The sequence below is a fragment of the Martes martes genome (genome assembly GCF_963455335.1).
Source record: "Martes martes genome assembly, chromosome: 13".
Taxonomy (NCBI): Eukaryota; Metazoa; Chordata; class Mammalia; order Carnivora; family Mustelidae; genus Martes; species Martes martes.
The window spans coordinates 80,181,872-80,252,526 of NC_137901.1; the positions used below are offsets into that span (position 1 = coordinate 80,181,872).

General features: G+C 47.9%; 2 protein-coding genes across 4 annotated transcripts; one reads left to right on the forward strand and one right to left on the reverse strand.

Annotated features, from left to right (window-relative positions):
• Positions 1–201: 201 nt before the first annotated feature.
• On the reverse strand, positions 202–27,198 carry LOC308354495 (RING finger and transmembrane domain-containing protein 2). Its single transcript, XM_080821969.1, has 8 exons — positions 27,080–27,198; positions 25,278–25,447; positions 24,497–24,555; positions 19,185–19,663; positions 18,720–18,796; positions 15,573–15,673; positions 12,224–12,377; positions 202–343 (listed from the first exon to the last, which is right to left on the reverse strand). Exons 2-8 carry the CDS (start codon positions 25,299–25,301, stop codon positions 317–319), a joined length of 921 nt encoding a protein of 306 aa, XP_080678095.1. The 5' UTR covers positions 25,302–25,447; positions 27,080–27,198; the 3' UTR covers positions 202–316.
• Positions 27,199–27,382: 184 nt separating this feature from the next.
• SPRING1 (SREBF pathway regulator in golgi 1) lies at positions 27,383–45,078 on the forward strand. 3 transcript variants are annotated; one of them, XM_080821916.1, is made up of 5 exons: positions 27,383–27,596; positions 35,906–36,062; positions 40,194–40,345; positions 40,725–40,838; positions 42,675–45,078. In XM_080821916.1, the coding sequence occupies exons 1-5, from the start codon at positions 27,483–27,485 to the stop codon at positions 42,756–42,758; spliced, it is 621 nt and encodes a 206-aa protein (XP_080678042.1). In that variant the 5' UTR covers positions 27,383–27,482; the 3' UTR covers positions 42,759–45,078. The 3 variants fall into 3 exon arrangements, with proteins under 3 accessions (XP_080678042.1, XP_080678044.1, XP_080678043.1); XM_080821917.1 differs by having other exon boundaries at positions 27,386–27,660; XM_080821918.1 differs by lacking the exon at positions 35,906–36,062 and having other exon boundaries at positions 27,383–27,660.
• Positions 45,079–70,655: the final 25,577 nt, after the last annotated feature.

Here is a 70,655-nt window from a genome sequence, read left to right on the forward strand (position 1 = left end):
ACTAATAGCAGTAGGTCCTATAATCATTTCATCCTGTGGATGAGGAAAGGAGGGCAGGCAGAGGCGAAGGTGCGGGGTCACACAGCTGGTAAGTGACGGAGGGTTTCCCAAACAGGATTTGAACGCAGGCAGTCTGCCTTTTAACCATCAGGCTGTGTTCTCTCTATGTATTTGCCTGGAATGATCTCTAACGAGCGAGTTGGAAGTTGCGTGTAGGACATCACTGTTTTATTATATAAAGATGAGGAGGATGAAGATACACACGCATGTGCTTGACTATGTATCCGAGAGCTATGGAAAGATCCGGCGATGATGATTACCTCCTCCGAGGTCCAACAGGTGCCTGGGGGCAAGGGACAGAGGGGATTTTTCACCATATGCTGTTTTTGGCATTTTAAACTTCTGAACCCTGTGATTCCTGAATCCTGTGATCTTTAAAAAAATTGAGACTCCTCAGTAACTTGAGGGAGGGAGAAAGTTGGGACACATCAGCACGGAAGCAAAGTGTATGGAAACTCATGCACGGATGTACTGCTTTCCTAGGGCTGCCATCACCAAGTGCTATGGCCTGGGTGACTTGAACAGCACACGCTTGTTTTCTCCCAATTCTGGAGGCTGGAAGTCTGAGACCAAGGTGTCGGCAGGGTTGGTTTCTTCTGAGGCCTCTTTCCTTGGCTCACAGATGCCTGCCTGTCTTCTTCCCATGTTCTAGTGTGGTCTTGTGTGTGTGTGTGAACAAATTTCCCCTTTTATAAGGACACCAGTTAGATCAGGGTTCTACCTCATAACTTCATTTCAATGTAACTGTGTATTTCAAGGCTCTTTCTCTAAGCAGAGTCACCTTCTGAGGTAGTAGGGCTAGGACTTCAATGTATGAAATTATCAGGGGTGGCACGGCAGGGGGGATGATATTCACACACAGTTTAGCCTAGTACAGTACAAGAGCTGACTTGGGGCCATAAAACAAGCATTTAATGTAGGGTTTCTCAACCCTGGCACTGCGGACACTTTGGGCTGGATCATTCCTGGTGGTGGGCGGGGGGTGCTGTCCTGGGCACTGCAGGGTATTAGCAGCATTCCTGGCCTCTATCCACTAAAACCCAGTAGCAATCCCCCTCCACCCTGCTGTGACGACCAGCAATGTCTCCGGAAATTGCCAGAGGCCCCCCCTACAGTCAGGAACCACCGGTTTAACCCCTTCTAGCATCCCTTGTACAGGAATCTGGGGCAAATGCATCTGACCCTGGGAGAAATTGTGTACTTTTATATAAGAATGATGTGCTGTAAGAACCAGAGCCTAGGCCTAGGCCACGGAGGCTTGCCCAGGCCTAGACAGATGTCAGCTCGGGAGGGCAGGGTGGAGAGGGGAGTGCTTAACCTCTAGAAGGGGAGGGAGACTCGCTTGGTGGGGAAACCACTCTGAGAGCAAAAGGGCTGGGTTCAGGGCCCAGAGAATGGAGGGATTTTAATAGCACAAAAAGCCTCATGAATCCTTGCGGCTCTCTCATCAGAGAAAACCACCTTTCTTAGCTTTCGTCCATCCTCCGTTTCCTCCCCTGTACTTGGAGGCGAGCCAGTGATACTGACATCTTATGGAGTCTCATCCAATGGGAAGTTCAGGTTAAGATGATTTTGGACTTGGGAAGGGCCTCCTCTTTCCTATTCTTTTTTTTTTTTTTAAGATTTTATTTATTTATTTGACAGACAGAGATCACAAGCAGGCAGAGAGGCAGGCAGAGAGAGAGAGGAGGAAGCCGGCTCCCCGCTGAGCAGAGAGCCCCATGCTGGGCTCCATCCCAGGACCCTGGGATCCTGACCCAAGCAGAAGGCAGAGGCTTTAACCCACTGAGCCACATAGGTGCCCCTCCTCTTTTCTATTTTTATGGAAAAGACAGAAAGTTAGTCAAATGCTGGGTTCTTTGGAGAAAACAGTTGAGTGAAGCCTTTCCTTGTTTTCAGATGTGGCTGACGTTAACTATTTGACAAGCTAGGCATATGGCCTTCTACCTTCTGAGAACCTCAAGAGGCTGAGAACCTCAAGATGACCACTTTAGGGATGAGGAAGCAGAGGGCTCCAAAGACTGAAGTCACTTGCTCAAGGTCGCATAGGGAATACATCAAGGAGCAGGGTTTGAACGTGGTTTGAGCAGGGTTTGCTCAAGGCGGGTGTTTTCTGTTCTGTGGAGCTGCCTCCACTTAACAGAGCCAGAGAGCTCTTCGGCAAATGCTGGCTTTTATGTCTTCCCACATCTGGGAAATGGGCAGAATGGCTACCTGTACCCCTGGAGGTACAATAAACCCTGTCCTCAGAATGTTCTAGAACGTGCTGTCCAATGAGCGTTCTATGATGATGGATATGTTCCATGTCTATGCTGCCCAAAATGGCAGCCAGCAGCGGTAGCTGGCTACTCAGCACCAGAAACATGGCCAGGGCACTGGGGAATCAGAATTGAAATTTACCTGATTTAAATTTAAATAGCCGAATGTCGTGGTGGCTTGGCTGGCTAAGTCTGTAGGGCATGCGCTCTTGATCTCAGGGTTGTTAAGTTTGAGCCCCACATTGGGTGTAGCGATTACTTAAAAACAAAATCTTTATTAAAATAAAATAAATAGCCACATGTGGCTTGTGGCTGTCGTACCGACCAGCGCAGCTTGAGAATTTTGGGTGAAGAGTATTTCATTCTAATAGAGAAGCAGCAGTATGTACAAGCCAGATTTTTAGGTATTTCCACTTACTAGTAGGGGTCAGAGTGTAGGGTATGCGTGTTTCTGGAACAAGATTTTTGCCCTTTTAACTAGGTCTGGATTAGGTTAATATAAAAAAAAAAAGGTTTCACACTTATTTTTATATTCTCAGGGTCTAGGATTGCCCATGTCAGCCAGCAGGTCCCAAATAATGTCAGGGGGACTGGGGAGGAAAAGAAGTGGTCATGAACTCTAGGTTCCCAAGGAAGGCAGTAAAATGGGGGTGTTACCACACCTCACCTGCAGGTTGAGGATAAGCACTTTCAACAGGGTGGACAGGGAGGTGACACGGTCTCAGAATAAGTGACACTGAAGCAAGACTTGAATGATGATGGTAAGGAGACATCCGTGGGGACACCAGGGCGAAAACTGCCCCAGGTGGAGGGAACAGTAAGTGCAAAGGGCCTGAGAAGGAAGGCACTGGGTGCATCGGGGACACCCCGAGGTAGCCAGTGGCTGGTGCAGAGTGAACAAGGGAGAGAGTCATCGAGGATGAGGTTAGACAGCTGGACAGGAGTCAGAGCAGGCAAAGCTAAGACGTATGGGTTATATAAGTTATCCGGATTTATAACGACAAGGGGCTGCTCTGGACATCCAGCCCGTGTGATGGTTTAGGGTTGAGGTTGCTGGCCAGTGGCTGCCATCCTTAACCCCATCCCCATCTCGGCTCGCCAAAGAACACGGCTCTCCTGGGAGGCCCGGGTGTGAGAAGATTCCCGACAGGTGTCTGGAGGCACCTGGGAACTGGTGGCTCACCCAGCCTCACACGTCAGGGACTGCAGAGCCATCAAGCAAATCCAAATGCCACAAGCCCTTCCAGGATCACGATTATCATATTAAAAACCAACCGACCCTCTCAGCGAATGGCATGAAGGCGCAGGACAGAGCATCTGTGCTGTGAGCCATTAGGGGTCCCTGACAGATGTGCTCTATTCCCCCTCCCCCCTCCCAGCTGCAAATGAAGACCCGTCCTTTTCTTCTGCCCAGACAAGGATTGATGAGGATTCGGAAGAGCACTCAGACAGGCAAGGAAAGGCTGTGAACCTTTTCCAAGCCTGTAATTTATCTTGAGGAAACTATTCACATCACTTTTTACAGGCTGGATTATGCTCTGACCTGGCACATTAATCTCGCCGAATAAAATAATAATAATCAGAAAAAGGGAGCTGGACAGTTGCCAGGGAGGCATTAATAATTGTCGCCCACCCTTCGGTGGCACGGGGAAAGGGTGTTGGGTCCCATCCCCACCCCCTCGCCCCCAGAAATGCTTGTCTGAAGGAGAAGGAAGTGAAGGAGCCACGGTCTGAACTTGGAATGTTGTGTAGATGGTGTATGGGGACCCCTCTCCTTAATCAGCTCTGAGCAATTTCCCAAACCACCCCAGGGAAGGGAATATGGCCGAGTAACTCAGAGCAGGGGGTCCTGGAGCTAAACTCCCCGAGTTCAAATCCCTGCTCAGCCACCTACAAGCTGTGTGGCCTTGGGCTACACCCCCTTAACCTCTCCCTTTGCTCGTTTTCTCCTCTGGAAAACATGGATAAAAACTACCTGTTGGAGTGTAAAATGGTATAGCCGCTGTGGAAAACAGTACGGCAGTTCCTCAAAAAGTCAAAGAATGATCCCATGACCCATACAACAGAATATGATTCAGCCGTAAGAAGGGAGTGAGGTCCTGACACCTGCTACAAAATGGATGAGCCCTGAAGGCATTGTGCATAGCGAAGGAAGCCAGGCACGGGGTCAGAGAAGAGGTGATTCCACTTATATGAAATGTCCAGAACAGGTAAATCCACAAAGATGGGAAGAAGATTAGTAGTAGCTGCCAGAGGCTAGGGGTGCGTGTGGGGGACTGACCGTGAGTGAAGTGGAGAAGGCTTCATTGCGGGTGACGAGAAGGAACCAGACAGAGGTGACAGGTGCCCATAACTGTGAATATATTGTAGACTTGACAATGATTATCGGTTAACTTCATAGTCTGTAAATAGGACTTCGGTAAAAAACACAAGAATAACAGCACTTGCCTGGTAAGACAGAGGTTGGAAGGACATGAATGCCAGGCCCATTCAGAGGGCTGACTCCACGTGAGCTGGTCCTACTGCTAGGTGTTAACTGTGAGGTTTGCGATCTTTGGCATGTGATTTCCCCCCGTTTCTGCTCCGTGACAAGAGATCAACATCTATCGTCCCAGGATTAAGACTGAGTGAGACAATGTCTTCTGGAGACTATGAAGTCCATGAATACGGGGATTTTTGTCTCTTTTGTTCACTGATCTATCCCCAGTGCCTAGAACGGTGCCTGACACACAGCTGGCATTCGGACAGTATTTCCTGAATGACTGGCATTGCCTAACACAATGCCTAGCTCCTGGCAAATGCTCAGTGATGCCTGGCCACATTTATTATTATTAGTCAGGCTTCCAGGTTTCTTTGAGGCTCCCTATATGGTCCTTTCCAGCATACAGAAGTACTACTTCGCCTTGTGGATTTCTGTGTCTTCATTAGAGTTCTTTGGATAGCTATCAAGTACAAGAGGTTTGAGCCGAGCTGGGAAAGGAATTTAAGCTCTCACTGTTGGTATAAGAGGAGGTGGTGAGATTTAGTATAGCTGGCTAGACTATCAACTTATTCACTGAGCCATTCATCTACCCACCTGTCCATCCGTCCATCCAAATATCCACTCATTCATCCAAATATCCATCCATCCATCCGTCCATCCATCCACCCTCCCACCCACCCACCCAGCCATCTAATTCATCCATTTATGGATATATCTATTCACCCATACATCTGCCCCTATACACATATAATAAATGCTTCTGAGCACATTATCAGATGCTGGCGACCCACTGACAAACAAGCTAGATGCATTCATTTCTGCTGTCACAGAGGTGACAATCAAGCAGAGAAGGTGGACAATTAAGCCAGCAATTATAGTCAGGGTGGTGAGTGCTAGGAGGAATATAGGGTGCTCTGGGAGTCCTCCTCGGGGGTGCCATCCCTAGCCTGAAAGGCAGGGAAGGTTTCTAAGAGGCTGTGACCCACGGAGCAGGAGTCAATGACAACACAAAGCAGGGGACAGGTCTTTGAGGCAGAAGGACCAGCAGGTGCAGTGGGTAGGAGACTGGGCACCACATAACCCCCTCTGGAAACTATACAAGCTAGTTATATTGTGGCTCAGTGCCTCGTGCTTCTTATCTAGAAAACAGGGTAAGGAGAGCATTTGCCACATGTTGGTACTAGTGGGTGTGCATAAAGACATGGAAGAAGTAGAATCTGGCTGATACACAGAGAACAGGGGGAGGCGCAGGTGGGAGGGAAAACTAAGTGCAACGAGAAGGCAGGTGGACAGGTAGGTGGGACCAGCGGCGCAGCGCTGCAAAGCCTGCCTGCCTCCTCTCCAGGCAATGACCAACCTGCCCCTTGTTTCATCCCATATCTATTAAGTCTTTTTATCTTTGCAGTTTCTCAAGCAAGGTTTTGTTAACATCTCAATTTTCCACAGGATGCAATGTGTTCAGGGACACAAAATGACTCACCCAAAGCCCCATGGCTAGAATGCGGTAGGGTCAGGAGAGGCCCAGGAGCTCTGGCCTATGGTCCGTTCAGTGCCTGGCAGAGGATCTCCTGCAGTGGCCACCGCCTTGGGAGTTAGAAGACACGGATTCTGACTCTGATTCTATAACTGACTGGTTGGGCATCTCATACGTCATTCAGTCTCAGGACAGTGAAGAAATGGCCAAAGACCCCCGTTCCCTAGAACCTGCGAATGTGACCTTATCTGGAAGGGGGGGGGGTTCTTTGAAGAAATGATTAAGACTCTTGGCATGAAGAGAACATCCTGGATTATCCAGCACCCTAAATGTAATCACCTGGATCCTTATGAGAGACAGGGAGAGGGACACTTCATACATAGAGAAGGCCACGTGGCCACGGAGGCAGAGACTGGAATGATGAGGCCAAAAGCCTAAAACACCAGCGGCTACCAGAAGCTGGAGAAGGCAAGGAATGGATCCTCCTCTACCTCTACTATCCGGAAGGAGTGCTGCCCTGCTGACAACCTTGGTTCCAGCCCAGTGACACTAACTTTGGACTTCTGGCCTCTGGAACTATGAGAAAACGAATTTCTGTGCCTTTAAGGAACCAGACACACAGTGATTTGTTACAGCAGCCACAGGACACTGACACTGACTTTTCCATCTAGAAAGAGGTGGTAACGAATTCCCTCTCAGAGGGCTGATGAGTGCCTGAAGTGGGTCAGGACACGGCAAAGAATCTAGCAAGAACCAGAATGTACTAGGTGATGAGTAACCATTAACCACCTGTTTTTCTTACCCTTCTCCCACATCCACTTTGAGGTACAGTGTGGGCCCTGAAGCTGGGAGGCCCTGGGTGGGAAGCCCAGCTCCAGCACAAAGTGGTAACAGCTGTGGGACTCGAGAAGCCATCTGTCCCCTCAACCTCCCATCTCCTATCCATCAAGGTGAGTCATGGTAACCCACCTAAGAGGAAGAGCAAGGGGCCACATAAGGTAATTCATACACGAAGTGCTCTTAGCACAGAAGTTTCAGGTACACAGTTGGTGTTCAATAATAGTGAGATATTATTATTATTCCAGGCAGTCGATGCTGAGCTAGCTTCCTCACGTGGCTGGGTTCACGTCTCTTGCCCTCAGTGGACACGGAAAAGTTTTCCCATCTTATTTCTGTCTGGAGATAATCAACCAAAAGGCACGGGGCAGGGAGTGCGTGAGACACCAGTTTCTCCGCCATGTCGCTCAGCCATCTGTTTACAGAGCCCTACACTGCGTGCACCGCCATGCTAGGTCTTACGGACAAACGGGGGGACAAAACGGTTGTTCTGTATATGGGAAGATTGAAGTGAACTTAATAATCACAGAAACAGGTAATCCCAAAATGTCACAGTGCTATGAAGGAGAAGGTTCAGGGATCTAGAAGGGACTTTTGAGTGGAGGCCCCCAAGGACAAGCAGTTGGGGCCACCCCGTGACCACAGCAGCCCAGGCTGGGGAGAAGCTTGGACTGAAGCCAGTGTAGACGCAGCAGCAGCGCCTCCTCTTAAAATGTGCAATTTGAGAAGCTTGTTATCCCCACCCCTGTGAAAGCACCATTGCAGTCAAGACCGTGAACGTATCTCTCAGCCCCAGGAATTGCAAGCCCTGATCTGCTGTCACCTTCCATTTCCTAGACTAGGCACACTTTTTTGGAGTATAGTTTCTTCCACTTAGCATAACTGGTGACTATTTTAAGATTCGTTTCTGTTGTTTGTATCAATTCAGTTGACCCTTGGATGATGTCGGCATCAGGAGCACTGACTTCTGTGCCATCAAAAATCTGCATAGAAATTTTGACGCCCCGAAAACTTTACTAAAAGCCTACTGTTGACTTATCAGTAACATAAAGCCGATTAACACATATTTTGTATGCTGTATGTATTTTACACTGCATTCTTACAACACAGTAAGCTAGAGAAAAGAAAATGTTAAGACAGTCTTAAGGGGGGGCGGGTGCTGGGGTGGCTCAGTCGGTTAAGTGTCTGCCTTTGGCTCAGGTCATGATCCCAGGGTTCTGGGATCGAGTCCCGCCTAGGGCTCTCTGCTCAGCAGGGAGCCTGCTTCTCCCTCTCCCTCTGCCTGCTACTCCCCTGCTTATGCATCCCCCCTCTTTCTATCTGTCAAATAAATAAAATCTTTAAAAAAAATCATAAGAGAATATAGGTTAACAATCCTATGCCGTATTTATCAGAAAAACTTCGTGTGTAAGTGGATTCTTGCGGCTCAAGCCCGTGTCATTCAAGGGTCAACTGTAGTTCATCCCTTTACATGGCTGAGTTGTATTTTGTGGCATGCAGACACCAAAATTTGTTTCTCTGTTCACCTATTCATGGAAATTTGGGTGGTTTATGGATATTACAAATAAAGCTGTATGCATATTCACACAAAAGTCTTCACAAGGACGTGAGCTATCACTCCTCCTGGGTGGATGTCTACGGGCGGGAGGGCTGGATCCTACAGCAGCTCTATCTTTCACCTTTTAAAAAGCCACCAAACTGGCTTCCAAAGCGGATGGTACCACTTACATTCCCACCGGAAGCGCATGAGTTCCGGCTCTCCCGCAGCTCTGCCCACACGTGGGATGTGGTGTGGTCTGGCCTTTCCACCTTGGCCACCATCACCCACGTGTGTGTGGCACCTCACTGTGGTTTTCATTCCTAAAGACCGATGAGGCCGAGCATTTTTTCAGGTACCTATTTGCTACTGGTAGATCTTTGGTGAAGGGGGTTTAAATCTTTTGGCTGTTTATTAATTGAAGAAGAGTTTAATACGTCTACTCTTTATACAGAGGTGGGCAGGGTTTAGGGAAGGCAACCGGGGGTAGAGAAATTTCCACAGGCAGGAAGTTATTATCCCCCTGGGTTGGAAGGGGTGAGAAGAGGGTGTAATTATTAGCCCCCGACAGAAAGCTGTCTGCAGGGGGGCTGCCCACGGTGGGACCTGTGTGTTCAGAGCTGTTTTCCTACGTCTGTGAAAGGGGATGGTGGAAATAACAGTACCTACTCCATGGGGTGGTGCAGATTCAATGAGCTTATGTGTATAAAGCACTTAGAACAGCACCGACCCGAAAGATGTCCCCATCCTGATCCCCCAAAGCTGTGAATGTTACCTTTCACAGCAAAGAGGACTGAGCAGTTGTGCCTAAGTTAAAGATCTTGGGATGGGGAGATGACCCTGGATTCTCTGGGTGGGTTCAATGTCATCAAAAAGGTCCTCGTGAGATGGAGGCAGGAGTTTCAGGTTAAAGAGGTGGGAAAGAAGCAGAGGTCAGAGAGAAAAAAGAGAGAAGGACTCAACCTGCCATTACCAGTTCTGAGGACGGAGAAAGAACAGAGCCCTGCCAGCACCTGACGTTAGCCCAGCGAAACCCATTTTGGAATTCTGACCCCCCAAACCACAAGACAACAAATGTATGGGGCAGTTTGTTACAGCTGTTGTAGGCTCATACACGAGAGGAATTAATACCTCTGCGTCTCTCTCCCTCCAGGCTTCACGTTGGCTGAACCCAGTTGGAAGCCAGGGGCTGCAGGGCCTCATCTGTACAGTTCACCCGGGTCAGCCTCCAGGGCAGAGAGCAGGGTGGGAAAGGACAGTGTGTACAGTGTATCTGGAGGGGCCAGAGGAAGACATCCAGCACAATTATTATCCCCATTTTACAGATGGGGAAACTGAGGCACGAGAGGCTAAGTAAGCCACCCGAGGTCACATAGCTAAGAAGGGGTATAGCTGGGCCGGAATGCTGTCGTGCCCGATGCTAAAGTCCACGCATCCGACCATCGGGCCACGCTGCTTCCCACCGTCAAGTCCCTGCTGCCGACCTGGTACTTGGCATGAGCTCAGGGGGCGGAGGGCTATGGTGATGATGGTTTTGAAAGGGCAAGTGGGGAGGCATCTCAGGACTTGCTGAGGTCTGTTGTTGCCCTTCTTTCTTCTCCAGGTCTCTTTTTTGTCTTTATGCCATTTTAGACTCCCTGGTCCTGCCTCTGGGCATCAGACCTGTGACTTCATCTAAGGCAACCACCCTAGCCTAGATTTTGGTTCACGTGAATAAACCATGCGGTGGGTAGTGGAGGTGAGACGGCGGGGGGGAGGGGGCAAAATCAGACTCAGACTGCCCTGATGTGAAATAAGAAGAAATATCTCTACTGGTCTCCACCTCCGGTTGCTGACAATGAGCTCCTAAACCCCTTGGAATTTCCTGGAGTATCTTTGGTTCTAATGAGGTGATTCCTGGTAGGCTCCTGGAGTGGGGCTGGTCACCAGAAAAACCACACCATGAGAGAAGCTTAGGACTTTCAGCCCTACCTCCCTTCTTGCAGAGATGGGAGAGGGGCCGGAAATGTAATGATCGCTCACGCCTATGTGATATGGCCTCCATAAACATCCCAGTCGTGCAGGGTTCTGAGAACTCTGGGGTTGGTGAACATGCCCACAAGCTAGGGGAGTGCTGTACCCCAACTCCATGGGGACAGAAACGCCTGTGCCCAGGACCCCTCTGGACCTCACCTTATGTGCCTCATCTGGCTATTCCTCAGTATTCTTTATCACATCCTTTACGATGCCATAAGCAGGTAAATGAAAGTAAGTGTTTCCCTGAGTTCTGTGAGCTATTCTAGGAAATGACTGAGCCCGAGGAGTGGGTCGTGGAACCCTGACTGATAACCAGTTAGTAAGAGCCCAGGTGACAGTCTGGCCTGGCAGTTGGTACCTGAAGTGGGGTGGGGACAGTCTTGTGGGACTAAGCCCTTCACGTGTGGGATGGGATCCTATGTCCAGGCAGACAGTGTCAGAATTGAGCTGAACTGTAGGACACTGAGCTGGGGTCAGAGCATTGCCTGACGTGTGGGGAAACCCACACATGTGGTGTCAGAAGTATCGAGTGTGTGAGAGACGGGACATGGAAATGTTTCTTTGATGCACTTGGCCAATGGCTTTGGGCTCTCAAGATGGACAGCCAGTTCCAACCTGCTCTCCTACCAGCCAAGGCCTGTGATGAATTCTGGGCTTTCTGTAGTTGAAAAGATGGCTTCTTTTAGAAAGTGGAAAGCAGGAGTCTTCAGAAATTTTTGAGTGCATCTCCCTCCGCCCAGATTCCCTGCTTCGAGTCTTCTTCCAGAGGCACTGGCATTAATTAACCCTTAAAGATTGATATCTTTTCCCAACTCTGCCCAGTCCTCGTAATTGCAAGTTACCTACCGCAACACCTGCCTGCAGGCCTTTCCTGCAGGCAAAGCACCCCTGCCAGCACCCCCCAGCCTGTGGTGTGGCAGACATCCCTAATCGATCACGGAGTTTGTTTCTTCTGAGCCTCAGTACCCTTCCCTTTAAAAAACAACACTCCTAAAGTCACAAAGAGTTGAAACCTAAGATAGCCATCCTTCCCTGGGAGAAGCAGGACCCAGGGCAGGTCAACATGCTTTCCTCCTTTCTCAGGTGACATTTAGATGAAAATCGCAAGAAGGGCAGTTTTGAGCAATGAAACTCAGAAGTGCCCTTACAGGGAGGGACACTTGGTGGCTCACTCGGTTAAGCCTCTGCCTTCCGCTCAGGTCATGATCTCAGGGTCCTGGGATCGAGCCCCACATCGGGCTCCCTGCTCGGCAGGGAGCCTGCTTCTCCCTCTGCCTCTGCCTGCCCCTCTGCCTGCTTGTGTACGCGCATGCGCTCTCTCTCTCTGACAAATAATAAATAAATAACATCTTAAAAAAAAAAAAAAAAAAAAAGAAGTGCCCTTGCTGAGTAGACAACAAAGAACGTGCTCGGATTCGGGGAACAATAAGGGGTGGGTGACAGGCTCTGTTTATTTCATATGGTGGCATCAGCTCTGCCCACACCTACTCTTAAGGTGCTCCAAGTCCCCCATATGATCGGCGTGACTGGGGCTACCTGTGGCCACAGCCAGTGCCTACCTTGGACTTGACGGCCAGGATGATCTTGGGCAGGGCCACGACGAGGCACTTGAGGGCGATGGTGACATACTTCAGCACAAAATCAGCAATGCCCACGATCCACAGCAGGTCGAAGAAGTCCAGCGTCTCCAGGTTGGGCTTCAGGAATATGAGGCTGGTGGAGGGGTGGGGGAGAGATGGTTCAGAGAGTCCAGACGCTCACTTAGGATCCCTGGCCCTTGGCGGCTCTTTCTATCCATTCTGGGAGCCTTGTAAGTATCTGTAGACAGGGCCCTGAACTGGGAATCAGACATTTGTGTCCTGTTCCTGAATCTGCTACTAACTTGCTGTGGAACCTCAGGTAGGTGTCTTAACCTCTCTGAGCCTCCACTCCCCTGAGGGCTCTGCAGCGAGTTTGGCCAGGAGCCTCATTAGTTAAGGTGTCCTCCAGTTTTATGAGTCCACAACAGACTTCAGTAGAGGAAGCAAAAGGGAGGGAGGCAGGTAGGCTGGCCAGCACTATGCAGGGAGGAGGGAAACGGATGTGCAGACACTGCGTTAAGCTTTCTGCTCACTATCTCATTGTCCTGCACGGTGAGCATCACTTATTCCCACTTTATCACTGAAGCACTGAAGCTTGGAGAGGTGAAGTAAGTGGCCCAAGGTCACACAGCATGATAAGCTTATGGGCATTGATATCAGATAGACCTGAATTTGAACCCAGTTTCCTCCATTTATTGGACCCTGGATAAATAATGTTATCTCTGTAAGCCTCAGTGTTTTTCTCTGCAAAATGGGACTCATTCCCTCCTTCACACTGTTATTGGTGGGATTCGATGAGATAACAGATGTACTACAGACCTGCCACAGTGCAGTGAAAGTAACAGCAGCTCTATGAGGTAGGCACTGTTACGACCCCATTTTGCGATGAGGAAACAGAGTCACAGAAAGATAAAGTAACATACATAAGGTCCCCAAATACTAAGGGACACAGGTGGATGTGGACCTGGGTTGTCCTGGCTGTAGTTAGTGCTTTCAATCTTTACCCCATAGCAGCGCTACTCAGAGTATGTAAACCCAGTCTACCCAACTTACCCAGGTAAGTTAACCTCACACTCAGTTTTTGCACTTACCTTGTTAAACACAGACAACAAGCCATTCTCCAACTTCGACCACACTTCGAGTCACACTCTCTCTACCGTCTCTGAGAGTGACGATATTATTTATAATAATAACATAATAGCTAGGATATCTTGGCTGTTTACATCATTGCTGGCCGATCCTACAGACTTTACATGTCTTAACTCATTTCATTTTCCCAAAGACCGTATGAGGCAGGTGCTATGATTATTCCCATCTGAGCTCGAGAAACTAGAGCACCAAGAGGATAGTCACCCGCTCCCGGATCTTGGGCTGGAATGAGAGCCAGGATAGGAACCAGCATCCAAACTGCACTGGTCCACTCGCTTTTCCTCCTGCTGGATTTGAGACTCTGAGCGAAGGCCACTCCAAGTCCTCTCTGTTTCCCGTAAAGCAAGGAACAGTGCACACAGCATGGATGCTTTCTGAATGCTTCTGACCTATTCTGCTGGGCTGGCAGGAAATAGCACAAACTGGGTCCTCTTATCATATAAAATACAATATATAGAAGATATATATTATACACATCTCCCGATACCGTCCATGTCCTTTCACATTCTAGTCTTGTCTCTGGAGGATGCCTTGCCCCCAGTTGGAGTGGTCATCCACGTCATAACTCAGGAAGAGGCTGGCAGCTCTGAGCACCCTTTGTCTCGCTCCCGTCCTACCCTGGGACCCTGGGCTGGTTGGCTCTGCTTCTCTATCACACTTCTGTGACGGCAGTACAATGAACATCTGCCTCCCACTTTCATCTCACAGACACCAGCTGGTGTTAGACACACCTGTCTGGGTGAGTCTAACCATTTTAGGGTTTTTTTCCCCTATTTTTGCTTTTTGGAGGGCCAAAGTGTTTTTGCAGATTTATTGCTAAGTCCACGTCCTTCTTTTTTTTTTTTTTTTAAAGATCTCATTTATTTATTTGAGAGAGAGCACAAATTACGACACACGCATGGTGGGGGAAAGGGCATAGAAGAAGAGAATCTTAAGCAGACTCCACACCCAGGGCAGAGCCTGACATGGGGCTTGATCCCAGGACCCTGAGATCACGATGTGAGCAGAAACCAAGAGTCAGATGCTTAACAAACTGCACCACCCAAGTGCCCAAAGTCTACTTGTTTTTAACGTTCACTATTAACTTCAGGACTTTAATTCATCATGAAAGAATAGTATTAATTATGAGAGGATTATGGTATATCCGGGTTTCAGTTTACCCAGTACTTTTTCTGTATTATAATATCTGGCCTTCCAAATAATTAGCCCGTCAGGTGGATAAGGCAAGAATCACCTGGTCCCGGTTTCACAATGAGGAAACTGGCATGAGGATTTTCCATTATTTGCCAAAGGGCACAAAGCTGATAAGTGGAAGGATGCTGGTCATCAGATTTCAAATCCTAGGAAGATGCAACCTCACTGTCAAAGACTGCCTATCAGGACTAAGACTCACTAGGAAAAGCTTCATGAAGCCGCAGTTTCCCCACCTGTGAAATGGGGCCAGCAATACCCTGCTGGGTCACTGGGAAGGTAAAATAAGATAATGGCTATGGGTATCACTTACAAACACACTCTAGACTGATGACATTATTACGGAAAGGGGCTCAACTCTGTTGCTTTTCTCCTAAGCTTCTCTCTTTCTGTGCTGCCAGTTTGACACAGCCCTGGTTCAATGGGGGCACAGAGGTCTGAGCCTGTGAATGTGATCATGCCCAGAGAATGGCATGAGCTGGGAATTCATCCATGTTTCTGGGAAACGCTACCTCCTCCACCCTCCACCCACCAGGACCTTGATATCCCGGGATAGACAATAATGTAGTGTGTGCGATGTGTCTTGATGCCTTAGAATTGACTCCCCAAACTGCTTTTATGGAGGGGTCCCAGAAAGCGGAGAAACTGCCCATTCCTCAAAGTCCATTTTTAAAAGAGACAGACATGATTTGGAAGCCTGGCTGGAGTTTCAGCCTAGTCCTATAGGCCCTCCCTGGTCAACCCTCTCCCACCTACCCACTGCGTGGTTACTAGGAATCATAAATCACACACATGGCTTGCGGTGCATTTCCACTAGAGAGCTTTGCTCCAGCATGCATATACGAGCACACATATATACGAGAGGGTGGAATTGAAAACTTAGATGACACAGAGCCCCTGCATCGTTCTCAAGTAAAGGAGCTGTGTGCCCCAAGCCCAGCAAAGAACCCTCCACCTTCCTGCCACAGGTCAGACTCCCCCCACTCACCTGTTGTACAGCTGTTGGGAACTGAACGTATACAGCACATACAGGGTGTTCCCCGCCAGAAAGGCCAAGATCCACAAGATGACCAGCACCGACCTCTTTTCCTGGAGACAAAGCAAGAGACTTGTAGGGATGCTGCAATGTCAGAGGTGCACATCACAAAACATTCCAGAATGTTCTCTGACAAGTGGCCACTTTCCCTTTCTTAAAGGTTTAGAAGAAGCAGGGCTGATGGTGAAGGGAAGGGCACTGGCATCTTCCCATCCCACTGGAGCCCAAGGGGTGGTCCCAGAGAAGGTGACAGAAATGTGGAACCTGTTATGTGAAAAAGCAGGAAGGCTCTGCGGTTAGCACGGATTCTGGAGCCAGACAGCCTGGGTTCAAATACTTGATCTGTAACCGCATGGCTGGGCAAGTTACTGAAACTCTCTGTGTTTCCCTCTCCTCATCTGTAAAATGGGTACATAGTGAGACTCCATTAGAGTAGTGAGAACCGCTTCGCAAGAAATGCTTAGAACAGTGCCTGCATGCAGTCAATGTTGGTTCACTGTTCCTGTAAGGGAATCTGTAAGGACTGGGGACGCATAGAGCGGGGAAACAGTTCTTGCTCAAGGGCACATGTGTTAAGCCTCAGTACCCTCACTTGAAAACAAGAGTTCTGCTAAGGATGAAGGAAAATCCAAAGACACAAACTTTCAGTCTGGTATGGGCTCATGTTTTGGACTCACCAAATGGCAGGATCTAGGATTCAGACTACACAACCCAGCAGTCGATTCAGATCTATAGGCTGGCCAATTCTCCTCTCCCTTTTTCTAGCCTGGACCTTGGGGTTATTATCCCAGCCTGACCGTTCAACGCAGGGCCACAGTCTCAGGGTTCAGTTCAAGCTCACACATGTGGCCAACAAAGTCTTTCCCCAAACTAACCCTATTTCTTTCTCCAGCCTCATTTCTCATTAGTCCCCAGGAAGCCAACCTGGAAAACCTTCTTGGTTTCCTGTTTCCCCACAGCTTCTCAGACTGAGAGCCATCCCAGGGAATATATAGAGGAGGGGCCGGGCAGGCTGTGCCCCTTCCTGTGTAGCCTGGGAGACTCACACAGACCCCTGTGCTGCTGATTCCCAAAAGCTCATCTTTTCCTGGATCAGGGCAGCTGCATTGCTGAAATGAGATGAGGTCATAACTTTCTCAGTGTAACCTTCCCTGCGGTTTTGGTAAATGCTCCACTGTCTCCAGACACAGCTCAGTGCCTCGCGCATGGTTACAGAGCACATTTCCATAGGGTAGACAAAATAAATGCATCTCCATCCACCCATTATTACAGGAGCGGTCAAGGTTAATGACCCTAGAAACCACCTCCAACCAAACAACCGCTCTTATCCATGTGAATGATCTACTCAGCAGCCCTTCTTACTCCAATAAATAATGGATTCCAGTTTAATCCCCCTGTAAATCCAAACCAGAGGTGGAATACGGAGAATTAGCAATGCCCTGAGAAGCCAGACTCTGAAGGACAAAAGGGGAGAGTTCTTCAGCCGTAAGCTGATATTTCTAAACTTACTAAGGGTCATGCAGAATCTCCTTCATGGAAAACGTGTATAGACAGGCAAAACATCAGCTGTGTCTTCACAGGGTTCAAGGATTCCTACCTACAACACCTATCTACGGATAGAGGCATCCTCTGAGCCCTACAATTTAAGCTAAGGCACCATTTGGATGTTGCTGTATTTGAGAGAGAGCCCCCCAAAGTGTCCTACCATGGTACTGTTCAGCCTGCTGTTCTAATAACAGCAGAGAGAAGTCTGTATGAAGAAGATGAGACTGAGGGTCAAGAGGAACCTGTGGTTCCAGGCCCAGCTCTGGACCTCAATGTGCTCGAGTGTCAAGGGGAGACTGAGCTGCCTTCTGTGTCTCACAGAGGCCCAGATGGTTTTAAGAAAGCACCAGAGAACGACAGAGAGAAGGACCAGAGAGCATGGTGGCTGTTAGGGGATCACATGCACAGTAGAAGGCATAGGCTTGTTAAAAGTAGCTCAATTAAATGTTTCCTGTATGCCAGGCCCTGTGCTAAACACCTCCTAACACGATCTCATTTGACCCCCCTCTACGCATGTATGAAGTTGGTGTGAATGGTTCACTTTCCAGGGTGGCACCGGAGACTGAGATCACCAAGGTAACCTATCCTAGGACCTGTATGCTGGTGGCCAGAGGAGCTGAGATTTCAGCTGGGGGTGAACACAGCCTGTGGGCCTGAGGCCCGGGTTGACAGCCTGACACCACCACTTTCAGGGACTGTGTGACCTCATACACAAGGCACTTAGTGTCTCTGAGCCACTGCTTCCTCATTGGGAAAATGAGCTAAGAATGATTCTGCCTCCTTCCTGGGCTGCTGAGACAAATCTGCAAGATGAGCTCTGCCGGCCACAGTTGTGTGCTTGGCCTGGTTAGTGCCGCACGGAGATTAGATGGGAATTTGGGACAATGGTGGTGATGTTGGGATGGTGAAGCTGGTGGACCCGTAGCATCAGCAGGATGGCCTCAACCATGGGAGTGGCCAGGCAGATGAGGGTGCTTCGGGCACATGGGGGAGACACTGCTGTTGGGAGGGTGTGGGAGAAGGACAGCACAACTGGGGATCTGCCCAGGAGTGGCAGGTAGAAGAGTGGCCTCCTGGGGACGGCCCCATCCCAGTCCCTATCACCTAGTCCCTATCACCTGTGGCTATGTTAGTGGAATTTAGATGGCTAATCAGCTAACCTTGAGATGGGGAGACTCCTGGATTTTCCAGCTGGGCCTAGTGTAATCTCAAGAGTCCTTAAAAGCAGAAGTGGAGACAGAGGGGAGCGTTCCCAAGGAGATGTGACTACGGACAGACAGGTGGGCGTAGAGGTGTGACGTTGTGGGCTCGGAGGAGGTGGCAAGGGGCCACGAGCCAAAGAATGTGGGTGACCTCTAGAACCTGGGAAAGGCAAGGCAAGGTAATCTCCTTTGAACCCCCCCAAAAGAATAGTCATGTTGACAGCAGATCTTCACCTGGAAAGACCCACCGATCAACAGAACTCTTGGGGAGTAAATCTGTACTGTTTTAAGCCATGGAGTTTGTGGTCATGTGTGACAGGTGCCTAGGAGACCAGTTCGCTGGGTGACTCACCTTCAGAGAGACCTGTTCTCGAAGCGTGGAGTTGGCGTAGGCGAAGGTGCTGGCCATCCCGATGCACACGGCAATGCCTGCGGGACAGAAGAGGTCTGCCGCCATCCTCTCAGACTCCTCAGGCCCAGCCCTAGCTTACTAGGCACCGTGCGCAACATCACGAAGTCACTACCCTCTATTCCTTCATGCCAACCGAGCAGCAAAGGAAGTTTCTGCTGGGCCAATGACAGCCCCGACTGGACAGAGGACGCCACAGGCTCAGAGAAGGTGAGTGACTTGTCCCAGGTCACACAGCTGCCCGACCAGGGTAGCCATCCAGGTCTGACTTGGAATCCCACACTCTTAAGCACTGGGTACCATGAAGGCCTCTACAACCCGGCCCTGGCCCGTGGGATGAAGGGCCCCCAACCTGACAGGTGAAGCCCCAGGCTGCCACACCCGCGATCCCCCCACGCCCGGACTCACCAAGCTTGTGTTGGAAGCACACTTTGGCCAGGAGGATCAGGATGAAGGGCAGCCCCTTCTGGAGCCAGCAGACCACAGCCTTCAGCTCGGACAGGGCAGGGGCAGGTGTCCCTGGCTGCTCGTCGCCCCCCTCATCCGAGTGGGCACGGTGGTCCCCGCCCACGTGCTGCAGCAGCGAGCTCCCACGGTGGCCGCTGTGGTGGAAGTGGTGGTGGGGCTGGCGGTGGTGGTAGGCGCCCCCCTCGCCCCGGCCCCCGGCCTCCTCCCTGGACGCGGGCATCTGGATGAACACGTCTCCACCTCCGGCCGACGCCCCCAGCACCAGGCTGGATGGGAATGGGGTGGTGGGCAGGCTGCCTGCTGGGAGGCCAGGCAGACCGGAGAAGAGCGCGGGTGGGGAGGCCGACTCTGCCTTCAGACTTTCAAAGACACCGCCTTCATCCACGCTTGCCTCAGAGCTGAGCGCTTGGCTGCGATTTCTGGGCCAGGAGGGAAAAGAGAGCCCCATCAAGTCAGTAGGGAGAGAAAGACGGTACCCCAGTAGAGGATGGGGGGGCAAATAAAATCCCAATATTGTTGCAGGCTGAATTGGCCCCCCCTCCACATTCCTATGTTGAAACCCTAACCCCTGGACCTCAGAAAAGCAACCATATTTGAAGATGAGGTCCTTACAGTGGGTGATTAAGTTAAAAGGAGGGCTTTAGGGTAGGTCCTGATCTAATATGTCTAGTGCCTTTACAACAAGAGATTAGGACATGGACACACACAGAAAGATGATCACGTGAGCACGCAGGGAAAGGAGGCAGCCATCCACAAACCAAGGAGAAAGGTTTCAGAAGAAACCGACCCACCCACACCTTTATCTTGGACTTCCAGCCTCGAGAATAGTGACACGATAAAACGCTAACTTTTAAGCCACCCAGTGTGCAGTATCTTGTCACAGACGGCCTGGCAAACTGAGACAGATAGTACCAACAACAGGGTCATAATCTTCATGGAGAATTTACCGTGTGCCAGATACTTTTTTAACGGCTTCCCGTTGATTGAATCATGACACCCTCCCATCAACCCTGTGCGTTAGGTACTAATACAGCCCCATCTTACAGATCAAGAAACTGAGGCACAGAGAAAGTAACACGTCCTGAGTCACACAGCCAGTAAGGGACAGAGCAGGAGAGACTCAACTTTAACTCCAGAGCCTGCTTTCTTTTTTTTTTTTTATTTTTTTAAAGATTTTATTTATTTATTTGACACATAGAGATCATAATTAGGCAGAGAGGCAGGCAGAGAGAGAGGAGGAAGCAGGCTCCCCACTGAGCAGAGAGCCTGACGTGGGGCTCAATCCCAGGACCCCGGGATCATGACCCAAGCAGAAGGCAGAGGCTTTAACCCACTGAGCCACCCAGGCGCCCCCAGAGCCTGCTTTCTTTACCACTCTACTCTACTGAAAAGCCAGCACAGATTCTATGATTCTAGAATAACCTCAGGAACCCAGGGACCCTGGCCCTGGAATGTTCGGTGACTCCCAGTTTCCAAGAGGGCCCCGCCTTGGTCACAGCTGGTATTTGGAGGGCAGCAGATAGTAATATCAAGAAGAGGGCCACCTGGGTGGCTGAGTGGGTTAAAGCCTCTGCCTTCAGCTCAGGTCATGATCTCAGGGTCCTGGGATCGAGCCCCGCATTGGGCTCTCTGCTCAGCAGGGAGCCTGCTTCTCCCTCTCTCTCTGTCTGCCTCTTGGCCTACTTGTGATCCCTCTCTCTGTGTCAAATAATAAATAAAATCTTAAAAAAAAAAAAAAGGAAGACTCCACAGAAGAGCCCACATTCAAACCCCAGCCCCACGCTTTCTAGGGGCCAATCTGGCACTCACTTTTCTCACCTAAAGGTGGTAGAAGCCCCATTCCTACACAGAATTCCCATGCGATCGTATTTAACACAGCCTTTTCAGTGTACCCAGCCCAGAGCAGGTGCTCAATTCATGGGAACGATGACCTCAAATCTTTCTAGAGGGACCCCCAGGGCCAACTGCCTTCTCTAGTTCCAAGCATGGCCTCCTGTACTGGCACCTGGCTAAGGGTTCTGTGGCTGTCTGAGAGATGTTGCTGGAGGATCAAAGAGCCCAGAATTAGCGCTACAAGAATGGAGAGCCCCAAACCAGGTACGCTCTGCACCACACCCAGGAGGTCTGGAGGTCATCTCTCTTGGGCTTGTCCCCTTTTCAAAGGGAGCACGATGTGGAAACAAGGAGAACTGATTTGCTAGGTGTGTGCCTGTCACACCTGTCAGGGGGAGGAGCCTATCAGGGGGAGAAGCAGAGAGTCTCCCTCTTCTCACTCGCCCCCAAGGCACCTCCCAAAGCCCTAAGGTACTTAACATATGACATGACCTTACTGATGTGAGAACTGAGTTCTAGTCATCCTCTGTGGTCCCCACAACCCGGCGCACGCAGTAGGTAGTCAGTAAATGTGTGCTAGCTTTCATCCAAGTGCATCACACTGGACTGTATAATCTTTACTCGGAGACCAGGATGATTTAAAAAAACACGTATTTGATTATTTCACTGTCCCACTGAAAAGGCTTCCCATTCTAAACTTCCTTCTGCAGGCTCACATAAACACTATCCATTGGGACAAATATCATTCCCATTTTACAGATTAAAAAACCGAGGCTCAGAGAGACAAAACTGTTGGATGCCCTGGATCCAAACTCCAATGTCATCATGTGCCTTGTTCTCACTGCCCAAGGGCTTCCTACTGCAGGGTCTTTGCACAGACACTGGGCTGTCTTCCCACGCCCAGCCCATCCCACCTGGGTCACCTATGATCATTCAACAGATTGCAGCTAAAATTTCTCCTGTTTTGTGGTGTCCTTCCTACCTCCCAGACAATGACAGTGTTTTCACTCTACCCTGACCCACTGCCTGGTACTGACCCCAAGTGTCATTTCACTGTCTACCTGTGACTCTCAACCTTGGAGGCACATTATAATCACTCTGGGGAGCTTCTGAAAAATACAGGTGCCTAAGACCCAGTGTTAACCAACTGAATCAAAATCTTTGGGGGTGGGCCTTGACATCTCCAGTTCGTGAGATCCCTCTAGGTGATTCTAATGTTCAGTCAGCACTGAGAACAGCACGTTAGCCTGGGCCTTGCTCCAAGAAGTCAAAGATCACAATTATTTGTTCCTACTGTCTCTCTCCTGCCCAGCACAATGCACCAGGCACACACGGCATGGTCAATAAATACTATTTGAAAGAATGAATGAATGGGCTTACTAAAAGCACTGAGAAGGCCTGCAACTGAAGAAAAAATTAATTTTGTTGACACTTAGTGTTTTTCAACCTTATCTGACCATGGGATTCTTTTATTCTGTGGGAAACCTATTACCATCTTAGAGGACACTTGTGAAACCCAGCAGGGGAAATGTTGGCCTGGAGAAATCTCAGGGTTGGCTTCTCTAGCTCCATAAACTTGACCTGGGAAGAAATGATCATAAACCTGGTGCAAGGGAGGGAGCTTAGAGATGGCTACCCATTCTCCCTCCCCATGGCCTATCCCTGCTGGCTCCCCAAACCCACGAGATGTATGGTCCTACTCCCCTGGGCTTGGGATAACAATAAAAATAATATTAGTAACAACAACAACAGACACCATGGCTGTGACCCTCAAGGGGCCGTGAGCTTTTTCTGCACTTTAAGAAACTGAGCTCAGAAAGCAGGAGTCCTGGCAGGTGCCCACGCTGACCCACCTAGGGGCCAGCCTCTCTCCACCAATGGGCCCTGGAAAGCCTTCCTGGCCCCCTGAGCTCACCAGCATGGAGTTTACTGGGCTCAGGGGGCCTCTAGAGCAACCAGCGAAGACTCAACCCACCGAAGGGCTTTTTATAGCTGGCCTCCCTTCCCTGGGCCCCTCCTCAGTATCCAGCCGAGATTTCAGCCTAAATGGGAAAGCATATTCCTTGGAGGACCAAGGCTGTGCTTCCAACTTAACCATTTCAGGGCTAGAATTTGAGGCAGCCCAGGAGAAGAGGATCAACCCAGATTGGATGTAATCACAATGTGGGGACACAAAGCTTGAACTATAGGGGCGGTGGAGAGTGGTGATGGGCTGGGCCTGAATCTCAGCCTGTTGTTTCCTGGCTGTGTGACTTCTAGCAACTTACTTCCCCTCTCTCAGCCTCAGTTTCCTCAACCATAAAAAGAGCGGTAAAAAAAATAGCCCTGGCCTCATCAAGCTAGTGTGAGGGGGGGTGCAGGGTCAGCACGCAATACACGGTGGCCATTATTTTTCTGCTGCAGTCTCTGCCCACCAAGACCTCATGGTTCACCCAAGAGCAGATGGCGATTCTGTCTTCAGAGGCTAGAGAAGCTCCAAGAGGCACGCTTATGATAAGCCAGAGGCCGTGTTTGTGCATTTTCATGCTCATCAACAACCCTGAGTTTTATTATGGATTTTATCGGGGGAGAAACTGAGGTCCAGGGGTGGAGTCACTCGCCAAAGGCACCGCAGGTAGAAAATGACTAAGCTGGGATTTTGGCTAAGGGTCCTCCGACTTAAGGCCAATGCTCTTCCTTATAGAACAGGCAGGGCTGATGAGGCAAAACTCAGTTTTAATGGGACTGGTAGACACACTAGGACCTCGTCGTCAACCTTGGGCTTGCAGCACCCCCTCCCCCATGGGATGTGAAGATGAGAAGCTCAGCTCCCCCTCCTGGGATGTGTGTGCAGCACAGGTGGAGACTGTTAACGTGAGAACACTTCTCCATGGTGTGGAGTCTCTTGGACTTCACTAGACAGTAATGCTAGCTCGTGAGTGTTTTCACAGATTTTTCTATTTGTCTATTTGGCATCTGCTAATAAAAGCTGTGGCCTGTGCTTACTCCTTGTCTCTTCCTGCCTCCTGACAGTGGTGCTTCCTGGTTAAGGTGTGCCCCGCCCTCTTGGGAAATAGAAATAACATTTATGTTATGTGAATATGTTAGGTAAATAACAAAAATCTTCTCTCAGCGCTGTTAGCCTCTCTCTGTTCTCACTCACTCACCTAAGTTAAAATCTATGGGAACGATCACTGATGCAATGAGCCAAGTGGATCCCCTGTCTCATAGGCTTTGGAAATTACCCTAAAGCAACAGCAAGCTGCTGTATTGAGAAGTACGTGCCATCACTGGGCAAAGCAGTTTCCAACCAGACCTCCTTTGCTCATCTCACAAGTAACCCTGAAAGGCAGGTACTATTCACTCAGATTTGGGTTGCCCCAGACCACCTGAAATCCAGAGCCTCCAGATAGAAGGAAACCAGGAGAGGTCTTACCTACCTTTCAGGTGGACCGTTATCCGTGTTACTGCTGTGGCGTCTCTGCATTTTCCTTAAGACCTGAAAGTCAACACATGGCATGAGCCAGAGTCTCTCAACATTCCCAATGCCGGTCAGATTGCCAAGGCAACTGTGAACAAGTACTATTACTCCTACTTCGCATCCCCAGAACTCTGACATGCTGCAAACCCAGCTTGCATCTTTTAAGTCATCCAACTCTTTTTTTTTTTTTTAAAGATATTATTTATTTATTTGACAGACAGAGATCACAAGTAGGCAGAGAAGCAGGCAGAGAGAGAGGGAGAAGCAGGCTCCCCGCTGAGCAGAGAGCCCGATGCGGGGCTCGATCCCAGGATCCTGAGATCATGACCCGAGCCGAAGGCAGAGGCTTAACCCACTGAGCCACCCAGGCGCCCCAAGTCATCCAACTCTTCATTCTACATTCAATCCCAGGGAGGAAAGTGTTATCACCCCATTTTGCAGACAAGGATGTTGACACCCAGAGGCAGAGGAAGACGTCCTCATGTGAGAGGCGGCTATGAAATGTGGAGCAGGGAGATGCTGGAGGATGGAAGTGCGAGACATGGCTTCGGCACTGACGCTGCTCCTAACGTGTGTGATTTGTGCTTGGACAAATCAGCAACCTCTCTGTGGCCTCAGCTTCCCCATCTGTTAAATTGGGGGATTGAGGGTGTGGTGTGACCGAAACCCAAAGCCACCTTCCAGCCCTCCCATGTAATATGGTGGTAATAGGGATGTGAATTCTTATGGAGACATGTCACCTGGTTCACCGTTAGGAGCCACATGGACTTCAGAACTCCATGTTGATGATGTCTGAGCAGGGCCTGCAGGGCTCTGATGGGGTTGTGACCCCTAGAGTTCAGCGACAGCGGGCCTCTCGGTCCTCTTCAGAAAGATGCACAGGTCACCAGAGCTTACCAGACTCCAAACCCTGGGGGGAAGAGAACACTTAAGGGAACAGTCTGTGGAATGGCTTGAACCTGAGAATGCCTTAGGGCATCATGGGTAGTTCTAAGCATACGGTTCTGTCTGCTCCCTATCTCTGGTTAGCCTCTCACTGATCCCTCGTTAGGACTCCTGAGGATGTTGTCTTAACGTATTTCGTCGTGTTATCAAACTCTGAATCCTGATTGGGGAATACAGAAAATATGTGTGAGGCCCTCTAATGGATTCCCATTGCAACCAGAATAAAATCCAAACTTTGCTTATGGCCTACAGGTTTTGCCTGATGAAGCTTCACCTATTTCCAATCTCATTTCCCCCTACTCTTCCTTTACCCTCTCCCCACCAGGCACACTGGCCTTTTTGTTTCTCAAACAGGCAGGCTTGTCCCTGCCTCAGGGCCTTTGTACTTGCTCTTCTTGATTCCTTCAGTGCTTTTCCTTTCTGTCTAACCTCCTCAGGTCAAATGTCACTTCCTTCCAAAGGCCTTTTCCTCTCATCCTCCTGACTCACTACATATTGCCCTGTTTTATCTTCTTTATAAAACTTATTTACTTACATGTTTGCTTATTTATGATCTGTCCCCCGTAAGAATGTAAATGCCACAAAAGCAGGGATCCTATGTCTGGCTCACCCAGGTACCTCAGCATCCAGAACTGCCTAGCACAGAGTTGCATTCAACAAATAAATATTCAGATATTTATTCAATATTTATCTTGGGATCTCAGTTAATTTTTTGTATATTCCTTTCTCCCTCCCTGACCTTTCACCCTGGAAAAATAAAAGCTGTAGACTTTCCACAAATAGGTTTACCCTTGAATTCCTTTTTTTTTTTGTATCAGAACCAAAGATGGTATATTTTAGTTGAGAACATCATAATTGGTTGTTGAATGATTTCCTAATCCTGACCACCTTCTTCAAGGGACAGCATCGGTGTTAGCAGGACCACTGATAAGAGACAATTCATTGGCTAACCCTCTCTTTTTTGGAAACTCAGCTAAGAAATGGGTCAGTAGCACCACCTTTACACGTGAAGGAAAGCTCCTTATGTAAATATTTTCCAAGAACAAGCAATGTCACCTTAATGGCCCCTCCCAGTGATTCCCCATCACTTGCAAATCCTTGGGGAAAATAAAATACAGCATCCCCAAAACACAAATCCCAACTCTGACACACCTTCCTAAATCACACGCCCGATTCCACTTCAGATGCTCGATTTCGAGGGGCTTCAGATTCACTCTTGGAAGCAGGCCATACATAATTATTCCAATACTGAATTCTGGAATAAAATTTTGCACGTGGGATGCATCCGAATGACTAAATGAAACGCCTCTTAACCCTCTGCTCCATTCATCGTACTACCTCCCTGTGAAGAATTACCCTGAGACTTCTCAATGCACGCTTTGTTTTAAGCTGCGCCCCCGGGCCGTTACAGGACTGCACCGAAATGCTGGTGAGAGCATCTCCTGCGTTCCAAGCACTGGAAGCCGGCAGGTACACTCGAGGAACAAAGCCGCGAGCATTCCTGCAACCAACGTTCAGCACAAAACGCCCTCGGACTGCAAGGACAGGAGACTACACGGACTGTCCCCGAAGGAAAAAAAACGCGTTCTCTTTTTACCTGCCCAGACAATTCAGCAATCACAGCGGCATCATTCACGTCCTTCCAAGCCAATCACTCGCGAGGCCCGGGGAGCACGTGACTTCCGAGTGCTTCCGGCCTCTCTTCGGGTTCTCTCTCAGGTGGCCTTAGCGCGGCGCTAAGAGAGCGGCGCCGCTACTCCTGCGGTGCGCACGCGATTGCCCGCCCCCTTTCGGGATTCAGCCAATAGAAGGCCGGTGCTTCTTAGGGACCAATGGGGAGGAGACGAGCTAAGCCAGTGGGCGACGCGAGCTAAGTGGAGGCGGGGCGTGGAGCGGGTCACGTGGGGGCGGCGCCGGGTGGCTGCCGGGAGCTGGCTGGGCCGGAGGCCGTGGGGCCGGCTCCCGCCGCGAGGGATGGAGTTGCCGGCTGTGTAGTGGCCATGCCGCCCGGCCCCCGGGCCTTCCTTGCTCCGCGCCCCGGCCGCCGCGCCCCTCGTCCGCGCCGGCATGGTGAACCTGGCGGCCATGGTGTGGCGCCGGCTCCTCCGGAAGAGGTGGGTGCTCGCCCTGGTCTTCGGGCTCTCGCTCGTCTACTTCCTCAGCAGCACCTTCAAGCAGGTCAGTGGCTGCCCGCCGCCCTCCCGCCGTTGCTCTCTCGGCCGCCTGGCTTCCCGCCGGGGTGGGGGGAGCCGCCTGTGCAGCCGCGTTGTCAGTGTGTTCGAGGGTCCGGACCGCGAGGTCCGAGGACCGGCTAAGGGACCTACCCATTTCGTTGGTGCCGGGTCGAAAAGGCGCTGCTAGGCCAGGGGCACAGGTGGAACTCGAACCCAGGTCTGTGGGCCCCTGACTGTGGTTTTTACCCCTACTGCCATCTGTGTGCCTTCTACCTGCCGGGCCCAGGGCTTGAGGGGGAGGGCGTGCGTTTCTTGCTTCTTCCTCCCGGCAGTCCTGGGGGAATGAGTGTCCCCAGATTGCATCGGGGGAAACTGAGACTCGGAGAGGGGGAGGTGGTAGGTAGCCAAGCTGTGAGTCTAGCGCTGGCGTACTTGCCCTGCGTTTACTTTGTGGGCTCAATGGTCCACCCGGGAACCTCAGCAGGACCCATGAGGTACCCTTTCTGGGCATAGATTCGTTGGATGGAATTTGCTTCTTACGTCCCCAACCCCTTCGTTTTTCTTCTGTGTGAGACTTTCTGGGAGAAAAGGCAGGGTGGTTTGGTGGGAAATGCGACCAAAGCATTGGACGTTTAGGAGTCCGGTTTGAGCGTTTGGGTTTTTAGAAAGGCTGAGAGCATACCTCGGAGTTTATCAGGGACAATACTGGTTTATGCTGTTCCTCTGATGTCTGATTGCTTTGAGGCTCTCAGGGGTCAAGTTCTTAAATAAAATATATTAATAAATATAAAATATGTGATCATCCTTGTTTAACAAGATCAGTGGGGGAGCTGTGTAAAGGGAACATAGGGAACTGTATCCCACTTCTTACCTTAAGCAAACAGGGGCTGAGTGTTGTGAGCCTCTTTATTGACTGGGATGTGTTGGTGACATTCAAGAACTAAGTGCTTCTGGGACTTGTGTTTTCTGCAACCTCACAGACACCTTGTGGTCCTGTGTTTTTCCTTCTCTGTCTGGCAGACCTCTGAGTGTTACAGTGAGCCAGGACTCAGATCTCTGCATTCTTCCCAGGTGAATTCTGGCACCATTGTTTAAATTCCAGCTGTATGCTCTTGATACCCAAATTTGTAACTTTAGCCTAGACTTTGCCAGAAAACTCCCAATTTTTCTATCCGGTTGGTTACTTGACATCTTTTTGAATGTGTCATATAGGCTTCTCATTCTTGGCCAAAACAGAACTCTCGATTCTCCACCATCAACTCTTCCTCTTCAGTCTTCCCAGGCTCACTAAGTGGCATTACTGTTCGCCAGTAGTCCAGCCCCAGATACTTTCTTCATCTCACTCCCCATAACCAAAACATTGCCCCTGCCTCCGCAGTGTATCCTGATTTTATTTCTTTCTCCTGATTGTCACTGGTGCCACTGTAGGTCAAGCTACCTTGTCTGGACTACTGCGGTAGCTTGCCATCTAGTCTTTGCCTCCTTTTTTTTTTTGGATTTATTTTATTTGAGAGAAAGAGGAGGAACAGTGGGAGAGAGAGAATCCGAAGCCAACTCCGGGCTTAGCATGGAGCCCAAGGGGGCTTCGATCCCATGATCCTGAGATCATGACCTGAGCAGGTATCAAGAGTTCAATGTTCAACCAATTGAGCCACCCTGGTGCCTCAAGGTCTCTGTTTCCTTTCTTGTCCAACAGTCTCTTCTCTACCCAGCAGTAACAGGAGTGATAATCTGGAAGAAAAAAAAAATGATAGTTTTTCCCTAGATATAATTGTTCTTTGGCTCTCTGTTACATTCAGATAAAACTCAGACTCCAGTCCAGGATCACTGCTTGGTGAGTCTTTTTTGTCCCTTCAGGCCCGGCTAACTGTTACTGCCTCAGGCCACACTGGGTGACACAGTCTAAATTAAGGTTCATTGACTGTAGACCTGTTTTATTTTCTTTGTAGAAGGAATCATTAACTGAACATTTCTTGTTCTTAAACTTGTTTATCTGTCTTCTCTCTCTTTCCCTTCTAGACGTTAATATTCTTGAGAACAGGAACCTTGTCTGTGTCGTTCATAAAATCTCACCCCCTAGAATACTGCCAGGCACTTAATGGACCCTCAAGTGTGGTTTGAACAAACGAGTGAGTTGTGAGTCTTTTTCACTGGGATGACTTTTCCTTTCTTCTCCAACTACTTTTTTATGTCTTGACTCAGATGGTGTCTCCTCTGTGACCTTCCCTACAACCATCTTATAAGTACTCTCGTGTACCTTGTGTATTTATTTTAAAATTACAGTTTGTCTTTTTTAAAAACCTGTGATCCATGACCACAATTGGGGAGGGATGATTGGGATTCGCCTCAAACTGTTGGCAAATTTCTCTGGGTCAGATCCCTCCCACAGCCTAATAAACACTAAGAAACACTTTAGCTGTAACCTTTCTATCCCTGCCCATCAATTCCTGGCAGCCACTCATCAGCTTTCTGTCTCTGTAGGTTTGCTGGTTTGGATATTTCATATAAAGGAATCCTACAACATGTACTCTTCTTTCATTTCAGTTCTTTGTAGCATATAGTAGTACTTCATTTTTTTTTTTTTAAAGATTTAGTTCATTTATTTGAGAGAGTGTGTAAGAGAGCACAGATGGTAGAGAGAGAGAAGCAGGCTACCTATTGAGCAGGGAGCCTGATGCAGGGCTTGATCCCAGGACCCTGAGATCATGACCTAAGCTGAAGGCAGACGCTTAATGACTGAGCCACCCAGGCGGCCCGTTGTACTTCATTTTTATGTGTGGATAATATTCCATCGTCTCCATCTCCTGCATTTTGTTTTCCGTTCATCTGTTGATGGATGGTTGACTTTTTTTTTCTGGTTATTATAAATAATGCCTCTATGAACATTAGTGTACAAGGTTTTATTTGGAAATACGTTTTCATTTCTCTTGGGTATGGTCCTAGGAGTAGAAATGATGGGTCACATGGTAATTCCGTGTTTAACTTCTTGAGGAATTGCCAGACTGTTTTCTAAAGTGGCTGCACCAGTGCGGTGAACTTTTAAGGAACTATACTTGTCAAGTTTGATGTAGTACCAAAGAAGACTGTCTGTAGTTATTTGAAAAAGCCATTAAAATATCCCTTCCATTTCCAACTACACATCTTAGTGTAGGTAGATTTTCTTAGTGAAGGTAGATTTTCTTCACATGCTTCAACTCAGACAACACGTTGCTACAGATTAACTGCAGAGGGAGATAGGAGAATCCCGCTGTCTTCCATCCAGCCAGACATTAAAAAGATTTGGAGAAATACAAAAGCATTTTCTCACCAAATTTTATTTTTTTGTTTTGAAGAACATTTTTTTCACAGACCAGAAAACCCCCTGTTAACATATAATAGGTTCATTTTTATTTTTAGTTGAATAGATAATTTAAATATTTTAAGAATTTATTTTTAAATTTCTAGTATGATCCTCATAAATCCACATATGGAGATTCTCTATATAAGGAAGATAAAGGGTCTTTGGGACCCACAACTCGGAACCCATTCTGGCTGATGCTTGCTCTGTGCATTTGAGTTTGCTCGTCTTGCTCCGTGCTGCAGTTCTGGTCACCCGCCACTCCTGAGCTGTGCGACTTGAGGCAAGTTTGCTTCACTTTGCCTACCCTCATTTCCTTCATCTGTGAGACAGAGATATGGTATGGAATATATGGGCCTGGCGTGTGTGTGTGTGTGTGTGTGTTGGGATTGAATTGAGAGGAGGCTATGAGAAGCCCATAAAACTACTGGGCCCCATGCTCTGCTTCAGGGAAACTGAGCTCATTGGAGCAGACGCAGCTGCTTCTTGCCTGGAGACGAGCTGATTACCCTCTGTTGCTTTGAATTCCTCTTTTCTTTGGTTTTCACGTTAATTAATGCTTTGGGGGATAGTTTAAATTGTAGAGATGGGAGTGCAGGGGAAATTAATGACAATGGTGGGGATGCCATTGGGGTAGAGGATTGGGTGCCAAGTGACTTGGGCGCATTTACTTAACAAATGTTGAGTGAGCCCCAGCTGTGTGCTAGGTGTGCTCTGCTAGGGTGGTGGAATACAAGAGGTGGAGGCAAAACGGATGAGGTCTCGCTCTAAGAGCCTGTATTGTGCCAGGGAGTGAAGGGGGCAGAAATGGCAGGTGGCCAAAATGATTTCAGATTATGATTTACCATGTGAAGGAAACAAAACAAGCTGCGGCAGTAGAGCATCAAGGTGGGCCTGACCCTGTGGGGCATTCGAGCTGAGACGGAAGAAATCCCAGTCTTGAAGTCAGAGGGTCCTTAGAGGGCCTCTCATGTAAATAAATGTTCTTGTGTTCAAGTGGAGGGGTTCTTGAAAGTCTCTGGGCTCTTGGCATAACTCCTTGAAAATATATTAACATCTTCAGCTTTCAAGGAACTAAGTGTGTAAATTGCAGTACACTAGTGTGTAAGTTAGATACTTCTGAAGTGTGGCAAATAGTAAGAGAGTTGCTAAACTATTTTTTATTGTTGTTGTTGTTGTTGTTACTGTTTACCAAGGTATGTATGTTTTTCAGAATGTTTGTCAAGTTACTCCCCAGGGTAGAGGAGAACAGTGACCCATAATTTCACCAAGCATGGGACATTTATCTCATTTGACCCTTATGGTAACCCCTGGAAAATAGACTGGGCAGTTATTTAAATACTCTTTTAAAATCAGGCTAAGTAACATATATTAGTAATAAAAACATTATTGTAGCTCCTTATAATTTGTGAAGAAAGGTCTCATTTTTTTTTTGTTTTTGTTCCCACTCTTTGTACCATGTGTGGACGTCTGTTGTGGCTGATTGCACTGATTTCTCTGCACACTTCTTTATCAACTGCTCTGGGGGCACTTTGAGAATAGAGAACCTGACTGCCTTTGTATATCCTTACTGCTTTGTAAGGACTTGCTGCCTTTGTGGGGGGAAACACGTGCATGCGCGCACACACACACATGCATGAATCTGTATATAGATAAAAAGCCTAGAATTGAGACAACCTAACAGAGTAGGTCAGTTTGGAAAGGGTTTAAAACCATGGAAGGAATCCCCTCAATGGCCCTTCACCACACCATATAGGCGAGACTGGACCCTCAGAAACACGAATGTGTGCTAATTCGTTACATTTACCACTATGTCTTACACTATCTCTTGTACAGTCTTGTTTGATTGTACAGCTCTTATTACCCAACCCTTTTGGCAGAGTCTTGGATATTCATGTTTGAGAACTTGAAAAAGCGTTCAAGTGCCAGAAAAATTGCCTTCCTGTTGACCGGGAGCATAGTTACGTGGAAGAGGTCTTTCCGGGATACACTTGGCTGTGAACTCTTGTTTTCTTTGGGGAAGAATAACAGGACAGTTTCAGAGTGGTGTTAGGAGTACTTTCAACCTTGTGAGATCCATTATACTTTGACCAGCTGCTTACTAGTCTTCACGGCTATTAATTTATCTAGGACAGCATTTGGAGCTCAGTTTTGTTTGCGCATAGCTTGATTCTACAGTTAACTGATACGGTCCCAGCAGAGCAGAGGAGTATGAACTGATGGTAGTTAAGCAGTGTGCACCTAAGTGATTTGTCCCGTATTCCCAAGGCTTCTGCGCGTAGCCCCTCTTCTTGCACCAGCCAAGGAATACAGATCTTGTTTTTGTATAACCCATCCTGTTTCTGCCAGTGCCAGTTCTTGCCTATAAGTGAAACAAAAGAGAAGAGCAGAATAGAAGTTAAAGTCACCACATGTAACTGTTTTACACTTAGTAAATTAAAGAACACACTCCAGTACTGGTGCAGTGGTGGTGGAATTGTAACATAAATGCTGGTAATACTACAAATGGCGTATATAACTTCCGGGAAGTTATTTGGCACTATATAGCAGGGACTATTTCTAGTAATTATTACTATGAGTCATTCAAGAGAATAAACAAACCTCTGTTTTTATTGCAGTGCTGTCTATGATAACAAAAACTTTGGCTGGGTCAGATGTTCTGTGGAAAGTGTGTTTACTGAATTATGGCGCATCAACATGATAGATTATTAAATGGCCTTGAAAATGCTATTATGAGGATGAGGTGGGTACTTAATGGTTTACCATCCAGTTAGGGTCAAGAATTGCTGAATGCCAAGCATCCTCATTTGTAGTCTAAATGCTGGGGTCAAAGGTTAGAAGTTAATGTATAAAAATTGATAAAGCTTTATTTAAGCAATGGGACTGTGGGCAATTTTTGTTTTTAATGCTGGTAGTCATGCTTTTTTTTTTTTAAATAAAATTTATATTTTGGGAGAATTACAGATTCAAAGAAAAGTTTCAAGGATAGTACAGAGTTCGTGTAGATCCCTTAGTGTCTTGTTAATGATAATCATGTTTTTATTATTTTAAATTAAAAATGAAAATATTCCAAAAATGACAGAAGATGTTAATAATCACCTCTATCCCTTCCAGGTTAATAGTCTGTAGCATATCTTCCCATACTTTTATCTCAGTTCTTACAAACCTGTATGTGTATGTTATTGTTATCATAATGTGTGATATATAATATGCACTTTCTTTTGTAACTTGCTTTTTTCACGTAGTATATTGTGACATCCAGTGGTCTACACACAGTAGTGTGTATATTAAAATCATTCAGGTGCTTTAACAATATCGATTCCCAGGTTGCATCCACAGAGATTTTTACTCAGTCTGAAGTTGGGCTCAGAAATCAGAATTTGTTTTAAAAGTCTTGTGTAATTTAATGTGCAGGCCAGCTTTGAGAACTGCTCAAGGTAAATGCGTATCATTCACATCTGGGATTTTTGTAATAGCCATGGCTATACTGGTGTTATTCAGTCATTTCTCTGTTAGGTTTCTAGGTTTTTCCTACAATGTAAACAGTACTGTAGTAAACATCCTGGTGCATCCTTACACATTGGTACTTTCTGTAGAAAATGCTCAAAAATGTGTTTGTTGTATCAAAGTAGATGTGGATATGTATATCTTAAATATTAGTAGCTCTTCTCAGGTTCCTTTCCTAAAGAAACCTCAGGAACTGTGAAGATCTGTTTCATTGTTTTAGAGTATATATCCTTTGCCATCAAGGTTTTCAAGATTAGTCCTTTTTGGTGGTGACACATGACAGGTCATTCTTAATGGTAAAAACCACAAAATCTATTAAAAAGGTAGAATGTTTAAAGTATATGAAAAGCTTTTGGGAGGGAGTCTTGTATATTGTTTTGTTTTCCAACAGCAGGTTGAAGGATTCAGAAGACAGCTGTCTCATGATTGGTTGTTCCGTACTTAGGCACCTTCCCCCTTCGTTCCTTTAATAGTATAGGAAAAGCAGTTTTTTTTTTTTAAAGATTTTATTTATTTGACAGAGATTACAAGTAGCAGAGAGGCAGGCAGAGAGAGAGAGAGAGAGAGAGAGGGAAGCAGGCTCCCTGCTGAGCAGAGAGCCTGATGTGGGACTCGATCCCAGGACCCTGAGATTATGACCTGAGCCAAAGGCAGCGGCTTAACCCACTGAGCCACCCAGGCGCCCGGAAAAGCAGTTTTGAAAGCTCGGCTGCAGCTTGGAGGCTAGGAGACAAGGCATAAATGCTTGGCCTTTTGCATGTGTAGGTAAAGGGCTGGCTGGAAGGATGTCTTATGAAAGGTGTATTGTAAGAGTTCCACAATTACTGTCTTTTCATAGGAGAAATTTGCAAGTTGGCATGCTTCTTCTTGCCCCTAAAACCAACCTCCCAGTTCAGTGTTACCCTAATGAAGTACTCATAATGGCAAATGAAAGTGACCTTGTGCCCCAGATGAGTCCAGGGATTGTCTAAAATGACAGTTGTGAAATGCCTTTGAAGTTTACTCTTCTGTTTTAAAGGTATATTCAGATTTTACATTTAGTTCAGCAATGTGTTTATTATAAAAAAAATGCTTTAAATGATACACCATCAGGAAGAAAAAGTTTAAAGCTTTTCCTCTCTCAGGTTTGCAAGAAATTAACACTTTTGTACACATTTACAACAGGCATGTAATCTAGAGGCTGTTAATGTGAGTATGCCAGTTTTGAAGCATAGCCTTAATTTATTACTTTTCCTGCAGGTTTATTTTGTGTTTTATATTATGGCTTTGGCTCAGACTCGACTCGGCCGATTCCAGTCGTGCAGGCTTTCTTACGTTGTTTCTGTCCTGTTGTGTAGTCGCTATGAGAAGTTGGTGGGAATGCAAGAGACGGTACTTTAACCTTCCTTTGGTGGTCTCTTTGTAGGAGGAAAGGGCAGTGAGAGATCGGAACCTCCTCCAGGTTCAAGACCATGACCAGCCCATTCCGTGGAAAGTGCAGTTTCACCTGGGGAACAGCAGTCGGCCTGGCAACCAGTGCCGGAACTCCATTCAAGGGAAGCACCTCATCACGGATGAGCTAGGTAGGGCTGGCTCCCCTCTTCTCTGCAGCCAGTGAAGGGCTGTGGTGTGAGTCATTACTGGGGTTTTATACAGTGCCATTCCCAGCATTTCTCACATCTGTATTTCACACTTTACTTGTCATTCAGGTTCCCTAACTGTCAGAGAAGTTTGATCTGATAATTCTGTCTCCAAAGCTCCTTGTACCTGTAATGCACGGTTTCAGCATTTGTTCATGTGCCAGCCTCTAGGCTACTTGCTGCTCATCTCTTCCTGGCCCCAGGATGTTCAGATCTTGCTCAGGTTGTCTTCTCATCTTAGTGGTGAACTCTATAGGGTAGCCAGTGTTCCTCCTTGGTGACCTACATAATAACCACACAGTTCTGGCACTTAGGAAGTGTGCTTGTTGACTGACCAGGTGATTTCGCATGAATGATAAACACGTTCATTTTTCTCTTTACTATTTATTTACTTATTTTTTTTTTAAAGATTTTATTTATTTGAGAGAGAGAGAGAGAGTGCACAGGCAGAGGGAGGGGGAGAGTGAGAAGCAGACTCCCCACTGAGCAGAGAGCTTGATGTGGGGCTTGATCCCAGGATTCTGGGACCATGACCTGAGCCAAAGGGAGACGCTTAACTGACTGAGCCACCCAGGTGCCCTATCTACATATTTTAGAGAGAGAGTGCATGTAATGAGCCGGGGGTGGGGGGAGGGTGAGAAGCAGACTCCCCACTGAGCATAGAGTCCAACATGGGGCTTGATCCCATGACCCTGAGATCATGACCTGAGCTGAAATTAAGGGTTGGATGCTTAACTGACTGAGCCGCTCAAGCACCTGAATGATAAACAAATTCAAAATGTGTTACTCTTACAGTGAAAACAGCAGCTCCTCTTTCCAGGACCTTTCTCCCAGAGTTTTGTTGCCTCATTTTAGTCTGTAAGAAAGGGGATTCCTGTGCTGTTGAGGTGGTTGGATTAGCTGATTGTGGTCTCACCACTTGAAGGCTGGCCCTGTCTTTCTGAAGAGGGACTCCCACTAAGGCACACTTGAGCTTTCAATTATGTGCTGGGCACTGGGCTAAAACCTCTCCTTGAGTATCTCGTCTGATTTGTGCAGTAGTCCTGTAGCGTAGACATTGCTCCTGTCACTTTGTAGGTGAAAGCAGGCACCAAGAGGCTAAGAAACTTGCCTACAATGGCAAGGGTTCTTTTATAAGCTATTATCACACCAGAAGAGTAACACTTTCCCTTAATGTCAACTAGCTAAACAGTTTTCAGAGTTCCCCGATAGTTTTGTAGATTGTTTTTTCTTTTTTCAATTGGTGGTTTGCAAATAATCCAGTTGGCTTGTTTGCTGGAGTAAATTTTGCTGTATTTCACAGAGTCTCAGCACTCTTATGAGTGTGGCAGTACCATAATCGACACAGGGCAGCCTTGAATTAGAATATTCAGCTATATACAATGACTGAACAAAATGCAGACATGCTGTCATTAAAATGAAACGAGTGCATTTACTGTTCTTTAAAAAACAAACTTTGCGTTCCCAGCAAAAAACAAAAACAAAAAACAGCTTTCCCAAAAAGATCGCAAAAGCATTAGTCCAGATGAGATTATTTGGAATTGAGGAAAGGGATCAGAGGAAAAACACGCATCTAAGGTAGAAGAACTGGAAAAATTTGCACAAAAACATGGTGACAAGGGGCACTTGGGTGGCTCAGTGGGTTAAAGCCTCTGCCTTCAGCTCAGGTCATGATCTCAGGGTCCTGGGATCGAGCCCCGCATTGGGCTCTCAGCTCAGCAGGGAGCCTGCTTCCCCTGCTCTCTCTCACTGCCTGCCTCTCTGCCTACTTGTGATCTCTGTCTGTCAAATAAATAAATAAAATCTTAAAAAAAAAAAAAAACAAAAACCTGCACGGCGACAAGCCAGCAATGGTGCCAGTGCCAAACTCTGTCTTTAAGATCATGTTGAAAAAGCAAATAATATTGCAAATAGCCTCTTGTTTTGTTTTTTAAACAAAGTTTGGCAAAGGAAGTTTGCTTCCATAAGATGACACAGATGGTTAGAGGGCAGACCTAGGGCCAGGAGTGAACTTGGGAGTTCAGTCCTTTTTTTCTTAGAGACTGTTGTGTTTCTATGACACCCAGTGAGAAAACATGAATATCTTATGCCTTGACTTTAATAGTTAATATTAGGTTACAAGTGACAGTCATTTTCTTTTGTTGTAGCTAACACAGGAATAATTTTCCTCTGAGTAATTCAAGTGAGACAAAGACTCAGACTTCTTAAGCAAAAAGTTCCAAAAATCGACTAATAAAAATCCCAGAGCCATAGGTTGTATTGTACCACCATGACTGTGAGAAGAAAGAAACAATTTCATAAAGAAAACTTGCAGGAATTTATGCTTTTTAGCAAGCAGATGCTACCACGAATATTGCCAGGGTAACAGTTAGAATGATGCTTTCCACGTTTAGAAGTTAATTTCCCAGTGAATCGCGACATACTCAGGTTGTGATCTTACTGGACTCCTTGTTGGAAATGACATTGGCATGAGTAGATTTACAATGTAGAATGAGAAATCTTGAGCTCTCTTTCACCAGAAATCAGAAGGCCCTGTGGTTTCAAGGCTGAATACTGGCAGTTAACACTGAGGTGTGGAAGGACTGGGGGGCAGGGCGCACGTGAAAGGTGGCCAGTGCAGCTGATACCTACAGTTTGGAAGAGGGAAGAGGGCAGAAAGATAATTTCAACAAGTGGAGTTTAGGATATGTTCTATTTTACGTCTTCCTGACAGGAGATAAGATTTCATTGTTGTTAGTTTTGGCCAAATTTTGAGAAACTTGCTGACTTCTTTGGATTTTTGTTGGCTTATTTATAATCCCTGTGAAGAAAATGAGTAAGAATAGTTAAAAAGAATCCCAGAAACATATATTAAAGCATTTGAGTCGTCTTCTCTTAATTTAGAAGACAAAATGTAGTTAAAACAACACAAAGCACCCAGTTCTTAGGTAACGAGGGTCTGGTTCTTTCCAGGCCCTGGGTTTCCAGGTGTTAATAAGTGTGGTCCGCCTGAGTCTCTTCCATTGTTATTTTAGTGGTGCCCCCTGGTTTTGCACAGACTTTGTTTTTCAGAGTAGTTTCTGAAAACAACCTTATACTTCACCAGGTCTCATTCTCTGAGGATTAAGAAGCTGGGGCATTTGGAATGGAATGATGCTGGCAACAGCTGCTCTGCACCTGTGGGCACGGGTAGAGACCTGTGGGCCCGTGCATGCACTTGGGAGTCTCCCAAGAGCCATGTGGTGTCCCTCATGCATTTATTTTTACATTTTTCTGTCCCACTCCTAGAAGGTTATAGAGAAATGTCTATTTAGCAGCTCTGAGCAATCAGTTAGTTTTTACAAAGAGAGTCCTTTCCTTCAAGCTGAGTATGGGTTTTACTGGGTTGGAGACAGTGTGTTTACAGATGACAGGATTTATGAGCAGAGGGAATTAGGGTTTTTGTCCCTTGGGTATTAGAGAGCTTGCATTCCTAGATTCTGAGGGGTAGTTGAATCTGGGCCTGTATACTTATAGACAGCCTAAATCAACTTATGAAGGTTCATTGTGACTACTTTTTCAAAAATCCTCCAAATTACTAAATAAATGCAAGCATTTAAAAGATGTCTATAAAGATTGGGGGGTTGGTTGGTTGGTTTTTAAATCTAGATGGAGCTCACTTTCAGGAATGAATGCCTTGGTTTTTTTTCTATTTTCTTTCTCTTTCTCCTCTTCTTCTTCTTCTTTTTTTTTTGAGAACAACGCCAGTTTTCTTCAGTTACAGATGAAGGAGTGGCTTGCATTGGTTAGATATGACTTGACATGGTGATTAAATCAGACATGTGCCAGCAGACCAGAAGGTTATTTTAGGTAGATTAGAGCACGAAGCCTGCTCACCGCACAGCAGCCCGTGTTGCCTGTCCACGACGACCCGCAGAGAGCAAGCCCCGATCCCTCGCATTGGACTCCTGGCCCTCTGGTGCTTGGCACGCTCCACACACCACGTCCTGGCTCTGTGTGCTTTTCATGTGCACTTTCATTGCTGCTTCGCGGTCACCCCGGTAGAGGGATGGGAGGCCTGCCGGCTTTCTACTCAGGTGAGTCTCTGACTTCCAGGGTACATTTGTGAAAGGAAGGATTTGCTGGTGAACGGCTGCTGTAACGTCAACGTCCCCGGCACAAAGCAGTACCGCTGTGACGGCTGCTTGCCCCACGGCTGCTGCGGCGCCTACGAGTACTGCGTGTCCTGCTGCCTGCAGCCCAGCAAGGTACGGACGGTAGCCGCCGTCTCCATGCCCTTTCTCTATGCCCTTCCTGGATGCTGAGCGTCGGAGTCTCCGCGTGAGAGTCTCTGGAAGGTAGGGCTGAGACGGGAACCGTGTAAATGGCAGAAACTGCTCCTGTGAAGTAGTGCCCATGAGGAAGGGAGTGGTTCCCACTGACTTGGGTGGCTCATTTGCACGTGGGCCCCCGTGTCCCTCATCAGGGCTCACGGAGAGGGGATCAGGCTCGAGCTCATTTGAGCTTGCTGTGTCCCCCTCTCTACCCCCCTCTTCCAGCAGTCTCTTAGTTTAGGAGAAATATCCAAGGTTACCTTGTGCTGCTGAGTCTGGAATTTATTACAGGTACTAACTTTTGTTTCCATAGCAACTTCTCCTGGAGCGCTTCCTCAACCGGGCAGCCGTGGCATTCCAGAACCTCTTCATGGCCGTCGAAGATCACTTTGAATTGTGTCTGGCCAAATGCAGGACCTCATCCCAGGTCAGAAGCTGTGATGTTGCTCGCTGAGGGAGGTGGGAGTCGAAAATAGACAGTGGGAGCCTCTCGGGGTAATAACAGAGAAGAGATTTAAGCGAAGCCGTGTCAAGCTTTGTTTGGTGGATGGTATTTAGATGATGGTATTTAGAATGTCAACGTGAGATTTGTACATGCTAGGGAAGTAAAATATTTATATGAAATCAAGGTCTAATCAGCTTGCATCTCCCTTATCTGATTGGCATGTCCGCACTTCAAGTGGAAGCTCGTAGTTATTTCTGAGTCTGGGTGGAGCCCTAATAGTCCAGTTCCTGAGAGCAGTTCTCTGCCCCATGTCTCTGACTGAAATGTGGCTAAGGCTTTCCAGCAACCACTTGTTAAGAGGAAGCAGTCATTTGTTCTGGGATGGAGTTGTAGTTTATTTTAGGATTCGAGGGGATGGGGCAGGTGGGCATTTAAAAATGCAGGAATAAACCTGTGGGTGACCAAGCTCTCAGTACTCACTAGCATGCTGTCCGTGTAAGTGCTCTGTTCTTTGGGCGCTCAGCGCTGGCCCTGGCCCTGCAGGTGTCTGCATGTCTGTGCCTTTGCATCACTGCACCCTCGCCTTGCCGCTTCTGGGCTCGGGCGGTTGTCAGGGCTCTCGATGTGAGATTTCCAGCCGCGTGTGGTGTATGCACATGCTTCTTCTGGCTTCCGTTTGTGGAGTGTCCAAGACTGTACTGGCTTCGTCTGAGATCGTCGTTCACTATGACTCTTGTACCCTTTGCCAGGTTTCTGGAGACCGCCTTTTGATTTTATGCTGCATTGTGCGTCTCTGGTCTGGGATGGCTGGGTAAATATTTCAGGGATTATAAGGAGCATTTGAAAACATGAAGAAATTCCTGATGGGCTTGTTTTGCTTTAAGAGCTTTCCACTTGAATGGGCTTTAAAGGAAATGTGGAGGAAGGCTGAACACATGACTCATTTTGAATCAGATTCTCTCTCATTCTGAGAACTGCTAGAGAAGGTGGAATATTTTTTTTCTTAACTGATAAAACCCAGACTCTATTTCCAATCTTGAGGGAAGATGTTGACCTTTCTCACTTGATCTTTTTGTTATAAAGAGAAAGGTCCCACTTACCAGTTTATCTTCATTACGGTATCCTCAAAAAAGAGATTTGCTGCATGTCTATAAATTGTATTAATGCTTATGATTTAGATGTTAAGCATTGGTCTTGGGCTAATTAATGAACTCCAGACAAGCTAAAAACTCAAGTTGCCTTTATGAAAACAAATTGCTGAAAAATTAGCCGTCAGGGATGATTGTCTGTGTTAAATCCCATTTTCCATTTATTTAACCAACTGAGGCTTGTGTGGTATTTGGGATTTGGCTTGTGTGCCAGACCTGGAGGTACATAAAACTTCAGGAAAGCGCCTGGATGTGGCATCTCCTTTGTATCTGCAGGGTTCAGTACCAGGAACTGAATTTCCTTGAGCACAGAAGTCAGGAGCAAAACATCCGCTGGATCTTAATCTAACGTAACATCGTCTGAGAAAAAAATAGTTTTCTTGAGTTGCCCAGGGTATAGCTAGGTTATTTTAAAAAACAGGCAAACAGAACTCACTGTTGACGTAGAAAGAAACAGGCATGCAGTGATGTTCTGTCCATTTTCACACTCTTCTGTGTTAAGCATGCGCCTCTGTTTCGTAGCAGTGCCTGGACTCTTCTGGTGGCATTTAGAGAATGTCTTGTGCAGGCTCCTGGCAGAGCAGTCCCACTCTGGCTGCCACTATCCTGCAAGGGATGTGTGTGACTCTGCTCTCTCTCACCGCGCTCTTATCTTCCGTTCTGCCAACAGAGCGTGCAGCACGAGAACACCTATAGGGACCCCATAGCCAAATACTGCTATGGAGAGAGCCCTCCCGAGCTCTTCCCCGCATGACAGGCACGGAAGGCAAACCAGGCACCACCGGAGAGCTTGTGGCCTGAAGCCACCCTCCAGCGTTCTCTAGTCCACTTGGAAGAAGAGAGGCATCGCGTGGGAGCCTTGGCTTTGACCACTTCTTACGTTGTACTCTGTGGCCTCGATCTCCGCTGGCTGCTGGGCTTTACCCCGTGGGACGGTTCCATAAAGCAGCTTGGAAACAACAGTGGGTCATGTTCAAGAACAAACTGCAGGCGAGCTTGCAGAGCTGTTGGCACTCTGGGGCACCTCTCCCATGGCAGACTCATCGAACCCTTCCCTGTAAAGTTATTTATTGGATTCCTTCGGAGTAGTGGGAAAGTGGTAATGTTTTATATAGGAAGATGCCTTGCCTTGATAGTTGAATATATTCAAGGAAATTGTTGTTGTTCTTGTTTTCTTGTATTCTTGAGTTTTATGAGTTAAGTCATCCTTCACCTGGATAAAATGTTTGGCCTCTTTGAACGTGTGTGTTCTCTCAAGGTAGTTATTTGGGTTTTGTTTTAACAGCACCTTCAGGAGTGGGCCCTGGACACTGTATCCTGACATCTAAAATTGTCACCAGCTCAGAGCTACTCTTCCCCATACCGGCTTCCCTGCAGGTGCCCTCAGCTTTTCCCATAGTGGCATTTGAATCTGCTCACATACCTGTGCGTGAGCACCGTTTGAACCAGAAATTCCAGCTCGCTGTTCTGGAGGATTTTGTTCTGATGTCCCGTGCCACTGTTGCTGTCATCGCAGGCTGCTCAGCTGTGTGTGGTACGCTGGGAGCTTCAGGAACACCGCCAGCAGCCCTCTCTTCTCTCCTGTCATGGAAAACTGGTGTTAAGGGGATTCCTAGGTGAAGATAACATCTAGCAGCTGGCTGTAAGCAGTCATCCTTCATCACTTTCAGCTTCGGGACATGTAACAGGTTCAGACCTTCAGTTTCCTCATGATTTGCAAAGAAGAAGAAAACCCAGGTTTCTGTCAAGGTGCTGTGCAAGAGTTACTGGTGCCTCAGTGGGGGAGTCTATGAAGGCCAGGCATGCTGGTTGCTGGTTGCTGGTCCGCATGCTCGAGGCGCCTCTCTGGGTTTCTAGTATGACACTGAATCTCGAGGGCTCGAGGTCCAGAGTATTTGGTCCCCCTCTCAAGACACCTGCCCCTCAAATAGTATGGCTCTTTGCTCTCAGGAGACCTGGGCACGTAACTCTTTCCTGGAGTGAGCCTCTCAATAACCCCCGGGATTGGGCAAGGTCTTTTTCCTTTTTTGATTGTTTAAGCTGTTGACCTTGGAGCAGGGCAGTAGTTTTCCAATCCACTTTTGACATTTTTTTTCAGTAGGGTTTTTTCTTTGGACCATGTTTGCCTTCTGTTATGTTTCTGCAATATGGAGCAGTAATTCCCCTTAACTTTCTCCTGTTTGTTCTTCTACCTCTCTTCCCAAAGTGGTGTGTCACTCTAAATAAGCTTTCTCTGAGAGCTAACTGTCTGGCGATTGTTTTTTAATGTTTTCCCCCAAACACCTCTTTAGTTTGCATTGGACTTTTTGGATTCTAGGTGCATTCATGGTGCTAAATCAAACTTTGTATGTGAAAGAAATATGCATGTCTGGATGTTTTACCATCTCATTATTTTTGGTAACTCAGTCTGGTGTATGTCTATCTCATGTGGGCTGTCACTGTTATCAGCCTCTTCTTGGAATTCATTTAACTTTTGAACAGTGTAACAGAGACTTAATGTGAAAATGGCTTTATATCAAAGACTAACCCCTGCCTCTTTACTTCATACTTGAATTATTGATGAGCATGTTCTGCATTTTCAGTGCTTTCACAAATAGTATCTACAGTTGGGTGATAGAGTTAAGCTTACCTTTATTCCCACGTTGTAGATGAGGAAGTAGTGGGAAGTGAAGTGACATCCCAGAGTCCCCACTGAGATTTAACAACAGAACCAAAGCAAGAACTTCATCTCTGGCTTCAGGTCTGCTGTCCTTTCCTACTGCCTCTCACCAGCCCGACTGCTGACTCATACGTGATCGTCCGACTGCTCCCCACCCCCCCGCCCCATACTGAGACCATATGGATTTCAGTTGTCCAGACCAAAAGAGAGGAGAGGTGGCATCAATAGCCAAATTGGGTTGGTAATTCAAAGGTCATTTTCATTTGGCCCTGGAATATGTTTGTGTTTGTGGTTTTTGTTTTGTTGTTGTTGTTGTTGTTTTTTACTTAAGTTTAAATAGAGGCATGTTCACTGTTTCTGGAAACTCACAATGCTGCAGACTATACAATAAAGCCACTGACGGACCTGGACCATCGCTCGGCCTCCCCAGCCTTCCAGCCCAGAAGCCCTCCCTGCTCTGCACTCTCTGGGTTTCTGGTTTCCTCAACTAAGTGTTTCTAGAATTAGGGACCTTGTCTTGTTTTTGCATGCCCAGAGTTTAGCAGAGTGTGTGATAAATGTTGGGATTTTAGGGAAAAATCAAAGAAGAGACCGAAGAAAAAAGTTAAATACTGAGTGGGACCAAAGGTAAGAGGGTAGTTCAAAGCATTTCCCCCAATTCTGAATCTTAATTGCCTTGCTTGTAGCTGCAGTGGTAAAGATCTGTCCTAACAGGGAAAGAAACAGCAGAGTATATGCAAGAGGTATTAGGTAGGCAGGTACACGGGAGGGGGGACATGCCTCCACTGGGCCTGGGACTCAGGGTGGCCCTAGGCCTGGTGATATGGGGCTATCGGGGAAGGGCAAGCTTGGCAGCTCTTGGAAAGTGGGGGATAGGATTTTAGAGCAGGGATTTCAGCTGTCAGCGTGCTCCTGAAAGCCAACTCAGGGCCTCTGGGAAGTGCCTCAGTTGGTGTGTCTGCAAAGGAGCTATGGGGACAGGGAGCACAGTCTGCAAAACTCCCAAGCAGAACTTTTCCCATCTTTGAGATTTTCAGATAAATTGTAAAGATGCAGAGATGTTGCTTATTTGGTCTTGGTTATTCCTTCAAAGGCAGCAGAGAATTCTGACTCCGTGAGTAACTACTTTTTGAACAGCGTGGCTTTGGGCAGTCTTCTCTTCTGAGTGCCAGGCCCTTCATCTGTAAAGTGGGATCACATGGGTTGTGAGGTGTCCACAGGAGTGAAGCCCTGTGCTCAGCACGAGGTCTGGTGTCTGCAGCCCAGTGGGGGAGCAGTGTCAGGTAGTGACAACACCGGGGTTAGTGGGTCGCTCACCTGGAAGGGTGGCAAATACAAAACTTAGTATTTTATGAGTGTTTTTTAAAGAACTCATGCTAAAGGTGAAGAATTTCAGATAATTCAGGAATATGTAAAGATGAAAGTAATAATAACCTAAAATCCCACAACTCAAATATCAGGCCCGTATTTTTTCTCTTTCCTCATGACTTTCCAGGCAGAAAGGAGAGCACTTTTTCCTCTTGAAAACAATCCTGTAATGGACATCCTTCTATGTTACATATAGGCATATAATAATTTTAATGACCACATCAAAATGTCAGATTTCATGGATTACAATACTGTTATTAATCCCCTGCTGAGGACACTTTGCTTATTTCCTTTTTTTTTTTTTTTTTTTTTGCTACTACAAACAATGCATTGATATGCTTTTACCAAGCATGGTTCTATATTTATCTGATAACTGTTTTCACCAGTTTTTGCTCTCACCCGAAGAGTGTGGAAGTGTCTTTTGCCATGCCCCCTGAGAACCCACACACCATCTTTTGTTAACTCTGCCGATAGATCTCAGTGTTTTCATTTGTGTTTATTTAATTACTGCTGAGGTGAACTCTTCCATGTTCTGATTGGCCATTTATCATTCAGATTCTTGGCCAAACTGTCTCTCTTTTTCTTAGCGTTTTTAAAACGTTACTCCAAAGCAAGTAGCTTATATGTGAACAAACTGACTTTTCCAGTTGACCTAGAGCATCAGAAGGGGACAGTTTTGTCCCCAGGAGACCTTCGGCAATGTCTAGAGACATTTTTGTCACAACTGAAGGAGGGTGGCGCATCTTGTGGGCTGAGGCCAGGGACATTGCTAAACATCCTTCGGTGCACAGGGCAGCCCTCACAACAGGATGACCTGGCTCCAGATCGTCAGCGGGGCCCAGATGGAGGCCTGAGCCTCGGGTCGCATTTCCCCCGTAGGTTGAACAGAGGAGCTACCAGGAGCTGCAAGCTGACTTTATTATTTCCCTACCCTTGCTTTCAGCCGCACCGGAGTGCTGCTGATTCAATTATCCTGCAGTCCCTGGGGACCTACTACTTCCTCGAAGGTCTCTCTCAGCCCAGTGCTGCCTCCAGGAATGGCATTATTACTCTGCCACGCTGTCCTTAGCACACTAACGTGATCCCAGAGCAGACGCCCTCCCGGCTGCAGAATGACCTGGAAGTTTACCAACAGCCCCCTCCCCCTCCCCACAATGACAGATTTGCTCTTCTGGTGTATGCCCCCCCCAGCAGCAGCTCTCTGCATGGAGTGAGTCTGGGAGAGAGAGAGAGAGATGGGAAATGACTGCTATCAAAAGGTGCCACACTAGTACATAATAGTAATTTTTTAAAAAAGAGAAGCCAGTGGATTATGAGAGTTCTTTCCTACGCAAGTGCTTTCCTGAGTGTGCCTTGTTCCTGTCTTGCGTTCCAGGCCCTTCTGTGTGGATTTTTCTTGGATAGGGTGTTATCAGGCTGTGGGTACGGCTTTGGGTGCTGCTGTCCCTGATCTTGGTCAGTCACGCATCTGCTGGCTTCCTCTGCAGTCCGCTTTCACAGACAGAGGAACCAGGGGCCCTGGCAGTGTCCTGGGAGTGAGGACAGCTCCTGTCCCAGCGGGACCTCTTCAGTTATGTTGTACGTACAACTCAATTCGTGTCTGATGATAAGAGCTGAACTGCTGGGTGTTCTAAAAATGAGAGGACAGCCTTTAATATTATAATAAACAAAACAGCTGGCTGGTTACAGCCAAAAGACAAAGCAGGGAATTAAATACTTGAGCAGGTGTCCAGTTTTCTTGTTTTTCAGAACTGCTTTACCGGACCCAGGGGGACCAGGACACACAACTGCTAGAAATGCATTGTTTATGAACAGGCACTTTCAAAGCTGTTGATAAGGTAAATAGTCCCTTGGTCTTTGGACTTCTTTCTTTGTTTTTATTTAAATTCAATTAGCCAACGTATAGTTGACTAATCATTAGTTTCGTGCTCTGTAGTTCATCAGTTATGTGTAACACCCAGTGCTCATCACATCACGTACCCTCTTTAATGCCTGTCACCCGGTTACCCCGTCCTCCCACCCACATCCGGACTTCATTCATTTTTTATGCAGGGTACAGTAGGCCAGCTCCAGCCAGCTTGCATCCAGGTTGTCACAAAGAAGTGGTGTTGGCTAAATGAGAGAAGGTAGTGTTGACGCTCAGTGAAATTCTAGATTTCAGACTCTTGGCCACACGTCCTTATTACTAAGGGTGTGTGTGTGAGCCTCACAGCAGCATAGGCAGCTGAGGAGCCTCCTAATGAACAAGAGCACAGGCATGCGTGGCCTCGAGTAAAGTCCCCTCTTCTGGCTTTGGTCTCCTCGTTTGGCACAGGAGGGTGCTTGCTAAGGTCTCTCGAAGATTTGGAAATTGATTTCCATGACCCGCCAGAGATGCCGCCGCATGTGCCTCCCAGCAGCTTGGTCCCGGGGCTGTGATCTTCGCAGGGGCAGCAGACACCAGCCATCCGAAGCCCGCTTTCCTCAAACCAGGGCTTGGCCTTTCTCGAAGATTTCAACTGGGGCTAACCATTTTCTGCCTCTTCCTCTTCAGATTTTAAATAGACACTATATTCTTCTCTGCGGGGACCAACTTATCATGGATTGCTGCTCTGCACCTGTGAAAGCAGCTGTTGTGTTTTCCATCATAAAAACAGCTGCCTTTTGGCAGGGACACACAGGGCTGTGCTATGTAGTCATACCTTAATACGGTGCTAAATTATTCAGGTGCGGTTAACCTGAGACACCCGGAGCATCCCGGAATTCCTAAGCAGGGCTTCTACAGTCATTCCTAGTAAAAGGTTTTCCTTTCATTTCTTATGTGATTACAAGGCAGAAACCTTAAAAGGTCGGAAACTGCATTTTGAAATGTAGGAAATTACAAAGAAATTGTGCCAAATCTTAGACTCCTCGGCCCCAAAGAGAACCGTATCAATTTTGATGTAGATTTTGCCTATATTTTGTACATAAACATGTATTTAATGTTTGTATGCAAATCAAGTAGAATCCTATAGATATTATTTTAAAATAAACAATCCCTGTTAGATTGATTCAAGCCAATTGTAGCTAATTCACTTATGGAGCAGAAAAGTAACACAATTTGCTTGTATCACCTGGCCTCTGAAATAAAGCCAGGTCAGAGGCGAACCCCTTCATGGTGGCACACAAGGGGGGGCGGGGCTCTGCATTTCTGCATCCCCTTTCCCTGTCTGATGTCCACACGATGGGGAAAAAAGTCTTTCTGTTCTTCACAAATTCTAGGTGTCCACCTTGGTCAGACTCAGCCTGCACTAGGCATGCTGGGGACAAAGCCTGTCAGGGCCGACTTCTACTTTCTTTTCTTATCGTTGTTAAGTAGGTTCCACGCCCAGCGTGGAACCCCCAACACAGGGGTCAAACTCACGACCCTGAGATCAAGGCCCAAGCCGAGATCAAGAGTTGGACGCATAGCCAACTGAGCCACCCCGGTGCCCCGGACTGCCACTTTCTGGAGGGCTGAAAGAATGGGGAAGAGCCTGCTCCAGATCTCCTAAGCATGCCATTCTGAGTAGTGTGGAACTAGGTACAGAAATGAGGGGGGGGAAATATAATGAAAGTTTGGGCAGGACGCCTGGATCATCTTACTGAACGTCTGGTTTGGAGGAAGGATGATCTGAGCTCAGGGCAGCCCGCGTGTCCCCCGAAGCCAGCTCTGACAAGTGTCCAGCGACGTGATGGTTTCTGAGGGCATGGGGGACTTCGTTTTCAAAGATTACTCTGTAGTACTCTCATGAGAGTACCTTCAAAGTACTCTCTTGCCCTCCGTGGGGCCCGCTGGTGGGCACTGGAGCCCGCTGGGCACCCTCTTCTCCAGAGGCTCAGGCTTGGGGTCCCCCTCCTGAGCTGACCTCAGTTTCTCCGGGAGGTCTCCCACCTGGGCGGCATTTCGTGGCATGCTCTAGCAGCTCAGTCCCTGACACGCACACTCATCCTGTGCTTTGCCTGCAGCCTGCTCGGTGCCAACGTGGAGGCCCGAGATAAATAGTCTTGCAGCAGCTTAGCAGTTGGCTGGGCTCATTTATTTGACACAAATAAGCTCATTGACCTGATTTAGCACAGGCAGGAACTGTGGAGTTGAGTCAGATGTGATCTCAAAGCCCTGTCTCTTGTCTGCAGCCTTTGCAGACCCCCAAGGACAGCTGCCTAGTTAAACGGATGCTCGATGCTCGTGGGCGCCATTTCCAGAGGGGAAAGAGGCAGAGGGGGAGAGAGGATGGAGAGCTGGAAGGAAGAGGGATGGAGAGGAGAGGAGAACGAGGTGCTGGTAGCACAGACACTAACAGTTGCTCTCTGTGCCACTTGGTGGCACCAACTCCATAGGTTTTCTGTCTCTGCACACTCCTTGCCAAGCGACTGTGGGACCTGTGCCCACATGGACTCCCTCTCCCTAAAACAATGAAGCTCTTTCTGTTGATGGAGAACCATCTGCCTCCGAGGGTACATCGGGGCTTTTTCTGGGGTCCCGTCCATTTCGTGCACAGGGCCCTGGGCAAGCAGCCTTTGATCTCCCGCTGGTGCCCATGCTAACCCGTTCACGGAGTGGAGAAGGAGATAGGTCTCTTAACCATCCTTACGTAGACAAGGACAGCACTCGGGAAACACTCACAGTGCGCTGTTTTGCATCCGCCCCATCTTCTGAGGCAGGTGTTCTTTCTCGTCTCCATTTTACAGAGGATGTCTCTGATGCACTGTTAAGTTTTGCTCGAGGCTACACCGTGAGATGCTGGAGCTGCATGCCAACTTTAGGTCTCTGGAAGGTGCACACAGGCCCGGTGGGCAGCACATGACCTTGGCACATTGTGATAACAGCAACCCTCTTCTAATCATTTCTGGGGCTGACGGCCTCTTATTTAATGCTAACAACCACTTCTGTGAGGTAGATAGGTAGGTAGGTAGGTGTACTCCCATTTTAAAAGGAAATGAACCCAAAGATTAAATACTGTGCATAGGGGCATGCTTGTCCGGGTGATTTAAACCAAGACAGTGATTGAACCCAGATCTTTCGTGCTCTTGAATGTAGCCTTTTTTTTTTTTTTAAAGATTCTATTTATTTATTTGTCAGAGAGAGAGAGAGCACACAAGCAGGCAGAATGGCAGGCAGAGGCAGAGAGAGAAGCAGGCTTCCTGCTGAGCAAGGAGACCTATGTGGGACTCGATCCCAGGACCCTGGGATCATGACCCGTGCCAAAGGCAGCAGCTTAACCGACCGAGCCACCCAGGCATCCCAATTGAATGTAGACTTTTAGCCCCTGTGATACAGTAAATGCTGCACTGGGTCTGAGCACTAAAGTGGGGGGCAGGTGCTGGGGACTGCTTTACATTTATTCTGAAATGTGCACTTTGGCCTCAGGATTGGATCATTTTCGATTTAAGCAGAAATGTTTCACCTTTCCACTGCGGGTCCCTGCCAGGAAGGGTTTTTGAAGAATGTATTGGAAGGAGAACATACCCTTTCAGCACTAGTGAGAGGGCTGGGTCTTAATATCCACCGAGCAGAGTCCTTGTATTGGCTGAATTGTATCCCCCCCCCCAATAATTCATACGCAGAAATCCCTCAGAGTGTAACCATATTTGGAGAGAAGGCCTTCAAAGAGGTGATTAAGTGAAAATGAGGCTGTTACAGCGGGTTCTAATCTAATAGGACTGGTGTCCTTATAAAAAGAGAGAGAGACCAGTGGTGCAAGAAGGTGGCCATCTACGAGCCAAGGAGAAAAGGCTGCAGGAGGAACGAAGTCCCCACCCCCACTCCCACGCCTTGATCCCAGACTTCTGGCCTCCAGAGCAGTGAGAAAGTACATTTCTGTTGTTTGGGGTCCCCCCCATCTCCCCACCTCCAGTCTGTGGTGCTTTGTTTTGGTGGCCCAAGCTGATAGATCTAGCCCTTGAAGGAAGTGAGTGCTCCATTAACAGGCAGAACCATAGGGCAGCTCGGGGCAGGGGAAGACCCGGCTGCACCACCGGAGTTCTGGCTGCTCGTGTCTCCTCCTTTCTGGGCCTGAATGCCCCTTTGGAGAGGGGGGACATGGCATCATGCACGAGGATCCTTCCAGTCCCGGTGTTCTGGGATACTAGTCGGCGGTCTCCAGGACTGCAGACTGGTGGCTGAAACCAGTGGTGTTGAACCAGAAGGGAATTTTGCCCCCCTAGGGGTCAGTGCCAATGTCTGAAGACCTTTCTGAGGCTCACAGGTGTGTGTGTGGAGGTGCTCCCAGCATGCATTAGAGGCCAGCATCCTCCAATGCACGGCATAGGGCCCCCCGATGTCACCAGTGCCGTGGGGAGAAAGCCTGGGTCCAACTTGTCACCCTTTGAATGGTGCTGACCCTGGAGTGCCAGCCCCAGCCATCCATCCTACAGGTATTTTCTTGGCACCTGGTGGGTGCTGGGGAGACCCCAGAACCTCAGGATGGCCTTCAGACTTGTGAACTCGAGTGGACCCTGAGCCTCTGGTTTGCGGACTGTAGTACCTGAGCATCCTTACGGGTTGGTTTACCTTTAGGACAAAGTGTCACTTTGGATTTTTAAGGAAAATCTTTGATGCTTGAAGCACACAGACACCATGTATTTATTCACACTTCATTCACAGATCTACGGTTATACAGCTTGTTTGTTTTCTAAAAGGATTTGAGAAAATGCATGTCTATATATAGAACTGATAAATAAAATAGAAGTAAAATTGGGACCATATTAAAATAGAATGCAGACATGCAGTTGAACAACGCAGTTGATGCAGTTGAGTTTCCTGGCAGCAAGGGCAAAAAGAGAAATAATCCCTCATGTTAATACAAAGCATTGAAGGCATAAGGCAAAGCATTTCCTCAGTGCAAAGTCTAAAATGAGATTTTTGTAGGGTGTGAGACAGAGGATACTGACTGATACTTAGATACATTGTGTAGCAAGCATACCCAAAACAGGCATTTTTGGATGTTGGGTAAAATGATGAATTAGAAATGTTCTCTGCTTTCAGATAATACAGTCTGTTGTGAGAGGTGGGCAGTTAATGTCACTATCTGCCATTCAGGACCGTAAATGTGGGGATAGAGGAAGTGCTGCTCTGTGGGTGAGGTGGGCAGGGCAGCCTTACAGAGGAGAATGCCGTGTTTATAAATATGTACTTTTAAAAAATTTAGTAGTTTTTTTTCTTTTTCTTTTTAGAAAGAGAGAACATGAGTGGGGAGGGAAGGGGGAGAAGGGACGGGGCTAGCGGAGAAGGGGAGAGAGAGAATCTTAAGGAGGCTCCAGGCCCAGCAATGGAGCCCAACCGGGGTCTCAAGTCTCATGACCCTGAGATCATGACCTAAGCCAAAAATAGTAGTCGGACGGTTAACCATCTGAGTTACCCAGGCGCCCCAAGTTTATGCAATTTTTTTTTCTAACTACAAAGTAATATACTGCATTATAGAAAATTAGGGCAGTAGAAAAAGAGAATAAAAGCTTTCACAATTCTTTCACTTTTCCTTGGCGTGTATCTGTTTTCCTACACACACACTTAATATATTTAACAAAAAAGAAAATTGGGATGCTATTTCTTTTTGTTATTTTGTAGCCAAATGAATGGCTCTTGAATGGGCCTTTGAAGTATGAGTTGGAGATGACCAAGCAGAGAAAGTGGTGCGCGTGCCAGGCGGGCTGTGGAGTTAGGTAACCAGGCTCCGTGGGGATGGGTGAAACCCCACATTTCATTTCATAACTCCAAGGCATGTCATTCCCCTGGTGACAAAGAATGTTGCCCCCCGCCTCTGGGTTGTACAACCCAGCAGCCTTGTTTTGTTTGTTTGTTTGTTTGTTTTTCTTTTTTCCTACTTACCAGTGTAGCAGGAGTGGTTTTCTTTGTTAGTCTGCTACTTCATTGCTTTTTTATAACAAGTTTACTGGGACATAGTTTACTTACCATACAATTCACCACCTTAAAGTGTACGATTTGATGATTTTGGTATATTCACAGGGTTATGCACCCATCACAATTAATTTTAGACATTTTTATCACCCCAGAAAGAAACCCCATGCCCACTGGTAGTCACTCCCCATTTTTTCTCCCTCCAGCCTCTGCCAGCATTTTGTCTGCCTTCTGTCTCTATGGATTGACCCATTCTAGAAGTTCCACATGAATAGAATCGTGTATGTGGTCTTTTGTAACTAGTTTCTTTCACTCAGTGTATTTTCAGAGTTTACCCGTGTTGTAGCATGTGTTAACTTCATTCAGTTGCTAGGGGCGCCTGGGTGGCTCAGTGGGTCAAAGCCTCTGCCTTCAGCTCAGGTCATGATCCCAGCCAGGGTCCTGGGATCGAGCTCCTCATCAGGCTCCCTGCTCAGCAGGGAGCCTGCTCCCCCCCTCCCCCCACCCGTATCTCTCTGCCTACTTGTGATCTCTGTCTGTCAAATAAATAAATAAAATCTTTTTAAAAAATTATTATTATTTCTAAATAATATTCCATTGTATAGAAAGACCATATTTGCCTGTCCGTTCTTCAGTTGATAGATGTTTGGGTTGTCTCCACTTTTTGGCCCTTAGGCATGAGGCTGCTATGACCATTCATGTGTACGTTTCATGTGGACACATGTTTTCAATTCCCTTGGCTATATCCGTAGGACTGGAATTTCTGGGTCATTTGGGAGCTCTGTGTTTCACCTTTCGAGGAACTCTACTGGATTGTTTTCCAAGGGAGTTGTACCATTTTGCATTCCCACCAGCATTGTACTGGGATTTAATTTCTCCACATCCTCTCCAGCACCTGATTTTATTTATCTTATTGATTATAGCCACCCAGTGGTTATAAAACGGTGTCCCACTGTGGTTTTGACTTGCACATCCCTGATGGCTAATGCCGTGTATCATCTTTGAGAGATGTGTGTCTTCATCCTCCCATCTCTAAAATGGGTTGTCTTTTTATTGTTGAGTTGATAGAGTTTTGTTTTAATATATTTTTGATGTTAAGTCCCTTATCAGATACATGATTTGCAAATATTTTTCCTGCTCTGTGGCTTGTCATTTCATTCTCTTGATGGTGTTCTTTGAAGCATAAAAGTTTAAGTTTGACGAAGTTCAATTTAACTTTCATTGCTTGTGCTTTTGGTGTCATATCTAAAATGCCACTTGATTTTTAATGCATGACCATAGTCCTTGGAATAGATGTAACATAAGGGGATAATTATGTGATTCTCACTTGTATAAAGTTAAGTGTTTTAAATGCCTCCCCCCCCCCCCGATGTTGTACCTGTGGTTGGGTGCAGTTAGACCACAGACCACATTTTGTCCCATCCTGTATACTTTATAAACACTTCATTGTTCCACGTGCTGTTTGTCTCCCCCACGAATGTGTCCAGCTGCGCTCAGACCTCTGCAGAGTCCTTGGCGAGGAGCACAAGTCTCCAGGGGGCACAGCTTCAGGTGTCTTATCCTCACGTCATTGCTGAAGGTCGCACTAAAGCACCCTTGCAGGACCGTGTCGCCATCTGCTGGCAGAGATGGGCAAGTGTGATGCTGGGACTGGGAAGAAGGGTCTTAACACAGATGGTCAAGGACCACTGGCGAATTCTTTTCACACTGGCTACCTCCTCCTGTTGCTTTGAAGGGCTTCCTGCCTTGTGAGCTAGTGTTTAAATATTAAACCCCTTGCTAAAATGGAATCTGTTTTTACAAGGCGAGGAAGCTCGCGCAGTTCTTTTTTCATGGGCATTGCCTGGTGCGTGAAAAACATAAATACTGTATGTAGCTCAGGTGAGGAAAGGGAGATGAATAGGAACCATTTTTGTACCATACGGGTAATGTTATTGTGTTTGTTGAGTCTCCAACGCTCCAGAATTCTCTTCAGTGTGTTGTGATACCTGCTTCTGCAGGCTCTCCCAGGCCTGTTGCCCCCCACTTTGAAGATTAGAACAATGGGGCCCTGTAAAGATGAAGAACTGCATGGGCAACAAACTGATTTTTTTCAAAGATTTTATTTATTTATTTGACAGGCAGAGATCACAAGTAGGCAGAGAGGCAGGCAGAGAGAGAGGAGGAAGCAGGCTCCCCGCTGAGCAGGGAACCAGATGTGGGGCTCGATCCCAGGACCCTGAGATCATGACCCGAGCTGAAGGCAGAGGCTTTAACCCACTGAGCCACCCAGGCGCCCACAAACTGATTTTTTTTAATGAATGATAAAGGGACTTCTGGGGGCTCAGTCGGTTCAGTGTCCGACTCTAGATTTTCAGCTCAGGTCATGATCTCAGGATCATGAAATGGAGCCCCACATCAGGCTCGACGCTGGGCATGGAGTCCTCTTACCTGCTTAAGATTCTCTCTCCCTCTACCTGCCACCCCCCTGCAAATAAATAAATAAATACATACATACATACATACATACATAAAATGAATTGTACAACGGCCTGGGCGTGAAATCATTAGTACTTAGTATAGTATCGTATACTCTATTTTAATAAGTACTTATTGAATGCATGAGGGAAAAAAAAAAGAGCTTCCTCATCCCAACTCCTGACCACTTTTCAGCACACCTAGCTGCTTCTCCTGTCCTAAATGCTGCAATTATTTCAATAAATATATATAATGTTCAGTGAGAGGACACATGTTTATCATTTGTTTTTCAGCCTTTAATAAGGGGAGTATAAAAATATGATTTGTAAAAAAAAAATATGCAGAGAAGGCTGCACACCCATATTCATATCAGCACTATTAACAATAGCCAAGAAGTGGAAACAACCCGGACACTCATCAGTAGAAGAATGGATACACAGAATATGGTCTAGCCCCCAGTGGAACACTGTTCAGCCCCCAAAAGGGATGAAGCACCAACGCTGCAACACAGGTGAACCTTGGGAACATGATGCTACAAAGAAGCCGGCCACAAAAAGGCCGCATATTGTATGATCGCATTTATATGACATGCCGGGAGGAAGCCAATCTGTAGAGACAGGAGGCACGTTAGTGGTTACCAGGGGCTGGAGGGAAGAGGGAAGGTGAGGAGTGACTGCTAAGGTTATGGGGTTTCTCTGAGGTGATGAAATATTCTCAAGCTGATTGTGGGAACGGTTACGCAGCTCTGAATGCACTCAGAATACCGCTTGAAATGGGTTTGCATTTTATAACATATTATATCCCAATAAAGCTGTTTTAAAAATGTGCGCAGTAAAGCTTAGCACAGGGCTAGTGCATGAGGAAGTTCGGGGATGGTTTGTACTGGGGACCCTCACAGAGGAAGAGGAATCCCTCATGGAGCCCATGATTCCTCATGGGCTCACTGGGTAGACCCGGGCTCAAACCCCAGTCCTGCTCCTATCTAGTAGCATTATTTTGTGCTAAAAGTCACTGTGAAGCTTGGTTTCCTTCTTTGCAAAAGAAACATGATAATATCTTCCTCACAGGTTTTTTTGGGGGCGGGGAGAAAGGGGGGGATGGATTATGATTACAGTGTATCTAAAGTTTCTTGTAAACACCATGTTCAACAAATACTCATTTCGTCTCCCAGCCCTGAGCTGTCATGATTATGATTCTGTGGTTTTCAGGCTAGTGAAAGGGCTTTCTACTAAGTCCTCTTGCCTTTGGAATCTTCTGGTGGGCAGTGTAGCCGAGTGGATTCAAAATGTGAACTGAAAGCTTCAAAAATGAACTGAAAGCTTGGTCCATTGCAGGAATCTGTGGTTACCTCACTTAGGTGGTCCTTCCTACAGTATGTGTCCACCGGAGTCCATTCTGTTCTACCCTGCAAGATCTTGATCCTGCAAATGATCATCTGTGGGTTTGTGGGCCATGTGTGCCATCCTCTATCTTATTTTGAAATGATGGGGCACTTCTCGCTACAGGCTCTTCCCAGCCCTGCCTTCACCGACGCATTCTGCAAGGGATCGATTCACAGAGTGGCCTCCTAACAAGGGTGATGCTGGGAATGTGGCAAGCATCAGAGTTTTTCCAACACCCTCAACTTTGTCCTGGATGAATAAGGACCCTTCAGGCTACTCCACACAAACTGTGTTGGATAGAGGCAAATGTGCCTCCAAGGCAGGGAGAAAAATATGTATAAGAGGGCATCTAGAAACATCTCTGCCATCCCCGGAACAAGTCACGGTGGTCCTGCCCTCAGCCACTTCAGGACTCAGATGCAGTTGATTCTGTTGGTGATTATTATGCTCCCTGCATTTGGAAGACGCCTCCTCCAGCAGAGGGGAGTGAAGTCTCAGCATGCAATTTTCGGACTGGGGGTGGGGGCTGGGGAGGGAGAAAGGTTTAGGAGAAATTGCAGAAGAAGGACTCATGGGTGCCTGGGTGGCTCAGTGGGTTAAAGCCTCTGCCTTCAGCTCAGGTCATGATCTCAGGGTCCTGGGATCGAGCCCTGCATCGGGCTCTCTGCTCAGCATTGAGCCTGCTTTCTCCTCTCTCTCTGCCTGCTTCTCTGCCTACTTGTGATCTCTGTCTGTCAAATAAATAAAATCTTTAAAAAAAAAAAAAAGGAGGAGGACTCATCCTGCTCTTCTTATGAAAAGGAAATAAAAAGGGAGAAAGATTCCGTTGGTTTTGACATTTCCTAATTCTCAGTTTTACAATGGGGAGTAAATTCAAATTCCCTTTTTAAAAAATAAAAAGCCTTCATTTTGGGTCTAATGCTGGTAACTATAATGAGGTTGTGGGAGAGGCAGCTGCCAAGCTAAGAACCGGGAATGGGGAAGTGGGATTCAGACGCAGCCTCTACATCTCCTCTTCCACGTAGTCCCGCAAGCCGTGATGCAGTGGCATTAGGCTTGATGCGACTTAAAATGAAGGTAGTTTGCACTTTTTCTTAGGCTCTCACCCACCTTTTGCCGACAACCTGTCATGGCTTGAGTCTGCTGTGAAGTATGGAGAAGGTTTTCTTCCCCATATGTGTCTGTTGGCTCTTGTGTTTTGGCTTAGAGTGCTGAGTCACGGAAACCTTGTTGATGGCATGGAGACCTGGAGATGGACAGATGCCCCACCATGGTTAGAAGATCATGGTTCAGCAGTTATGAAGAGATGGGGAAGTACAGTGGTTAGCACACTTCTTCTGTAAAGGGCCAGATAGTAAATATTTTCAACTTTAAGGGTTGTATGATCTCTATTGCAACTGTGCTGTTGCAGCGGGTAGTATGTACACCAATGAACACGGCTGTGTTACAATAAAACTTTATTTACAGGACAGGTTGAGGGCCGGATTCAGCCTGTGGGCCAGAAGTTGCCAACCTCTGGTTTAGCGGACCACCTTAATTGCCCCACCTCCTTTCTCAGTGCTGTCCCTTATTTTAGAGATAAGGTGCTACAAAAACTGGACCGTTTCCCTCAGTGCTCCCGGAAATGTTAAAATCATGAAAGGCCACTTTCAGAGAGAAGGACTTCAACCAAGTGGAAGCAACAGGAATTTGGAATTTTAAACCTCCAGCAGATGCTGAGAAATGAAGATTCTACTGTCTTCCCATTGTCCCTCAACGGAAGGCTGGGTGTTTTAATTAGCTAATGTTGGCAAATTGCTTTGAAGAAAATTGTAAAATGTTTCGTGCTACAAGTGCCAAGAATCCTAATTAGCTTTCCTTAAAGATACCACCTGGAAGTGTGATATTTTGTCGCTTGAGGTCCAAGCCGGCAAGAATAACCTACAGATCAAAAACCGGTTTTTAAGCAAACATAGGCGAATATAAATGGATCTCTGCATCGACGTCACATTTTCTTCCTTCTGCCTAATCTGGTTCCTAGCAGCTGGGATATTAAACCCCGTAAACGGAGGGGTGTGTGTGTGTGTGTGTGTGTGTATTTTCCAAGAGAGCTCAGTGGCAATGGGGACATGAAACAAATTAACCCATCCGTGTGTTGCTGCCGACGTTGCCTTTCGGATTTTTGGCTTGTGCCCCAGAGGCCCTGCCCTGGCGTGTCAAGGTTACAGACAGGAGGCGGCTGGCAGTCACTCAATCATAGAGCAGGGCTGGCTTTCAGGTACCCCAGCACAGGAGAGATGTGTGCATGCTCCGCCGCTCTTAACAGCTGGGTAATGAATGTGCTTTCCAGCATCCCTGTTTTGTGCGGTGGCAGCAGCTACAGCAGCAGCATCTGATCTGTGTCACCATCAGAAGCAAGTGAGATGTACTTAATATGGACCTTAGCCACCGATGTGCATTGATTTGGAATCTCTGGGCTCTGAAGTCCCTGCTAAACTGGTTAGTCCCTGCTAAACTGGGTTAGAGGAGGCGGCAGAGGGTGAGGGTGGGGTTTAGGGCAGGGGTCCTCAGCCTCAGCGTTAGTCATTTTCAGGACCAGATGAGTCTGTGAACATGTGTTTTGGGAGAGGGGGCTGTCTGGTGCCTTGTAGGGTACCGACCAGCATTCCTGGCCTCCACCCACCAGGTGCCAGTAGCAGCCCTCATTCCCAGTGGTGATGACCAAAAACTGTCTCCAGATGTGGCCTGATGTCCCCCCGAGGGGACAATTGCTCCTTATGGAGAAGCATTGAGTTAAGGGGAGGGTTAGGAGTCCTGTTTTTCAGGAAGATCCTTGGAGCAGAGACCCGATGGCAAGTGGGCTCACACCCTCATCTCATCCACTAGCAAACCCCAAAGTCAGCCCTGCCTTGACCACATGCTATGAACTGACCACTTCTTGCTGTCCAGCCTCTCCTGCTCTCGTTCAAGCCCCCACATCTTGTCTAGACACACTACACGCCTAGCCTCCCGATGGCGCCCTGCTCCCCGTTGCCCCCGCTACAGACCATTCTCCACCCAGTGGCCAGAGGGGGCCACGGGAAGGGCCAGTGAGAGACCTCCCAGTCCCACCGGGAAGCCCTGGCTCCACGGCGCTTACGTGGAAATCCTCCTCCTCCCTGGCGGTGTGCCCCATATACATATGCCTCTCCCACCTCTGCACCTGTCCCCTCTGCCCACAGACGTCCTTCACTTCCCCAGTCTCTGCTCAGATGTCCCTCCCCAGAGGGCTGCCCTGACCCTTACCTTGAAGAGCACGCCTCTGTCTTCTCTGGGCCAGGGGTTCTCAGCCTCGGCACTAGTGACATTTAGGGTGGAACGACTCTTTGTGGTGGGGGGCTGTCCTGAACCTTGTACGATGCGATCAGCATCCCTGGGCTCTCCCCACCCACCCAACTGCGACAACAAAAAATGTCTCCAGACATTGCTAGTGTCCCTGAGGGGCGACATTGCCCTGGCTGAGAACACTGCCCTCCTCCTCCTGCTTAGTTTTCTTCACAGGACTCTCTGATAGGACATCCAGTCTGTTTGTCTTCTTCACAGGAAGGCAAGCTTTATGAAGAAAGCAGAGACTTCGATTTGTCTCCTGGCGTCCTTTGAGGGCAGAGAATAGAGCTTGGTGCACAGTAGGTGCTTAATAAATGTCTCGAATATTATGAAATTCATACTTCTAAACAACCAGTAGGGCGATAGGGCCATGGATTTGGGGCAGAACTGGGCCTGTGGAGTGTATTTTACTGGTCCTAGACACGGAAATTCTGTGCCCTGGATGTCTGCAAAGTCCTTAAAGCACAGAGAAACCTTCAGGAAAGCTGGGCCAGCGGTCCTGGGAAAGGGCAGCTCTAGGGCCTTTCTCCAAAGTGCTTACCAGGCAGGTGAGAGGCAAAGGCAGGAAGCTGTTTCCCAAGGGTGCCCAGGTGAGCCTGCGGAGCACACTTGGGGAGACATGAGGCTCTGTTTTTTTTTGTTTTTTAAAGATTTTATCTATTTATTTTACAGAGAGAGAGAGATCACAAGCAGGCAGGCAGAGAGAGAGAGGGGGAAGCGGGCTCACCACTGAGCAGAGAGCCCAATGCGGGGCCTGATCCCAGGACTCTGAGATCATGACCTGAGCTGAAGGCAGAGGCTTAACCCACTGAGCCACCCAGGCGCCTCACGAGGCTCTGTTAAGAGGGAACTGCCCCTGGGCTGCACGCGTTTGCAGACTGAAGGATTCGGGTGGTCTGGAGATCCAGAGAACATTACAATTAACATTTGTGGGTGTTTTGGGGATTTCCTTTGTGGCTGTGGGTAGTCCCTAGAGCTTGATCGATGAAGATGAGTTCCTCCCTACATTCCCCTCTCCCACATCACTAAGACATCTGGAGGGACAGCTGTGACGTAGTGTGCTGAGCCCCAGGAACAGAGTCGCGCACCAGTGCTGGGGGCTGGGCCCACTTGCCTCTTCTCTCCCTGTCCCCCACCGTGCTGCCCTCGTAGCCTCTGGCGTTTGCATGTTACATCCCCATCCTCTCTCCTCCCGTTGGAGGTGGAGTACCGTAAAGCGTCACGATTCAGAGAAATCGAACTTCAGACAGGTTCCTCTCTCGTGGTGTGACTTTGGGCAGAGTGACTTTTCTAAAACTCAGTTTGCTGATCTGTACAATGGGGATGATACCTAGCTCTCAGGTTCCTTGTGAGGATTCAGTGAGGTGAGCAGCGCTCCTCACCTGGCCTGGCCTTTGTCTGTGTTTGTGAGGAGTTGCCCTGATTATCCCTCCTGATCCAGGTTCCCATTTGGACGGCTCTGTCCCCGGCCTGGCTCCCCTGCCTCACCTCCCTTTCCTCCTGCTGCCTCGCTGTGTCAGGCGTCCCCACTGTCACCCCCTCTCCCTCCCTTCCCAGCATGCGCATCTCATCACTGTGATTACACCGTATTAGCCCCCGTGATTGTTCCATGCCTTGGCACCTCATTACTGAAATAAAGTTAGCATTAATGGGAGTCCTGCAGCTAATCCCTCTGCTCACCTCTCCTGAAAATGCATTCCGGTGATTAGCAGGAGAGACACATGCATATATTCATTTTTAAAACTGTTCCCCCCTCCCCCGTCCCTGCGTGTCTACTCACAGTCACTGCCGAGGTGGAGGCCAGGGGGCCTTTTAGCTGCCAACAAGCAGAGGAGGTGGTGAAATCGTCCTGAACTGGGGCAGGGCTGGGCTTTGGGAGTAGCCAACTTTCCCCCCTTAGAAAAGGCACATATCCGTTTCCTTTGGGTGGGTGCAGTTAAAAACAAAACCAACCCACAAAACAAAAAGCTGTGGAGTGAGGCAGAGTGGGGGCATGTCCCAGCCTCCCCACTTTCCAGCTCTGAGACCTTGGTGAAATTGCTTTAACCTTCCTGATGAGTCCTCTCCTCCACTGGTGGATTATGCCACATAAGGACAGGGCAAGAACCCAGCGCTGCCTCCAGTGCCTTGGGGGTTCACTCCCCTGGGGTAGGGAGCCAGAGGTCAGGGGTGTCCCCCGGGCTCCTCCCGGCCCCAGTGCCGGGACAGCCTGTTTCCTTTTCCACTCGGAGCAGCCAGTGCCGTCGTCCCACGCCAGGCACCGTGAAGGTTAATTGCTCAGAGGTGTAGTGTCATTCAGAAGGACTTGGGTGAAACACTCCACCGGCTCCCCTGGGGAGTTGGCACACCTGCAAACAATCAGACGATCCTTCCCATACAGCTCCGGGGCTGGCTCCCAGGTCCACTCAGGTAACCAGCATCGCACCTTCCGTGCATCCCCTCTGTCCTGATGAAACGGGGGTGGGGGGGGGTGGGGGGGGATGACCCTCGTGCAGCTACCTCTGGGCAGCCAGGAAGCGGGAGCAGAACAGCAGAGGGAGGTGTGGGGCCGTAATGAGATTCACAGGCGCCCTTACTCACCCTGCGTGTCAAGGAGACATTTTCAAAAAGGTTTGACACAGCATCCTCGCAGAGCCCTTTGCCAAAATGCAAGGTGGAGGCCCCTGGAGTACTTTAAGCCGGCTTCTGTTAACAGAGCAGTCCGTGTGCATATTATAATCACGCCGCTCCAATTCCCCGTTAAGCAGCTGTTCCCACAAAGAGGGACAATAGCCCAGCCCCACCCCTTTGAGAGCTGATTTCAGTCCTGTCTTTGCTGGTGCCAATTCTTTGATCAGTTTTCACGTAGGATCTGGAGGGCATGTTACAAAGTGCTTTGGGCTGGCTGCCAGCAGGCACCTCACTGGAGCATGACAACAGCCCAGAAGTGTCAGCGGCGGGAGAGAGACAGCGCGCACAGGATGCCTTTTAAAAAATAATTATATTTGAATTTTAAAAGCCATCTTCATATATGTTCGTAGAGTCATTTATATGGAAAACTATGCTGGTTCCTCTACCCTTTTAATATTTGATGTTACGTCAGCTTCCTTCACGGCTGGGATAAGCGTTCTGTGGCACCGTGGGGAGTTTTCGGACTCCTGAGTTAGGAAGGGGCCCGGAGAGGACCCCTTCCTGTCATTTCTTTCTTCTTTCTCACCACCCGCCCCAGCCTCAGCCACATACTCCGCTTTAAACTGACCGGAGAGGATGTGAGGGGCAAAGGGGCGGGGGCGTCCAGAATGAATCTGGCGTGCTGGTGATGGTGGTTGTGTGTTTTTATTTTAATTTTAATTTTTTATTGTGGTAAAATACACTTCACATAAAATTTACCATTTTAGCCATTTTTAAACGTACAGCGGCCTTCAGCCCATTCACGACATTATGCAGCCGTCACCACCGTCCATCTCTAAAACTCTTCATCTTCCCAAACTGACACTCTGACCCCATGAAACACTGACTCCCCACTGCCTCCTCCCCCGGCCCCGGGCACTCACCCTTCCACTTTCTGCTTCAGTGGACTTGATGACTCCGGGTACCTCATGCAATTAGAATCGTACAGTATTTGTCCTTACAGTGTGTGATTTCTTTCACTTAGCATAATGTCCTCAAGACGCATCCATGCTGGGCAGAGCCTGCGTCAGAGCGTCCTTCCTTTGTAAGGCTGCATAGTACTCCATCGTGCGCGTACGCCACGCCCTGTGCATCCAGGCGTCTGTCCGTGCACGCCTGCCGTGCATTGATTCTTCCTGGTTGCTTGTCAGCCGTGTTAGGTGTTGACCTACGTACAGATGTCTGGTTTAATTCTCACCAGTGCCGTCCGATGGCTGAGAAAAGGAAGCCTGGCAAGATGAGGAACCTCACGTGGCCTAACGTGCTATTCATTAGTGGAACTCAGATTGGGTTTTAGGGCTGTCTGACTCTACTACGATTGTTCTCGAATGTTGGTGAATTCCAGGATTGCTCAGGGTATCTGTTAAAAATGAAGATTCCTGGGGCACCTGGGTGGCTCAGTAGGTTAAGCCTCTGCCTTCGGCTCAGGTCATGATCTCAGGGTCCTGGGATCGAGCCCCGCATCAGGCTCTCTGCTCAGCGGAGAGCCTGCTTTCCCTTCTCTCTCTGCCTGCCTCTCTGCCTACTTGTAATCTCTGTCTGTCAAATAAATAAATAAAAATCTTAAAAAGAAGAAGAAGAAGAAGAAGATTCCTGGCTCCTGTTTTGAGCTCTTTGGGTCAGAAGGTCTGGGGTGGGATTCAGGAATTTGTATCTTAACAAGCACCCAGCTCTGAAGAGGTTACCTGAGAATAGGGCTTGCTCAGTGTGTCCTAAAATCTAGGGTTTTGTCTCCTATCCTGTTCAGCCTCGTTCCTGAGAGAACTGGAGACAGCTTCCCCCTAAAACATTCAAGATAAGAGAAACGGGAGTTTTCCAGATGGAGGGTAGTTGGGAGAGATGTAGGCATGTATCCATGAAGAGTGCATGCACAGAACATGTGTGAAGGCACACAGTTTGGGCTGCATGTTCAGCTCTGAGCTTCTTAGCAGCCAAAGCGAAGAGTGAAATAGGATTAGCCACAGCTGTAGCCACCGCATAACAGAAAACAGGCCACCAGAAGCACAGCTGTCGTGTGCATTTTGGTCTGAGGTCTCCTCATTGAGAAGACCCCGTGCAGCAGTGGAAAAGAGCCACAGACACCCCTGAGTCCATACAGTAGGGCCATCATGGGGCTATTGCTTGAGGAGAGCCGGAGTGCCATACCGTGGAGCAGTTCAGTAAAAACAGAGCTGGAGGGGTCCCTGGCTGCCTCAGTGGAGCTTGCGACTCTTGGTCTCAGGGTTGCAAGTTCGAGCCCCACGTTGGGCATGGAGACTACTTAAACCTAACAGACAGGGAGAAAATCCTGCCATTTCAAGCCTGCTTTTCTGCAAGGGTATAATAGAGTTCTGTGTGTCCTGAAACGGTCCTCTGGCTCCTTGTCGGCTTGCAGGCCAGCCTCAGCAACTCTCTTCTCTCTGGTTCCTCTCCTGAGCCTGCAGGCCTCCCCGCCCCAAAGAGAGAAACCCAGCGGGGGCCTATGCCTTAATGACTAGGCTGCTTGTCTTTAAAGTTTGCAAAGCCCTCGGCCTCCAACCAGTGGCCACTTTGGCCCTTCTTCCTTCAGCATGCAAGAAAAGCTGCTGTCTGGTTGAGTGAGTTCTGCTATAAATCAAAGTGTCACCACTTAGCCAGTAGAAGTGATTTAATTAATCCGCTGTGTTGTCCCCTGAGCATCACTCCACCTGACTGCTAATCAACTTCCATCAGCAGGAGGAAAATACAGGCCCCCTTTTTCTGAACTGCATTGCATGAGATGAAGGAGGAGAAGGAGGGCGAGAAAAAGTTAATTGCAGCAGGGGAGCTCAAACTGTCACAAGAAAAAAGTCTCTTGTCTGGCATCTGCCTCTTTATACACTGCTGTCCTCGTCTCGGGTGAGCTACAGGAGAGGACCGCATTTTGGCGATATTAATACAGACATTATCTATTGTCCATATCTATTTATCAGAAATAATATCTTGCCTGGAAACCCATGACAGCTGGCATATTGCAAAGAGGAACCATTCTTTTGTCATGCACCCGGTATTTAGACCTTTAAAACACACACCACACACAGAAAACCTTCGTTGATAATCAGAGAAGACTGAAAGTTTATGTATCTCTCTCTCGGGCACGGGAACGTTTTTGACAAATGACCACCCCAATTTCTGTCACATGCAGGCAACATAAATGCAGGCCATTGCTCTGCAGTGTAATTAGGCAGATCTCGTTAATGCTATCGTGCTTTGAAGGTGAAACGAGCTATTGTAATGAGAATTCCAAGTCCGGGATATGGAATACTCTAGACCTTCTTTAAGAGCCTCAAATGTCCTCGGAAGCTCCTCATGAATGGTAGCTAGCATGACTCCATTTTACAGATAGGAGAAAGTGAGGCAAATAAGGGTCAGGGAAATCTCCAGAAAGATGCAGTGTTCAGAGTGTTCCGAAGGTAAGATCCATCCCATGTTTGGGGGAGAGGAGGGTACCCAAGATTCTGTTTTAGAGCATGGGCTTATCTGGAACTGGACTCTTTTCTGATTACTGAGCACTTATTCTATAAAAAGAAATTTATGGAAAATATCCTTAGCAGGATGAAGACCAGAAAATCTTTTATGTGATCCAAAAAATGACATCTTGCATCAATTATATGTAAACTTTGGTTTTTCCCCACCAGAGAAAGCCACCCCCTACCCCGCCCCTAGCAAACATGGAGTGCCTGCCCTGCTTATGTGGGTGAGTCATTCTGTCTTTAAAGAGGGGTGGGGGCCATGTGTGCTTGCCCAGAACACAGTGTTGCTGCACAGCTGTGTTTGGGATCAGAGCTTTTGCTGCACCAAAGTGGATAGATGTAGAGTGTTAAAGGAGAGAAGAGCCCTGAGATCTAGTTCTGCTAACTCTGAGAACCCAGGGCACATAAGGACTTGCCTGGCACATCCACATGTGGCCTCTTTGTGTGCACCACTGAGCTACAGCCACCCCCAGAATTCTGCATGGGCGACGGGGTGAATGAGAGTGCCTCTCGGAAGCTGAGAAGTTGAAATCTGATTCACATGGATCTATCTAGGGCAGCCTGAGAGGGAAAGAGCTGTCCTGACACGTGGAGGTGTGTGTGCAGTCCGTCCAACACTAGGGGGCAGCACCACCTCCTCCCTCCTGCCTTCGGATGCGCCTTCTCTAGGAACAGCTTTCCTCCGGCCTCGTAGGAAGCTAGGGCGCTCGCTTTCCTCCTAGCGCTGGCTGGGCAGAGGAGCCAGGGAGCCGCGGAAGAGCCCCTCCTCCTTGCAGAGGGTGTAGTCTTGCCCTCTCTGCTGCTGGGGTAGTGTTGACCGGGCTGGGTTTGGGGCCCTCACAGAGCTGGCCGGAATTCTGACTGCCGCTGCCTGCGTGTCTGTGCGTATGTTCAACTCTGGACTCAGTTTCCTCATCTGCAAAATGGGAGCACCCATCTCGCAGCATGGAAGTTGGGCTGAAACGAGAGCATATATAGAAAAGCCCCCAGCACAGCACGAGGCACATGGGGAGCTACTAAGTAAATTCGGCTTCCTTCTTGCCCTGTACTTTCCTTTTCCTCTTTCCTCCCCCATCCTCCTCCTTCCACTATTTGACAGCAGGAACCCAGATCCAGCCATGCCTACCTCCCATCCTCCGTCCCTCTCTGCTTCCCTCCGCAGCTAGAGCGGGCTGGGGAGGGTGCCCGGACCCCAGGCTCAGGGCCCTGGAACCCCTCCCTCCCACCCCCTGGGCTGTTGTAGACACAGTGAAGCTGAAGCGCTTCTTCCCTCTCATTTCAAGGGTTTCCCCCGGCAGCCATCAAACCGCACTCCAGGCCAACGCTGGGCATGTGGGGGCCAGCCAGGGGGCCCTTTATCGTCGGTTTGTTTATTTTTATACACAATTTGGAAACATCTGTTCTGACATTTTCCGGGGTAGCAGACAGGAAGAGAACAAGGTTGATATTTCTCAGGTGCTGGTGCCTTCACGCATCGGTAATTGGAAAGCAAAATGGTTCCTTTTGCCTCTCCATTTCATCGTAAACATTTCATTTGAAAGAGAAGGCAGCATTATTGTGCCCAGGGGTTACATTGTATGCAAACAGGTTCCCATTAAAGGGAAGTCTCCTAAGTGAGAAATGGCACAGCATTATGAAACCATGGCAAAGGTCTGTGTGACTTTCTTTTAGACAAAAGACCAGCCACTGGGAGCTGGGAGTCTACTGCAGCCCTCTTCTTCTTCCTTGAAGTGGAAGGGTATTTTCTTTTCCTCAGTTAAGCCCCCTCTCTACACGAACATGACAGAGTTCGTGCCCAGAGGTTCAGTGAGGGTAGGCGAACAAGTGTGTTTGTTCAGAACCGTTTACTGAGCACCTACTCTGCCCAGATCTGCACTGAGTGATAATGAAGACACCACCCAAGCCCCCATGTAGCCTAATTACAGTACAAAGCGGTGTGTGCCACCGGGGGGCAAGGGAATTAAGATTCTGGCAATGCAAAGAGGGAGTGAGGAAAGCCTTCAGGAGGTGTTTGCCAGGCAGAAAAGGAGGAAGGAGATTAAGGAGTGGAAATAAGAGTCTACCTGTACCAAAAGAGGTGACAGAAAACTTGCTGGAGCCATCAGACAGCGTCGTTGGATAATTACGTGCTGTGTTATATACGGGACAGTATGCTCACTGCTCTCTAACATACATCATCTTATTGAACCCCCCAACATCCGGCAAGGACTAAGTGATATCATCCTTGTTCTGAGCCTTGCTCAGAGGCTGCATTGCTTGGCCAAGGTCAAGGCTAACGAATGGCGAAATGAGATTTTCCCCCAGATCCACCTGTCTCCTCCCCACCCCCCACACGTTCCCCCAGTGGCATGCAGCTTGGTGTGACCCCGACGTAGAGGTTGAGGCTGCAGGGGTGTGAGGGACGGACTCGCCATGCTGTGTTACGGAGTTTGGACTTTTTTCCTGTAGGCAGTGGAAACCAGCAGAGGTTTTTCAGTGGCTGTTGATTCCATTACCAATGGGGGATGGAGCAGAGAAATGCCCAGTGCCAGACTGTAGCCCAGAACCACGGCTGCTTATCCCATTCAGGTGCTGCCCACCCTGCTTCTGGCCCGGCTTCCTGTATGGAGGCTGCTCGAGTCTTACACGGGAGGTGGGAAGGAAGCCTTTTTCTTTTCCTTATCTTTTGTAGCTCACGTAGCCTTTTTCTGTTTTTTGGTTTTTTTTTGCTATAAAGCTCACAAAGGCATGTGAGCGTAAAAAAAATTAAGTGGCATGAGAAAAGGAATGAAAGTCAAAGTCTTCTAACTCCTCACTCCCAGGTGTAACCATTTCTGGCACAGCTTTCCTGAAATTTTGTGTTTTTTATGTATATATAAAATGGTTCAGCATTCAGAAGGGCTTTTCTCTCTCCCACTGCTGCCCCCAGCCTCTCTGTGGTGTTGCAAAGTCACCATTTCCTTGTGTTTGGGAGGAGATCACTGATGCACGTGCAGACGGGTACTGGGGGGTGTTATTTCTCTTTTCCCTGAAGAACAAAAGCATGCTATCTGCACTGTTTCACTTCTTGCTCTTTTACTTCGTGATTATACTTTTTAAAAGCCCAGTATTTAGATAGTGCAGGTAACACGAATTCTTCTACGTGCTCTCTGGGCATTGTTCCATTGGATGTTATGACAGGGCATTGTCACAGTCTCGATTCCCTGGGGAGGAAACTGAGGCACAAAGAGGTTGCGTAACTTACCCAAGGTCATTCAGTAAGTGAGTTATCCCTGACCTTGGGCTGGATCTGGAATAAGGCAGGAGAGGAGATGCCAAGGAGAGCCAAGGTATCGCTTGGTTTTGTTTGTTTGTTGTTTTGTTTGCGTTCACCGGAGATCTTTCCAGATCAGCACATACAGACTTCTTTCTTCTCTTATGCAGCTAGAGAGTATACTTGGTTGTGTCTTACCTCCTACAAATGCTCCTGCAGGTGAAGCCTCCTTGT

Bases quoted from the DNA above. Each gene is read 5' to 3' on its own strand.
- SPRING1 (XM_080821916.1), top strand. From the start codon at position 27,483: ATGCCGCCCGGCCCCCGGGCCTTCCTTGCTCCGCGCCCCGGCCGCCGC. The intron at 36,063-40,193 runs GTAGGGCTGGCT...TCTGACTTCCAG, and splicing joins CCTCATCACGGATGAGCTAG to GGTACATTTGTGAAAGGAAG. The intron at 40,346-40,724 runs GTACGGACGGTA...TTGTTTCCATAG, and splicing joins GCTGCCTGCAGCCCAGCAAG to CAACTTCTCCTGGAGCGCTT.
- LOC308354495 (XM_080821969.1), bottom strand. From the start codon at position 25,301: ATGTGGCTCCTAACGGTGAACCAG. The intron at 15,674-18,719 runs GTGAGTCACCCA...CTTTGTCTCCAG, and splicing joins GAGAACAGGTCTCTCTGAAG to GAAAAGAGGTCGGTGCTGGT. The intron at 12,378-15,572 runs GTGAGTGGGGGG...CCCCTCCACCAG, and splicing joins TCCCAACAGCTGTACAACAG to CCTCATATTCCTGAAGCCCA.